Source organism: Protopterus annectens, chromosome 12.part0 (assembly GCF_019279795.1).
Source record: "Protopterus annectens isolate FY-2018-M chromosome 12.part0, PAN1.0, whole genome shotgun sequence".
NCBI lineage: Eukaryota > Metazoa > Chordata > Ceratodontiformes > Protopteridae > Protopterus > Protopterus annectens.
The window spans coordinates 819,128,588-819,200,676 of NC_056746.1; positions in this window are offsets into that span (position 1 = coordinate 819,128,588).

Below are 72,089 nucleotides of genomic sequence, written 5' to 3' on the forward strand. Positions count from 1 at the left end.
TTCACTAGTATGAAGAAAAAAACAGTAAAATAAATAATGCCAAGCACTGTTTTCCATAGGAAATCATTGCCATAACCGTGTCTATGTATGCACCAGCATGATTCAGTTTGGGAGAGTTCTCCTTTCTTCTAATTTTGCATAACCATGCAGTTGGTGTATATAACTTTGTAAGTATGGGTGCCTGAATCCAGTGCTTTAAAATCTTTAACCTTGTTGTATAAAGACTTTATGTTAACGACTTTTTGGTTAAACAGCACATAACATAACTTTGCTGAATTGTAGGCTTTATCGTCTTTCAATTCCATTTCCTCTTTCCCTTTCCCGTTTGGCTATTTTAATGTTGGGGACTGCATAAAGTACAGTATGTCAGAAATGTTATTTTATTATTATTATTATTATTATTATTATTATTATTATCCCTTTTGTGGAATTAGAAGTTCATCATGACTCACAGTGAAGCTGGCTAGTAAGGGGACACTGCTGAAGCAGCTATTCCTTGGATGTGGCAGACAGAATGTGGCTTTGCCAAAGACAAAAGACTGTAGAGTGAGATCTGTTATAAACTTCTGTTACTACAGTTTCAGATTTGAGGAAAGAATGAAGCAGTCATTGAATATCATATCTGGAGACAAAGGAAGTGTACCATTTTTATAACTGTGAATCATGTAATGATGGGAGAGAGTTTTTATTCTCATTTGCATCAGTGGCCAAAAGAATCTGAGTTTATTAATGCAAGCAATTTCTACTTTGTAGGTATTACCTTTGTCCAGAAACAACTTTAATACCTTTCTTGAGCCCAGAATATTTTCAATACAGGACACAATTAATGTTTTGAATAATGACTTTGTGGTTTATTTCAGATTGGCACTGTCCTGGCATTTGAGACTTACTCAGAATCATACTCAGCTACAGCTTATTCAGTGTAATACATTTCATGCTCACTGTCTGCAGATGAGTCAAAAAAGAAGGGGGATTACAAAAGGAGACTACAGAATATCATCAGATTTATTGTTTTACTTTGTTTATTACATTTCCTTTCACAATCCATTTTCAGAAAAGTTGTCCTGATTGCACCAGTGTTAATTATATTTACATAGTGCTGCATCTGTTTGCATATAGTGTCTAGAGAACAGATGCCCAGATGGCAACAATTAGAAAGGTTGTGAAAACAATTAGTGGTACTTCTCAGTTCAGATCATTCTCTCTTTCTCTCTCAAACATAAACACACACACACAACAGGTTTATTATATTCCATCTCATACTTCCACAACTACCAGTAAGTTTCAGTCAGTCTACTTGCTCATGCAGTTATTTGTATTGCATCATTTCACAGTCTGACCTTATCTGGTGGCACGGTTTCTGACTGGCTTGTGTATTTGTGATGGTCGTGTGAGTTATTTAATTTGATATTTTACCACTAGTCTTTGTGTATTGCAAGAACAGACATTTCATTGGTGTTATCATTGCTGAGTGTTTTACTAATTAGTGTGTTGTAGCTCTGTTGTTCTTTTTTAGTTGAAAAATGCATTAACTTCTAGCAGTGGCTTTCCAGTGCTAAAGGTTGTGGTCACTCAGAATACAGCTATAAAGGGGGTCAATTAACTGAATTTTAACGTTCAGCATGGACATTTTATAGAAATGTTCTGATTTTTTATGTTTATTTCCATCCCTGGACAGTAAATTTGCTAAGAAAAATTGCTAGGCAAATTAAACATTTCAGAAACTGAAGATTTTCACTGAGGGACTAGAAATTGGCAGTTAAGTATTTGTGAGAAAAAGCAAATGCATCTTTTTATTGCCTTATACCTTTTTTAAATTGATTGTTTCTTCATTCTTTCACACTATGGATGCTGTTTTCATATTTGGTCATCTATAAAGACATGTTGTATAATCCATCAGGATCGTGACAGTTACCTTTTTTTTTTAATTAGCTAAAAGGAGGCATTTTGTATAGTGAAAAACAAAACACATTTGTTTAGACAAGGCTAGATAGGATCTCTGCGGCAGCTTAAAAATAAGGTTTATGTGAGACTATAGAATTTACAACAACTGATATATGTACAGACTGCACAACTTATTGCTATGTCTTTTTTGCTATTTCATGTATTTAAGTGATGTGATAAACAACTGTTTCACTTAGGTTACCTAAAAATATATGTTTGCTTGTAATGCAGTAATTAGTTTAATGGATGTCCAGCATGTCTTACTCTGTAATTTAAATTGAGGGAGGAAATATTTAAGGGGAGGGGGAGAGACAGAAGAGGCTTAAGGTTGTTTGCCTGGGCAAGCGTAATAACCTCAAGCAAGTTGTGTGCATTGTTGGGTGTGATAATTATGAGTGAGAGCAAGTTGAACCAGCTGCGAATGGTTATGTAAATTGGCAAATGATGATTGACACTTGCTGCCAGATCACATTAGGCACAGTTGCCCGAGCAAGTCAGCTGGGGTAATGCGACAGCTTCATACCTTAGCAGTGCTGTTATAGGATGGTAATTAAAGGTAATATTAAGGATCATTTCTGTCTGTAATAAGCTAAAAATGCACCACAGAACATCTAGTCTCCATTCTTGGGCACTTGGCTGCTCACATATCCCTAGATGATATGGTCCTCTTTCAGAAATCCTGCACTTAGCCCTAACAAGGATGAGAAATTTGATCAGCTGAAGACACTTATGTGTTTTCTGTGTGTTTTTTTTTTTCTTTCTAAATTGCAATCCTGCTAGTTTTGAGATCTCCTCCTGGACTATGCCTATCCATTTTCTTTAGAGATTAGAGATGGTTCCAAGTAATTCCATCCTTAGCAATTATAGGGCCCAATTTGGACCATTTTGGTAGGGTCCCTAAACCGATCCATCCTCCTCAATGCTGTCTTCCTGGATTTAAGAATTTTTCAAATTAGGCATTAGGAATGTATGCTATTTCTGAGTATTAAATATAAAACAATATATGTATTTATTGCTTAAATAATGTAATATAATGCTAAAAGAGAAGAAAGATGTTGGACTCTTAGATTACCCCTCAGATCCAACATCTTCTACAGTTCCTCTCTCAGGGTATGCTTAGCTCACTTTGGCATACTATAAGGAGCTTGTTTTATGGGTCTTTCCTATATGGTGCTTCATCAGGTGGGTACACCTGACTTACTAGTAAACATGTTCCCAAACTCCTGTAACACTACCCAGATCTCCTGACTTACCAGAAAACATGTTCCCAAACTCCTGTAGTATTGCCCAGATCTCATGACTTACCAGTAAACCTGTTCCCAAACTCCTGCAGTGCATTTCAGATCTCCTGACTTACCAATAAACATGTTCCCAAACTCCTGTAGTACTGCACAGATCTCCTGACTTACCAGTAAACATGTTCCCAAACTAATGTAGTACAGCTCAAATGTCATAACTTACCAGTAAACCTGTTCCCAAGCTCCTGTAGTACTGCCCAGATCTCCTGCCTTAACAGTAGACCTTTTCCCAAACTCCTGTAGTACAGGTCAGATCTTCTGACTTATCAATAAACCTGTTCTCAAACTCCTGTAGTACTGTCCAGATCTCCTGACTTACCAGTAAACCTGTTCCCAAACTCCTTTAGTACAGCTCAGATCTCCTGACTTACCAGTAAACCTGTTCCCAAACTCCTGCAGTACAACTCAGATCTCCTGACTTACCTATAAACATGCTCCCAAACTCCTGTAGTATTGCCCAGATCTCATGACTTACCAGTAAACCTGTTCCCAAACTCCTGTAGAAAAGCTCAAATGCCCTGAATCACCAGTAAACCTGTTCCCAAACTCCTATAGTACTGCCCAGATCTCCTGACCTACCAATAAGCATGTTCCCAAACTCTTGCAATACAGCTCAGATCTCCTGACTTACCAGTAAACCTGTTCCCAAACTCCTGCAGTACTGTTCAGATCTCCTGACTTACCAATAAACATGTTCCCAAACTCCTGTATTATTGCCCAGATCTCCTGACGTAGCAGTAAACATGTTCCGAAACTCAGATCTTCTGACTTACAGTAAGCATGTCCCCAAACTCCTTTAGTACAGCTCAGATCTGCTAACTTACCAATAAACATATTCCCGACGTAGCAGTAAACATGTTCCGAAACTCAGATCTTCTGACTTACAGTAAGCATGTCCCCAAACTCCTTTAGTACAGCTCAGATCTGCTAACTTACCAATAAACATGTTCCCAAACTCCTGTAGTACAGCTCAGATCTCCTGACTTACCAGTAAACATGTTCCCAAACTCCTGTAGTATAGCTCAGATCTTCTGACTTATCAATAAACATGTTCCCAAACTGCTGTAGTACAGCTCAGATCTCCTGACTTATCAGTAAACATGTTCTCAAATTCCTGTAGTACAGCTCAGATCTCCAGACTTACCAATAAACATGTTCCCAAACTCCTGTTGTACTGCACAGATCTCCTGAGTTACCAGTAAACATGTTCCCAAACTCCTGTAGTACTGCCCAGATCTCCTGACTTACCAGTAAACATGTTCCCAAACTCCTGTAGTATAGCTCAGATCTCCTGACTTACCAATAAACATGTTCCCAGACTCCTGTAGTACAGCTCAAATCTCCTGACTTACCAGTAAACATGTTCCCAAACTCCTGTAATACAGCTCAGATCTCCTGACTTACCAATAAACATGCTCCCAAACTCCTGTAGTACAGCTCAAATCTCCTGACTTACCAGTAAACATGTTCCCAAACTCCTGTAGTACTACCCAGATCTCCTGACTTACCAGTAAACATGTTCCCAAACTCCTGTAATACAGCTCAGATCTTCTGACTCACCAATAAACATGTTCCCAAACTCCTGTAGTACAGCTCAAATCTCCTGACTTACCAGTAAACATATTCCCAAACTCCTGTAATACAGCTCAGATCTCTTGACTTATCAATAAACATGTTCCCAAACTCCTGTAGTACAGCTCAAATCTCCTGACTTACCAGTAAACATGTTCTCAAACTGCTGTAGTGCAGCTCAGATCTCCTGACTTACCAATAAACATGTTACCAAACTCCTGTATACAGCTCAGATCTCCTGACTTACCAATAAACATGTTCCCAACCTCCGGTAGTACAGCTCAGATCTCCTGACGTACCAGTAAACATGTTCCCAAACTGCTGTAGTACAGCTCAGATCTCCTGACTTATCAGTAAACATGTTCTCAAATTCCTGTAGTACAGCTCAGATCTCCAGACTTACCAATAAACATGTTCCCAAACTCCTGTTGTACTGCACAGATCTCCTGACTTACCAGTAAACCTGTTCCCAAACTCCTTTAGTACAGCTCAGATCTCCTGACTTACCAGTAAACCTGTTCCCAAACTCCTGCAGTACAACTCAGATCTCCTGACTTACCTATAAACATGTTCCCAAACTCCTGTAGTATTGCCCAGATCTCATGACTTACCAGTAAACCTGTTCCCAAACTCCTGTAGTAAAGCTCATATCTCCTGACTTACCAATAAACATGTTCCCAAACTCCTGTAGCACTGCCCAGATCTCCTGACTTACCTGTAAACCTTTTCCTAACCTCCTGTAGTACAGCTCAAAAGCTCTGAATCACCAGTAAACCTGTTCCCAAACTCCTATAGTACTGCCCAGATCTCCTGACTTACCAATAAGCATGTTCCCAAACTCTTGCAATACAGCTCAGATCTCCTGACTTACCAGTAAACCTGTTCCCAAACTCCTGCAGTACTGTTCAGATCTCCTGACTTACCAATAAACATGTTCCCAAACTCCTGTATTATTGCCCAGATCTCCTGACGTAGCAGTAAACATGTTCCGAAACTCAGATCTTCTGACTTACAGTAAGCATGTCCCCAAACTCCTTTAGTACAGCTCAGATCTGCTAACTTACCAATAAACATGTTCCCAAACTCATGTAGTACAGATCAGATCTCCTGACTTACCAGTAAACATGTTCCCAAACTCCTGTAGTACAGCTCAGATCTTCTGACTTATCAATAAACATGTTCCCAAACTGCTGTAGTACAGCTCAGATCTCCTGACTTATCAGTAAACATGTTCTCAAATTCCTGTAGTACAGCTCAGATCTCCAGACTTACCAATAAACATGTTCCCAAACTCCTGTTGTACTGCACAGATCTCCTGAGTTACCAGTAAACATGTTCCCAAACTCCTGTAGTACTGCCCAGATCTCCTGACTTACCAGTAAACATGTTCCCAAACTCCTGTAATACAGCTCAGATCTCCTGACTTACCAATAAACATGTTCCCAGACTCCTGTAGTACAGCTCAAATCTCCTGACTTACCAGTAAACATGTTCCCAAACTCCTGTAATACAGCTCAGATCTCCTGACTTACCAATAAACATGTTCCCAAACTCCTGTAGTACAGCTCAAATCTCCTGACTTACCAGTAAACATGTTCCCAAACTCCTGTAGTACTACCCAGATCTCCTGACTTACTAGTAAACATGTTCCCAAACTGCTGTAGTACAGCTCAGATCTCCTGACTTACCAATAAACATGTTCCCAAACTCCTGTAGTACTACCCAGATCTCCTGACTTACTAGTAAACATGTTCCCAAACTGCTGTAGTACAGCTCAAATCTCCTGACTTACCAATAAACATGTTCCCAAACTCCTGTAGTACAGCTCAAATCTCCTGACTTACCAGTAAACATGTTCCCAAACTCCTGTAGTACTACCCAGATCTCCTGACTTACTAGTAAACATGTTCCCAAACTCCTGTAATACAGCTCAGATCTCCTGACTTACCAATAAACATGTTCCCAAACTCCTGTAGTACAGCTCAAATCTCCTGACTTACCAGTAAACATGTTCCCAAACTCCTGTAATACAGCTCAGATCTCCTGACTTACCAATAAACATGTTCCCAAACTCCTGTAGTACAGCTCAGATCTCCTGACTTACCAGTAAACATGTTCCCAAACTCCTGTAATACAGCTCAGATCTTCTGACTCACCAATAAACATGTTCCCAAACTCCTGTAGTACAGCTCAAATCTCCTGACTTACCAGTAAACATATTCCCAAACTCCTGTAATACAGCTCAGATCTCTTGACTTATCAATAAACATGTTCCCAAACTCCTGTAGTACAGCTCAAATCTCCTGACTTACCAGTAAACATGTTCCCAAACTCCTGTAGTACTACCCAGATCTCCTGACTTACCAGTAAACATGTTCCCAAACTGCTGTAGTACTGCCCAGATCTCCTGACTTACCAATAAACATGTTACCAAACTCCTGTATACAGCTCAGATCTCCTGACTTACCAATAAACATGTTCCCAACCTCCGGTAGTACAGCTCAGATCTCCTGACTTACCAGTAAACATGTTCCCAAACTCCTGTAGTACAGCTCAGATCTCTTGACCCTGGGTAGGCGGTAGCTGCATACTTCATCCCTTGTCTCACCCTCACAGATCTTCATTGTTTATTTTTTCTCTTTTCTGTCTTGCTTATTTTGCTTCCTCTCCTCATATGACTCGTACCTTATTCTCCTTCATATCCCATGTCCAGCAGTACTACTTACTACAAATACTTTGTTTTCATATTATTTTCATCATAGAGACATTGTAGTGCATGATGTTATGACACTACCGTTTTTACTGATTTTACTGATTAAATCATTGCATCATATCTAATTATGATTGTCTTAAAATAATCTCTGGCTTCTGCTTAGAAAATACATTGCTCAGACACTACATCACTAACTATTTCTGAAGATTTGTTTGATTTATTTAATTATTTGTTAAACTGGATAAGATGGCTAATACACAGAAATACCTTTGAGCCATAACACAGGTCACAAATGCAAGGATTAAATGAAGGAATAATTTAGTAGTCACTAAATTTGGCCGGTGGGAGTAAATCAGAATGTCTTGTAGGCAGAACTTGCAAAATTCACACAGTTTGTTCAGTTTTCTATAATGAAATTCACCACAAAACTCCTCCCCAATCCAGTCCAACTAATTTCTAGTTTTAAGTTGCTGCTTGCCCCCCCCATTTTGTACGTGACTCTGAAACTGTGATACCCCTACATTACATTTATGAGTCAATTTCTCTTAATATTTTCTCACTTTTAGCTAAGTGAATCATTTTTCTATCCACCTCTACTCCCACCAGTCAGCATACGTACCTCATGTTTTTCTTTTCTGGATTTATTTTATAGTTATTTAAAAAGAGGCACTACTGTGGCCCTTTCTTGAAGGCTTTGGTGTGGCTTCGATAATGGACAGTGGTCACTGTCAAAGTAAGGAAACTGCCACGCACACATGAGCATTCAGTGGATGTCAAGAACTTACAGCAATGCATCAAAAACATCTTTTTCTGACTGCAGAACAGAAAAGCTAAAAATAAAAGTTATATCTATTAAATTTTTAGGGGACAACATTTGCAAAACTATGTGCTATCACATCACCTAGAGTTTAAAAATTTAACAATATTTCTGGTTACCTGATTATATTATGCACAAATTAATCAAGAAAACAACAACCGTTGAAGAAAAAAGAAACATTTTTTTTCACAAAACTACAATAACACTTAAAGGAAAAAAAGCAAGAAACACAATTCTTTCATAAAATGTACAAAATAACTTTTTTGTGCAAAACAATGGCAGACACATTCAGTTTAAAAAAATACATACATTTCTTTGTGCAAAATAATGGCAGACATGATCTGCTTGTGTTAGTGCACTTTTCATGCTCTCATTTCAACAGGTCAGAGTCCACTGGTAATGCAGATCTACTGTCTGAGGTATTTGAGCTGCTTCGGAATGTTAAACTGTAGTTGTTATATTTTTAAATTAGATATCAGGGGCATCCAGGGTGCCTCTGAGTGTTAAATGGTATTCTATATGCAATGTCAGTGGCACCCGAGGTGATAATGGTGTTGTGCAGGGTGGGATGTTAAAAACGTGAATTTTTTATTATATAACTTTGACAGTGTTGTAAAATTTTTTTTATTGTTATTAACAGCGTTTACTGAGTACATTTCTGTGCTAAGTTTTCTAAAATTAATTATAAGCACAGAAATAATTTTAGTTCTAGTATAACAGCATCCACGAATTCAGCACCAGCACTTCCAAAGCACTCCACAGGTCACCAGATTCAACAACGTTTATTACATAAAATAAAAGTTAAGCGCTTTCATCTTACATCCAAGACTTCTTCAGAACAATGATCCAAACATAAATTAATCATTTTATAGTCCTTTCTCCCATCACATGGTTTAAATGCTACAAGGTCAGAATGCATATTTAAAGTGCTAGTGCTCCATTTTGTTCTTTCCCTTTCCTACTGACTTCCTTTTTCCATATAAATACTTTTTTAAAAAACTTATTTTAAAAAAACTTTATAAAAAACAACACTAATAAAATTATACTGTTGCTCTGTACATATTTACACATGTTTTTAAAAAATTGCAACTTCAAATGTGTAATGTTTGTTTTATAGCAGGGGCTTGACTGATATATATTCATTTATTCCAGGATAAACAGATGCATTGAGCTGTATCTGCCACCTGGTTTCTTTCTCCCCTACTATTTTTTTAATATCCCCTCCCCTCCTGTTGGGTTTAATTATTTCTAAAATACCAAAATGAAAAGTGTTACATTTTTCATTCTCCTTGATGTGTTTCCATAAAGCATTTTTGTCATCGTGTTTCTTAATACAATACAGGTGGTCGTATATTCTATTGCGTAGGCATCTGATAGTCTTACCTACATAAAACATGCACACTGTGTGCATTTAGCTAAATATATTAGGTACTTAGATCTACAATTCCCTTCTTTAAACCTTATTACTGTGTTATTATAGTTTTCTAACCTAATACTTGAACTGTTCACTATGTATTGACATTGTGAACATGTTCCACATTTTCTGGTACCCAGAATGTCCCTAGATGTGCCTTTAGTAATGGTTTTCTTTTCTAACAGATTTTTAATATTGTTTCCATTCTTGTGTACATAAGTGGGTACCTCCCCCACAACTTTGTGCACTGCTTCATCTGCCCTTAATATATTCCAATTTTTTCTTATTATGTTTTTAATTGTCTCACATTCAGGTGCATATCTTAAAATACATGCTTTGCTGTATTTGTTTCCATCTTTCCTATTATCAGGATTATTGTCAACCTCTTCATTTGTAATACCCAACAAAGGTCTATATCTAGTTTTACTTAATTTCTTGACATATTGTATAATGTCAAGTATCATACTCCATGGATATCCCCGATCTAAAAATAAATGTCCTGTTTTCATTAGTTCCCTATCCAAGTCAGTAGGGTCCGATGTCATCCGAGCCACCCGAATGCATTGTCCTTTTATTATATTTCTTTTCTGTGTGTAAGGATGATTACTAGAAAAGTGTAAGTATGAATTGCTAAAGGTAGCCTTTCTAAAAATATTGGACTTAAATTTCCCCTCTTTAATAGTTATAAGGGTGTCGAGATAGGGAATGCTTTCCTTGTCAGTATTGAATGTAAATTTAAAATTTTCACTACAGGAATTGAGATATACCTTAAATTCTTCTAATTCCCCCAGACTACCCTTCCAAACAATAAAAATATCATCTAGGAACCTGAAGTAGCAGGACATGTACCCACTCCATTTTGTATTTGTAATATATTCAGTCTCCCAATCAAAAAGTACCAAATTGGCAAATATGGGGGCGCAAGAAGCCCCCATTGCCACCCCCTTGATTTGCTTATAATATTCTCCTTCATAGAATATGTAATTGTGCGATAACACTAAATCCATAAATTCTAATATTAATAAACTTCTATCCCATGACACACATCCTATATTCTTGATACTTTTTTCAAATCTATCTAGTCCTTCATCCTTGGGAATACTTGAAAATAAATCGACTACATCAATCGTAATAAGACATTCTACTTCATTTACCATGTGTGATTGCAGTCTTCCTAAGAAATCCCATGAGTCTACTACTAGATGTGGAATACTTATGAAGGTCGTTTTTAGCCATTTGTCTATAATTTTCCCAAATGGGAATGACTTGGATTCACTTCCAGATATAATAGGTCTAAAAGGGGGGTCGTGTGAATTTTTATGGATTTTCGGTATTCCTACTATAGTACTGATTATTGGACTGTCCACTTTTAAGAATTTGTATAGGTCTTGGTCTATTCTATTTTCTAATAATAGATCTTCTAAATATAGGTTAATTTTGTGATATCCAATATTAACTTCATTTAAAGATGACATACTGTAATTACCAGATTTCAAAAGGATAAAAAGGGTTCAGTACTTGATTGGATACTCATCTCTTCCCCTAATAACATATTCTCCTATGGCTCTCTCTCTAATATTCTTCCCAACTTTGTCATCAGAGCTCAAAACCATACTACCTTAATGCCGTCCACAATCTTTACTACTTCCATAAAGAAACATTTCTCCGGAATGTACAACTTTGTAACTGGCAACATCTAAAGGATCTCTTCTTAGATGATGCTGTTACAGAATTCTTCATAACCTTCCTTAACATACTAAACAGTTTATCCCCACAGAACAGAATGTGTAAAAGCAATACCAGCCCCTTGGCTGACCACAGCCATAAGACATCTAATGAAACTCAGAGACTTGGAATTCCTGGATAAAAATAAAACACAAAATAACCTACAAATATTTTGGCAACTCAGAAATCACACTAAATACCAAATCAAAACAGATAAAAAAAATACTGCTCTAACCTACAGTCCAAAAACCTTCAAAACCCAAAGGCATTCTGGTGAACTACTAACAAAATTCTGCAGTCAGGCCATGCCATCCAACCCGAACCCACAGTTGACAACAAAACAGAAAACACTGCCAGTCTCTTTAATATGCACTTTATAAACTCAGTCACATCCTTAATCAAACACTGCACTGTTGCTCTCCTACTTTGGACACAGTAGAAGAGTCTTCGTGTGTTCTGTTCAAGCAGCTTTATTCTGCACAAACACATCACTATAAAGGTTTATTGATTTTAACTTAAGTAACTTATATACAAACTAACAACTGTGATCATGCATGCTCTCACCGTGGCTGGTCTTACACTAGGGAGTGCATGTGTCTGGGATTTATATGTGCACATACAGCTTTGACATGCTTCTTAAAGATACAGCACACGTTACTTGCAATCTGATCTACATCCTCCCTCTTTGAGGATTAGAGCTTATGACACTATAAGTCTATTTAGTATGCCAAAATCACAGGTAATTCTTGGTCATGCATTGTTCAATACTTAGTATATATACACACACACACACACACACACACACACACACATATATATATATATATATATATATATATATATATATATATATATATATATATAAAATCAAGTCCATGTTGGTGCGTATTTCACACTTGGCGTTGACACATGCTCATATCGTGTGACAAAATTTAGCAACTGGAACTGTCTCTGCAAAATGTATGACCTGTGGAATGTCGGGAACATTTTCTGGAATGGAATCAGAACTTTGAACACATTCTGGTATGGAAACTGTGTCTGATTCATTCTTAGATTTGAAATTTGCATCACAGAAACAATGTTGTGATGGTGAGGATGGTTCTGATACAGGAAGAAAATGTTTCTGGTCCTTCCTATATTCTGCACCTTCTGAATCTACCAAGTAGGATCTTGGCTTGGCACAGATGCCTGTAATCTGTCCAATTCAATCAAAACCTTTTATTGTCTGGATTCGTACTGTCTCTCCTTCCCTCAATGGACGAAGTAATCTGCTCGATCTGTCATAACTACATTTCTGGATATTATGCTTCTTAACCAATTGAGACTTTGATAGTTTTACTGTTCTTAGGTTAAGGCTTCAGTAAACTGGAAGTAATGGGTAGCGTAGTTCTAGTTTGGCTAGAAAGTAGTCTTTGACAGGTGAGCCAAGAATATCGTCACGAGGTATGTTTCTGAGATTAAGCAAATTTAAAAACACATCAGTATTGTCACGGTTTATCCTTTCAAGTAACTGCTTTGCACTCTGTACTGCATGTTCAGCTAGACCATTTGACTGAGGATATTCAGGGCTACTAGTTACATGTACAGAGTTGCATTCTTTTGCAAATTTCTGAAACAGCTGGCTAGTAAATTGAGTACCATTGTTAGAAAGAAGTTTGTGTGGACTACCATGAACTGAAAAATGACATTTCAGCTTAGTAATAACAGCAGCTGATGTTAGGTTAGGTAATAGATCAATCTCAAACCAATTCAAATAAGAGTCTACCAAAACTAAATAGTGTTGATTGTTCCACTCAAAGATATCAGCTGCAACTGTTGACCATGGTAGTTCAGGAACTGGACTTAGCTGAAGTTTAGCTGAAGTGGTTCTCTTTGCAAATGCGGTCTAGTACTGTTGCATACTGAACAAGATGAAAGTACTTTAGCAACGTCTTTTGGTAATGAAGGCCAAAATAAAAATACTAATTCTCTCGCTCTTCTCTTAGTGGATGCGGAACCTGGTTGACCATGATGCAAAATCTGGATATATTCTTGTTGTAAGAAAAGTTTTGGGATCTTTGAAAATAATGCCATCTTCCATCAACAATTCATTTCTGTAAGGAAAGTAGGTTTGCACTTCAGGTGGCCATCCAACATTAATGTAGTGAGTGAGCTTCTGCAAAATTGGATCAATATGACTGTGATCTCTCAACTTATCAAGTCTAGTGGTAGAAAAATTATGCACTGCCATCACATCAAAGTCAAAATTTTCTGCGTCAAGCTGTTCTGTCATATTTCTGGGTGATCTGGATAAGATATCAGCCAAATAAAGTAATTTGCCTTTCATGTAGACCATTTTGAAATTGTACTTTTACAATTTGAGCTTCATTCTTTGCAATCTTGCTGGAGCGGAATACAAAGGCTTCTTTAGAATAGTAACTAGAGGTTGGTGGTCAGTCTCAATCTGAATATCTTGACCATAAATATAATCATGAAACTTAGAACATGCAAATACTATTGCCAAAAGCTCCTAATCAATCTGAGCATACTGCATCTCAGTTTGGGTTAGTGTTCTAGATGCATAGGCTACTGGTCTGCCCTTTTGAAGTATAACTGTGCCAAGACCAAATTTTGAAGCATCACAGGAAAGAGTAACTGATTGCTTAACATCATAGTATCTTAATGTATGTGGGGTGGCAGTTTTCTGCTTAAGGTCTTTAAATCCCTTCTGGTGCTGTCCCAGCCATGATCATACAACATTTTTGTGTGTTAGCTCTGTTAAAGGTGCTGTCAACTCACTGAAGTCTGATATAAACTTGCCTAAATAGTTGACCATGCTAGAAATCATTGTAGAGCTTGTACATTATCTGGTGGTGACATTTCAAGAATAGCTGTTTCTTGGTCGGGTCTGGTCTGAAGCCTGTACTCGTGAACAAATGACCTACATATGTAACTTCTGGAAGTCTGAATTTACACTTCAGAGGATTAAGCTTCAAGTTCACTTAATGTGCTCTATCTAGAGCTTTCATGAGATTTTTATCATGCTCTACTTCACCATTGCCTCCAACCAATAAATCATCTACTATTATGGCACAACGATAACCTGAAAAAATTTGCTCCATTGCACACTGAAATACTTCACTTGCAGAATTTATTCCAAATGGCATCCTTAGGAACCTGTACCTGCCAAACAGAGTACCAAAAGTAATTAGAAAGAAGTATGACACTTGCCAAAATGAACTCTCTGGATCCAAGACGGAGAAAACTGTGGCATTAAGTATTAAGGCTGCGACCTGTTTGACTGTGCACATTGGATGATATGGCCTTTTTAGCACTTTGTTCAGATCTCGTGGGTCAGTACATATTCTGATTTCATCTGAGCCTTTTTTGTGAGATGCTACCATAGATGATACCCATTCAGTTGGTTCTGTGAATGGACAAACCACACCTTGCTGCACCATTTTATCCAACTGAGTTTTAACATTATCCTGCGTAGCTATCAGAACTCTTCTTGCTGGTCTGACTACAGGAGTGACTTCTGGATCTAACTTCATGGAATACACAACTGGAAATTTGCCTAACTTGTCACTGAAAACATCAGCATTGGCTTCAGAAAAAATAGAACCTGTAAATGCACTTACCTGATGGACTTCTTTAGCAAAAAAAAGTAGATTAATTCTTAAACTATCTTTGAGACCCAGTAAAGATTGCGCTGGTCTTTGGAATACATAGAACAACAAGATGTAACCGTTCATGCCCAAATAACATGAAAGCATCACTGAACCTTCACTTTGAATTTCTTCATCTCCATAAGCAACAAGTCTCGCACTACTGGTTAGATTGAGTTATTCGGTAGTTGTCATTTTAGCAAATGTGTCTGCTGATATAACATTATACTTTGAACCAGTATCTACTTTCAGTTGTGTGGATTTTCCATTAATCTGGACAGTACAAAACATCTTGCTTCTTGTTAATAAATTCACCGCATCAACTCTTTCATCAAGTACTGACACACCGTCTACATAGAAAGCTGTCTGCTTTGGCTCTATTTGATCAAGTTGCTTCTTTGCGTGACTTTTCTTTACAACTGTGTAAGACTTACTTGCTTTACAAAACTTGTGGAAGTTGTTCCATGTTTTACACTTGCAGCATTGCTGACCATATGCTAAGCATTATTTGCACCACCATTGCGACAGTTTTAACAATAAAAATGGGTTTTGCTTATTCATGCTTGTACTCCATTGAGCTGGAGCGTGCTCCTTTCTTAGAACTTGCAAGAAAGCTGTGTGTCTTCCCTGGAAATCTCGTAGCTGCCATGTGCTTGGGTCTACATTTGTCTGCTATGTGTTGCATACTATCTACATTTTCTCGAGAGCCAACTGAACTCATGCTCTTGTCACTTCCAAGCATACTTGTGTGTTTTTGTGTCACCTCATGGATTTGACAAATCTTAATGGCTTTACTCAACATTAAATCACTGTCACAAAACAAAATCTTTCTCACTGCAGCACTGTTAATACCACACACAAGCCTGTCCTTTATCAGCTCATCTTTTAAGTCACCAGACCGACAGATTTTAGCTCTATTTCTCTGGTCAGTTATGTAAGCTGCAAATGTTTCCCCTGGCTTCTGATCTCTCATGTAAAACAAATGCCTGTCTAATGTAATATTTGTTTGAGGGTTACACATTTCTCTGAACTTGCGCTTCAAACACTCTGGGCCTCCCTTGATTCAGTCTGTACAACAATATGATGATTTTCACCTTTTCCTTCATATACTGCAGGTACATACACAAATGTACGCTCTCTTTCTATGGCCTCTGATGTAGGTAGGTTTAGCAAAATGAATGCCTTGGTGTGTGTATCTCTATCTGCATAAGTTGCTTGTATAAAATATCGTACTCTTGCTCAAATATTCTTCAATTCTCTGCAATATTCTAATCAAACACAAGTGGTAGGGGTTTTTGAAATCCGTCTGCCATATTAACACATACCAGTGAAGGGTTTTGCAAATAAACGCAAGCATACACTTATGCAGATATGCCAGTACTTGCAACATTGTCCAATGCCTTTATACTTCTGAATTTATACCTTTTGGGCTTTTTGAAATAATGCTAATGAACAAACTCGTAGAACATTTGAAATATTGGACTTTGCAAAATAAACTTCTCGGGTGGTTTAACACTCTTGTAATATAATTCGGAAAGCTAACTATTAAAGACATTTATTATCATTTTGCCATAGTCATTTATCATCATTTTAAGAAACATCTAAAACAACTTTATGATGCAAATGAGGTAAACTCTTGGGTACTGTAATATTCTAGTAATATTGTTTTGCAATAAATCACTTCTTATCAGTGTAAGAAACATATCAAATTAACTGCACAATGCAAATAAACTGGACCTCTTTTGCCCAAAACTCAATAACATTTGGGAATAACTGCATACAGTACACTGAAATGTCCCCAAATGGCGGTACCTTGCTAGGCAGTTCTTTACAGTACAAGAAACACACTGTAATGGCGACACCTTGCAAATAGACACGCCCTGCACTAGAAACTTTTCGAAATGGCTATACTTTGACTGAATTTCATGAAATAGTTACATTTCACACACAATAAACTCTTTGAAAAACATGCACAGTAAAAAGCATACACTAGAAGTACTTTTACACACTTTGAATAACTTTAGTTATGCCCTTGATACAATACGAAGTTATAGTTATGCCAAAACGCATGCAGTCACCTGACTTTACTTTTGCTTAATGTGCTCCATTTTTCCTTATTGTTTTGCCTTTTTATATTTGTTTTACTCATTTAAGCCCTTTTCATGCCTGACATACTTTTCTTGTGCTCGTTTTACTCTAAGCATGCTCATTTTGCTTAGACCACACTCACTTTACTTTAAACATGCTTGTTTTGCTTTACTGTTAATTGTTTCAACACCTTTATTTTAAACATTCTCTTAGCCAGCAAACTTTTTTTAAGAGGAGGGGGAAGGCATGCCCAAAGGCAAGAAGAGAGGAGGAAGGTTAGAAATGTAGTAGTGAGGGTAGGAACTTTGAATGTTGGCAGTATGACTGGTATAGGGAGAGAGCTGGGTAATATAATAGAGAGAAGGAAGGTTGATATATTGTGTGTGCAAGAGACCAGATGGAAGGGAAGGAAGGCCAGGTGTATAGGTGGCGGGTTCAAATTGTCCTGAACCTGACGTACAAGGCCATGTCCAATCAGGAATTGATGGACATGCTCCACCTCAAAAAATCCAAACCCATCAGAACCATGAGAGCTAAAGATTTAAACCTCAGCACAAATATGAATAGGACATGCTGGAGGGACAGATTCATAACTCAGAGGCTTCCCATACTCTGGAACAGAATCCCAGTTCATGTTAGGCAGAGCCCCTCACTGACTCTCTTCAAGAGAAATCTTGACGAGTGGATGGGAGATCGTAGGTTTACCCCAGGGGTCATCTCTGTGTCACTACTAGACAGAGGCACAGTAAACTAATTCTATTATGTAAGGGGGTCTTCACTGTGTCACTACTAGACAGAGGCACAGTATTCTAAATCTATACTGTACACTTTTGTACCATTACATGGGGTGGCGAAAGCCACATCACTATGGCTAGGCTTATAAATGCCCCAGGGTAGATAGCCTAGTACCAAACTATGAAACTATGAAATTGTTCTATCATGGTGTGGATGGCAGGAGAAATGGGGTAGGGGTTATCCTAAAGGAACAGTATGCCAAGAGTGTTTTGGAGGTGAAGAGAGTGTCTGATAGAGTGATGTTTATGCTCCACAAGTTGGATGTGCGATGGATAAGAAAGAAAAATTTTGGAGTGAGTTGGATGAAGTGGTGATGAGTGTACCCAAGGGTGAGAGACTAGTGATTGGAGCGGACCTCAATGGGCATGTTGGTGAAGTGAACAGAGGGGATGAGGACGTGATGGGTAGGTATGGTGTTAAGGAGAGGCATGCAGAAGGTCAGATGATTGTGGATTTTGTGAAAAGGATGGACATGGCTGTGGTGAATACGTATTTTAAGAAGAGGGAGAAGCATAGGGTGACATAAAAGAGTGGAGGAAGATGCACACAGGTGGATTATATCCTATGTAAGAGGGCCAGTCTGAAGAAGATTGGAGGCTGTAAAGTGGTGACAGGGGAAAGTGTAGTTAAGCAGCATAGATTGGTGGTCTGTAGGATGACATTGGTGATCAAGAAGAGGAGGAGGAGTGTGAAAGCAGTGCCAAGGATTAAATGGTTAAGTCAGGCACTGGGAGGCAGTGAAGAGTTACCGAATAGCTGGGTAACTACAGCAGTGCTAGTAAGGGAGACTGCTAGAAAGGTGCTTGGTGTGACATCTGGACAGAGGAAGGAGGACAAGGAGACCTGATGGTGGAATGAGGACGTACAGGAGAGTATACAGAGGAAGAGAAGAAGAAGTGGGATTGTCAAAGAGATGAAGAAAGTAGACATGAGTATAAGGAGATGAGACGCATGGCAAAGAGAGAGGAGTCGGAGGCTAAGGATAAGGCATATGGAGAGTTTTATGAGAGATTGGACACTAAAGAGGGAGAAAAGGACCTGTACCGATTGGCTAGACAGAGGGACAGTGCTGGGAAAGATGTACAGCAGGTAAGGGTGATAAAGGATAGTGAGGGAAACGTACTCACAAGTGAGGAGAGTGTGTTGAGTAGATGGAAAGAGTACTTTGAAGGGCTGATGAATGAAGAGAAAGAGAGAGAAAGAATGTTGGATGATGTGGGGATAGTGAATCAGGAAGTGAAACAGATTAGCAAGGAGGAAGTAAGGTCAGCTATGAAGAGGATGAAGAATGGAAAGGCTGTTGGCCCAGATGACATACCAGTGGAAGCATGGAGGTGCTTAGGTGAAATGGATGTGGAATTTTTAACCAGACTGTTTAATGAAATTTTGGAAAGTCAGAGGATGCCTGAGGAGTGGAGAAAAAGTGTTTTGGTACCTATCTTTAAGAATAAGGGTGATGTGCAGAGCTGCAGTAACTACAGAGAGATAAAATTGATCAGTAACAGCTTGAAGTTATGGGAAAGAGTAGTGGAAGCTAGGTTAAGAAGGGAGGTGATGATTAGTGATCAGCAGTATGGTTTCATGCCAGGAAAGAGCACTACAGATGCAATATTTGCTCTGAGAGTGTTGTTGGAGAAATACAGAGAAGGTCAGAAGGAGTTGCATTGTGTCTTTGTGGACTTAGAGAAAGCATATGACAGGGTGCCTAGAGAGGAGTTGTGGTATGGTATGAGGAAGTTGGGAGTGTCAGAGACGTATGTAAGAGTGGTACAGGATATGTACAAGGGTAGTGTGACACTGGTGAGGACTGTGGTGGGAGTGACAGATACGTTTTAAGGTGGAGGTGGGATTACATCAAGGATCAGCTCTGAGCCCTTTCTTATTTGCAGTGGTGATGGACAGGTTGACAGATGAGATCAGACAGGAGGCCCCGTGGACTATGATGTTTGCAGATGACATTGTGATATGTAGTGGGAGTAGGGTCCAGGTTGAGGAGACCCTAGAGAGGTGGAGATATGCTTTAGAGAGGAGAGGAATGAAGGTCAGCAGGGCTAAAACAGAATATATGTGTGTAAATGTGAGGGAGGGTAGAGGAATGGTGCGGATGCAGGGAGTAGAACTGGTAAAGTTGGATGAGTTTAAGTACTTGGGATCAACAGTTCAGAGTAATGATGAGTGTGGAAGAGAGGTGAAGAAGAGAGTACAGGCAGTGTGGAATGGGTGGAGAAGAGTGTCAGGAGTGATTTGTGACAGACGGGTACCAGTAAGAGTGAAAGGGAAGGCCTACAAGAGGGTAGTGAGACCAGCTATGTTATATGGGTTGGAGACGGTGGCATTGACGAAAAGGCAGGAGTCAGAGCTGGATGTGGCAGAGTTAAAGATGTTAAGATTTGCACTGGGTGTGACTAGGATGGACAGGATTAGGAATCAGTATATTAGAGGGTCAGCTCAGGTTGGACAGTTTGGAGACAAAGCAAGAGAGGCGAGATTGCGTTGGTTTGGACATGTGCTGAGGAGGGATGCTGGGCATATTGGGAAAAGGATGCTAAGGATGGAGCTGCCAGGTAAAAGGAAAAGAGGTAGGCCTAAGATAAGGTTTATGGATGTGGTGAGAGAGGACATGCAGGCGGTTGGTATGAAAGAGCATGATGCAGAGGACAGGAAGAAATAGAAACAGAAGATCCGCTGTGGCGACTCCTAATGGGAACAGCCGAAAGAAGATGATGATGATTGCTCAGTAATGTGGTTTGTGCCCTTGTAATGCCTCGTTTTATCTCTTTTTATCAAATAAACAGTTTGTGCTTCTTCTCATTAGCTTTGATTTTTTTCTGGCTCTTTTTGTGCTCGTTTCTGTCATCTCTGCACTTCATGGCTCTGGATTTTATTCTCTTCAATCCTGGTTCTGACACCATGTTGCTCTCCTACTTTAGACACAATTGAGTTGTCTTCATGGAGTCTGTTCAAGCAGCTTTATTCTATACAAACACATCACTATAAAGGTTTATTGACTTTAACTTAAGTAACTTATATAGAAACTAACAACTGCGATCATGCATGTTCTTACTGTAACTGCTCTAAGGAGTGCACGTGCCTGGGATTAATATGTGTACATACAGCCTTGATATGCTTCTTAAAGATACAGCATTCTTTACTTGCAGTCTGCTCTACAACACCCCTCCCACTAGCCCCTCCATCCCAAGCAACACCTGTGACTCTGCCCCTTTCACATTGCAGCCAGTTCCCACTGCAGTCATTAAAAAACTTCTCTTAAAAGAAAAGCTTACCACCCTAGCACCAGACACTCTCTTCACCAAATATCTAAAAATGGCTGCTGAGGCTATTGCCTATCCCATTTCCATACTCATAGACTACTCTATCACCAAAGCATAGATCTCAACACTATCACTACAAAAGGGAGGAAATAACACCGCATTTAGTAACTACCACCCTACTGTTACCTTGTCTCCTTATCTAAAAATATTGAAAAATGTGTTTAATCCCAGCTCCCCCAACATATAGCCAAAACAAAACCACCTCTTCAGCTTCCAACACAGCTTCTGCCTGCATAAAAGCACTACTACAGCTCTACTACATTTCACTAATACTGCAGATACCCATAGAAATGAAGGAAGGCAAGTATCTGCCCTCTTCCTAGATCTTTCCAAAACTCTTTGACACACTCTCACACCCCATCCTCCTACAAAAGCTCTCAACTCTAGGATTTGATGAAACTTCTACCACTTGGATTTACAGCTATCTTAATAAGAGATAGCAGCCCTAAAGTGGCACAAAGGCTTCTCCTCTTTCCTCCCAGTCCCCACAGGTGTCCCCCAAGGGTCCATTCCTGGTGCCATTATTTTCAATATATTTATTAATAACCTCCCAGATGCATCCAAATCAGCCACAGTAATTCAGTACACTGATGACTGCACCCTCATAAGTATTACTAAAAACCTTAACAACTTGCTCCAGATCACTCAAAAGTCATTCTTATTCATGGAAGCCTGGCTAACTGATTCACTACGTTTTTCTTAACCCCCCAGAAAGCAAACTTAGTCTTTTTTCCCCCAAGACAACTCTCAGCCCAGCAACTCTTCTTTGATATTCTCTCAGCTAATAACACTAAAACTGAAATCATCACACATACTAAGCTGTCGGCATCTACTTTGACAATTGCTAAAAATTTGATTACGACATCTAACAGGGTCAAAACTGTCTTCACTGACTAAATCATAAAACACTTACCCTCACCCTATTACTCCAAATGCTTCTCTACTCAGACCCTATTTCCATCAACTTACAAGTCTCTCACTTCTCAAAGCTCTAACAATGCTAAAATAAAGTATGAAATTTGCAATGAATCACCCACAAAAATTCCACTGCTGCCTAGCACTCAAAGAACTGAACTGTCTCCAACTACCCAGCTTACTATCTTATCCCAACTTGCTACTACTCATAACTTCATCTATACATCTGCAAACTGTCCATCTCTGTCAGTTCTAATCCAACCATACAAACCTTCACTCAACCCAAATGGTGCTTCTCCACATCACAAAATCCAGCAGTACAACTGGGGTGACAGACTATTCTCAAATTGTGTCACTAAAGCATGCAACATCATACCGGTCTCTAAAACTAGAACAACATCTGAATCATTTTAAACAGAAGTTAAAGTCACACCTAGAGAATCTCTGTCTCTCTCCTTGCACTAATCCTAGATAAGCACCCCTAGAATAAACCATATTTCCCCACTTCTTTCTACTTCCCTCGTATCTCTTTTTCACAGCCCTTTGTATCCTTCCTCTCAGCCACTCTCCATGATTACTACCCCCTCACTTCAACTCTAGAGTCTTCTTTCCCCCTCCAGCTCCTCCTTTTTCATACTTTTGATTGCTTCTAGTCCTTCTTCTTCAGTTGGTCTTTAGTCTGCTAAACCAGCTGCTGACTACCATAAAAAAAGTAAAATAAGGCATAAAAGGATGCTGCTTTTCTGCAACTTCATGTCTATTTTATATCTTTATTATGAAACTTTTGTTCTGTTTGTCCTGGCTGGGGGCTGTCTGCTCCCCCACAGAATTTAGCTTAAATCAGGCTGCTTTCACCAGATGAACCCATACTTTTATCTTTATTATGAAACTGCTTACTTAAACATACAGTGCTACAGGTCCACTGAAATATGTGTCAGTATATTGAATTGTGCTTATCATCTTCATTTACTCATAACAGTAATCTGTATCTGTGCTTTACTGTACTATCTGCAACGACTCCATTACTATGCAGACTTTTCAAAATATTATTGAATGACTTTTATAGCTGAGAATCGAACAGGACAACGTCTTACTGTTGTCGCCTCACAGTAAGACATTGTCCTGTTCGATTCTCAGCTAGAGCATCTTCTGTGTGGAGACATGCATGAATGAACGTACCTTTGTTGAAGGCTGTGCTTCAGGGCTGGCAACTCGGCATGTAAAAATCTACTGCCAATCATTAGCGGACCAGAGTTCTGCTGTGGCGACCCCTAACCGGGAAAAGCCGAAAGACACAACAACATTGAATGACTTTTATATCATGTATTAATTAAAATGTCTTTATTTACTAGACTATGTATACATTTGTAAAATGCATTTTCTCCACTATTTATAAATCTTTATCTAATATGTATCATTTTCAGCTTTTCTCCTGGTCCTGTGCTGCAAATGGGACCCTGTGCCCAGTCAGATTTTGCAATGAATAAATAGATAGATAGACAGATAGACAGATAGATAGATAGATAGATAGATAGATAGATAGATAGATAGATAGATAGATAGATAGAAGTTAAGAGCTATATGGGGGGGGGACCTTTCAAACTAATTCACTCTTCCTTTATAGTTGTTTATTCTTCAGTTCATATTTCTCTGTGAACAACCAGGTTCTTATTTACTGCAGCATTTCAGTTTAGCATAATTAAAGATATACCCTCTCTGTAGTATGCTCTCTTCCAAACTTTGTTATAAACATACCTGCAACCATAAATGCATAGTCAATCATCAAAATGAAGCATTTTGCACTATTCTTATCCAGGTGGCTTACCCCAAAGCTCCTCCTATTATTCTACCACCCTTCTGAGCTGTAAGTATCACCTAGGGTTGTTATTCTCATGTAATCAGGGGCAGCTGGGATTAGTGGACTGCTGAGCCACAGCACATGCTTCTCTTTTGCCAAATATATCTATCTATCTATCTATCTATATATATATATATATATATATATATATATATATATATATATATAAAACATCTTTATGCCAGCTGCACAGTTTGCAATAGCTGCAAAACCCCCAGAGCCCATTTGTACTCTGAAAGCATATGGTGAGAGGAAACAAGCAAAAGGGAAAAATGTGACTGCTGTTAGTTGGGCTGTCTTCAGATCCTCCACCATGCCTCAAGATTCTCACTACACCTTTATAAACATACTGGAAAATATTAAGATACAACCGAACACCCTAATACTGGTTGATTTCAACTACCCTGCCATTAACTGGGAAAACTACTCATGTACAAACACCTTTGCCCAACGGTTCTTGGAATTCATAAATTCCAATGCCCTGAGTCAACTAATCCTTAGTCCCACCAGGGGCTCCAATATCCTAGACCTGGTCATTACCAACATGGGAAATCGATACTCCACACCTATGGTCTCCCCCTCGTTGATCAGGTCTGACCATAAGCTAATCACTCTTGACATCCACATCCCACCCCCACCCCCCCCAGTAAGGAAACCTCCATAAAAACTTCCCCAAAGCCAACTTCATGCTACTCAAGTCAGAAGTGAGAAACTTCATGACACCCATGCAGACGGGAACTGAAAGTTCGACTGTTGAATCCTACACTAAGACACTGTATGAACACATCCACTTGTGCATGAATCGTGCCATCCCCAATAGAACCAAGATGCTCTCCTCCAAAAAAAGGAAGCCAATTTGGTGGTCCCTTGCCATAAACCTTACAACAAAAGGAAGAAACTGTTGCAGAAAAGTGGAAAATCCCAGGATGCAAAAAACTCCCTTACCAGCCTCAGTTACAAGCTGAGATCCCTCATAAAATCCTCCAAAGCTAGTTACAAAAATAAAATTGCCAAAGATTCCAAAGACAGCCACAAGGCATTCTATAGCTATGCCAAGAATCTAAATGGCAATGCTCAGATCTGCTCTGAGCTACAACAGAATGGCACTAAATATACTGATCCCGTGGATATTGCCAATATCCTGGCAGATCAATTCAGTGCAAATGTCACCCCCCCTCTCACCCCCTAAAGGGCCCATCTCAATACTGAAAGATTGCCAAATTCCAGTAATAACAACCACACAGGTAAAAAATGCACTCTCCAAACCTAAGAATACAGCATCCATGGGACCAGATGACATCACAGGGTGTATACTACAAGAACTACAAAATGAACTAGCACCTCACCTAAGTGTCATGTTGAATCAAAGCCTCACCTCAGGCTTCATGCCCACTGAGTGGCGCACAGCTACAGTTATCCCACTCCACAAGGGGGGGATCCATCTTGGATCCCAGGAACTACCGCCCCATCAGTCTAATGTGCCTGATCTGCAAGGCCATGGAACGTATTATCATGGAACTTTTAAACAAAGACATTGGCAACCTTGAAACACTGGATCTCACGCAGTTTGGATTCATGAAGGGCCGATCTTGTCTCTTGAACCTGATTGACTTCTTCAAATTGGGTCTATATTAGATCACCGAACGCTGAAAAAAGCGAACGGTGATTGATCGAACTTATGTAAGTGAAAGCTTACAGTCTCGAACTGTCAGAACAGCGATTTTTTTTCCCTAGGGAAAAAAATCGCTGATCCAAAACACATACACACAACACAAGCACACCAAACAAACAGCAATCCATACACATACACCTAAAATCTGACACCTAACCCTACACTAAACTATACACACACCACTAACTATCCACTTACCTTAACCCAAACCCTAAGGTCCATCACTATCGCACACTCACCTCACCTGCTCCCTAACCGTAACTCACCTAACCCGCCCTAACCCTCACATCCACACAATCGCACACATACCTAACCCGCGCCCTAACCCTAACTCACCTAACCCGCCCTAACACTCACATCCACACAATCGCACACTTATCTGAACCCGATCCGTAACTTTCCACCACAGCACTGAAAATACAGAAGCAACAGAAACGGACAACCAAATTCTTTCCCTAGGAAAAAATTCGGGTTTCTGTTGCTTCGATATTTTAAGCTTTCGCTTACATAATTTCGATCAATCACCGTTCGCTTTTTTAAGTGTTCAGTGATCTAATATAGACCCCTTTGAATCAGTCTCCAGAGATGCGGACAAGGATAAGGTGGTCCACACAGCCTATCTGGACCTCGGCAAGGTCTTCAACACCATCCCCCACTTTGGAATCATAGATAAACTTACTAAGCTGGGCATTAATCCCTACATCACTCGATGGGTTGCCAACTGGCTTACTGACAGAACCCACATTGTAAAAGTGTCCGACTCCAAATCCAGCTCCAGACAAGTGACAAGTGGAGTAGCTCAGGGTTCAGTCATGGGACCGCTCTTGTTTGGCATCTACTTCTCTGAAGTGCAGGCCAACACTAAGAGACTCTGGCTAACAAAGTTCGCAGGTGACTGCAAACTGGGAGCCATTATTGATCACCATTATAAATCACCATTCCCACAAGAGGAAAAAATATACTAGACCTGATCATCACAAACATGGGGACAAAATGCTCCACACCGGAAGTATATCCCTCATTGGTGAGATCAGACCATAAATTAATCTCACTGGAGCTCCACATCCCGCCCCCACCCCCAGCAAAAAAGACCACAGTGAAGAACTTCTCAAAAGCAAACTTCACACTTCTTAAGACTGGAGTGGTATCCTTCAAGGCCCCCGAGCCAGTGGAAACCACAACCCACGCTGCTGAAACCCTTACAAATGCCTTCTACGAGCACCTCCAGGAATGTATGGATCAAGCAATCCCTAATAAAATCAAGACCTTTTCCACCAAAGGCAGGCACCCGGTCTGGTGGACTCCAGCCATAAACAAACTCTACAACAAGAGGAGAAAGCTACTACATGACAGAGCAAAATCCCTAAATGGGAAGGCATCTCTGATCAATACTAGCAAAAAACTACGATCACTCATAAAATCATCCAAGGCCAACTTTGAGAGAAAAATCGCTAATGACACAAAAGGCAATCATAAAGCCTTCTTTAGCTATGTTAGAAACCTGGGTGGAAACTCCCAGATATGCTCAGAATTAGTCCAAAATGATAAAAAAACCACTGAACCCACAGACATTGCCAACATACTGGCAGACAGGTTCAGTGCAAATTTCTCCCCTCCCTCCCCCCCAAAAGGAGAAATATCTATCCCACCAGAGTCTAGCCTCCCAAACATCTCAGATGCCCAGGTGAGAGCTGCTCTCTAAAGCAAAAACACAGCATCAATGGGACCGGACGGTGTCCCCGGCTGTGTGCTACACGAACTCAATGAGGAACTAAACCCACACATAAGGCTGCTGTTTAATCTTAGCCTTACTACAGGATACACCCAAAGAATGGCGACGGCAACTGTGGTCCCACTCCACAAAGGCGGTGCTTCTACGGACCCTGGAAATTACCGCCCCATAAGCTTGACGAGCCTTGTCTGCAAAGCTATGGAGAGGATCATAATGGAACTCATAAATAAAGACATTGGGGACCTACAGACACTGGATCCTACCCAATTTGGCTTTGTCAAGGGCAGATCCTGCCTCTTGAACTTGGTTGACTTTTTCGAAACAGTCACTAAGGCCATTGATGAGGGTAAGGCAGTTCACACAGCCTACCTTGACCTAGCAAAAGCATTCGACACAATACCCCACTCGGGCATCATAGAAAAGCTCACCAGCTTAGATGTAAACCCATATGTCACAAGATGGGTTGCAAACTGGCTCAAGGACAGAACACACAGGGTTAGAGTTGCTGGTGCCATGTCAGACTCTAAGCCGGTCACGAACGGTGTCCCACAGGGCTCAGTCCTGGGCCCCTCTTGTTCGGCTTTTATTCTTCTGAAGTGCAGGCAAACATAGGGCCATTGTGGCTGACAAAATTTGCAGATGACTGCAAACTGGGCACCATAATTGACACTCCATCAGACACAGACATCCTCCAGAAAGGTCTCATAGAAATGGATAACTGGTGCCAGAGCCATGGCCTTAAGCTAAATGCCAAAAATGTATAGTCATACCCTTTGGGAAAAACAAGGTAACCCCTAATTACCACATAGGTGGTAATCCATTAAACATGGAAGAAGTTATCAGGGACCTGGGGACCCAAGTTGACAGTAACCTCTCTTTTGACACTCACATTGCCAAAGTGGTTAGGAAGACCTTCTACATTGCCCACCTGATCATGAAGGGATTCACATCCAGATCAGGAGAGGTCATTGTACCCCTGTACTCTTCACTTATCAGACCAATGATTGAGTACAACGCCCCATTCGAATGTACCTTACCCGACACCTGCAGCAGTTGGAAAGACCCCAAAAGTTCCTCACCAAAAGGATAAAGGCTCAAACATATGTCATACGATGCCCGACTGAAGAAACTCCAGCTCTATTCAGTCGCATACCGTCTGCTCAGAGGTGATCTGTGCCTGACATACAAGGCCATGTCCAACCCGGAATTAATGGACATGCTCCACCTCAAAAATCCAAATCCACCAGAGCCACGAGAGCAAGAGACTTAAACCTCAACACGGATATAAATAGGACGTGCTGGAGGGACAGATTCATCACCCAGAGACTCCCTACACTATGGAACAGAATCCCAGTCCATGTGAGGCAGAGCCCCTCACTGACTCTGTTCAAGAGAAATCTTGACGAGTGGATGGGAGATCGTAGGTTTACCCCGGGAATCATCTCTGTATCACTGCTGGACAGAGGCACAGCAAACTAATGGGTATAGTATTCTCATCCTAAGGGGTGGTGAAAGCCACACACACTCTGGCTAGGCTTATAAATGCCCTAGGGCAGATAGCCTAGTATGAACCTATGAACCTATGAACCTATGAATCCCCAAATGATGTGGATATTCTATAAAAGGGCCTTACAGAAACAGATGCTTGGTGCCAGATGCCAAGAAATGTATAGTTATCCCCTTTGGAAAAAAACATGTATCCGTGAGTTACCACATAGGTGGCAGTACACTAAACATCGAAAGTGTGATGAGAGACTTAGGGACACAGGTGGACAGTGGTCTCATTTTCAATAGCCACATCACCACAACAGTCAAAAAATCCTTCTATGTGGCACACCTCATCACTAAGGGCTTTTCATCCAGAAAAAAGGAGGTCATTGTCCCACTGTACTCATCCCTCATTAGACCCATTATAGAGTATAATGCCCCATTTGGTATGTACCTCACAAGACATCTGCAACAGCTGGAAAGGCAACAGAAATACCTCACTAAAAGAATCACAGGCCTAAAGCAGATGCCCTATGCTGACCATCTAAAAAAACTCCAGCTATACTCTGTGGCATATCGTCTACTCAGAGGTGATCTCTGCTTAACATACAAGGCCATATCAAACCCTGAGCTGTTGGACATGCTCCACTTAAAGAAATCCCAATCCCTCAGAGCCACACGCTTCAGGGATCTAAACCTTGTCATCACAATGAACAAAACTTGCTGGAGGGATAGGTTCCTGACCCAGAGACTCCTCATACTCTGGAATAGACTGCCCATACATGTCAAGCAGAGCGCCTCATTGACCCTCTTCAAAAGGAACCTTGATGATTGGATGGGAGATAGGAAATTCATTCCGGGGATCATGTCAGTTGCCCTGCTAGACAGGGGTCCAGAGAAGTTAATACTGTGGTAAGAATTATCCAGGGAATTGTTATGGCTAGGCTTGTATAGGCCCTAGGGCCGATAGCCTAGTACCAACCTATGAACCTATAAAGTGCAATTGTTTTTAAATGGAGAGGGAGGAAACAGAAGATAATTCAAGATTAAGAAACTAAGAGGGTTGGCCTTGCCAAATACTCTCTCTGTACACAGGTGAATGAGCTGATGAGATGGGACAGTCCAAAATCAAAGAAGCAATGGGGTTAATCCTTCCCAAATGATCTCACTGTGTTCAGTAGAGTGAGCAAATGAGACGGGACTGGGAGGAGTGTCCAAAATCAAATTTACAGCAGGGGCGGGCATTTCCAAAGCCACCAAGTTTAAGAATACAACACTTGGCAGGAGATTGGGAAGAAAAAAATGCAGACAGGGACCAGCTATGTTCAATCAAGCAAATAAATAAATGCAGTACAGTTTTATTAATCATTGAAACATATCAAGTGCAAAAAAAGTATACTTATATCAGCTTTGCATATCCAGGTGGTTATAGAATCAATCACAGCAGCTACAAGGAAGCAGCTCTGATACTGAGAACAATCTCACAGAAGTGTAGCTCTTTATAACAGTAGTATAAAAGAAAAGGTAGACTCTCAGGCAATCAGATAAACACAAAAAGCCATTGTCCAATAGCTCACACCTTGGATGGGCTGATTTCACAGAATGTAAAGCAACCCCCACAGTGAAACCAGCATTAATCCTGAGAAACAAAATGCAGACAGAGACCAGCAATATTCAATCAAGCAAATAAATAAATGTAGTGCAGTTTTGCTAACAAAATGCAGCCAGAGGCCAGCAATATTTAATCAAGCAAATAAATAAATGCAGTACAGCTTTGTTAATTATCACTGAAACAGATCAAGTGCAAAAAACTATACATATATCAGCTTTGTATGTTCAGATGGTTTTTGAATCAATCACAGCAGCTGCAAGGAAGCAGTTCTGATTGCTAAGGCTCTTGTTTTTTTATTAGTTATGTTGCCTTTATACACATAACAATCATCATGTATCAGTAGCTTTCTTGCAATAGTATGTGCATGATGGACATTGAATAATCATGTAATGACTGAATCATTTAGAGCCAAGTTTTATACCATCAAGTGGCTAGCCCCGACATGGTACACATTCTGTGATCCAGCAAGTGGTAAACCCTGACATGATGCGTAGTCCGTGATCCATGCTCTCCTATTTAGAGGATACAGTGCACCACAGTAGATGCCCAAGTTGATTGGTTTGCACAGCTATTATAGGGACCATCTAGAGTCTGTGCTGTTTCCTAGAAACTCCATACAGGGATTGGCTAAAGTACAGGATCAAGCCTTCAATCTTGTGTATTGGAGGCAAAACCTTAAATATTATGGTAACTGGTTTCTGAGGCATAATAATGTTATGACAAGAGTAAAAGCTCCTTACCACCCATATCATGATGCAATGATTGCAGTCTCTATTCTTTCTAAGAGGATTTAAAAGGGGTTAATGGGAGGGAAAATAGACATATACAGTGGCACTGCAAAAGGCTTGATAGTCAGTGGTGTTGACTGAATTAAAAAAATAAATATTAAAATGATTGTCAGCACTATTTTATTTATTTATTGTTTAAATTTTGATCTTTTTTTATTTTTGTTATGCCTTTATTTCCTATTTAATAAAGGTGTCCTGTTTTACTTTTACTGTCATCTGGACACAATTTCTTCCTCCCAGTGTAGTTCCTCAATCAGATATGCATAATGGAAAGTTATACTGGACATTCTGTGTCCCACTTATCTCCTTTCCCCCCAGATGGAGACTTATTCCTTTGCAGAATCCAGTCTAGTAGTCGTGATACACAGCGCTAAGCAGTATACAGGCCTTTGACTGGTGAAATCAGACAGAGGCCTCTTGTACTGGTATTGCTTGCATCTATCTATCTTTATAGCATCTTGAGGACAATATATCTTATGGAGCTAGACATCAGTAATGCCTTTAAGATACATCCCAACATGCTCCTTTTACTATGCCTCAGCAGATGCAGATGTCACAGTTTTTGAAGTGAGATTCCTTTGTTATGGTCAAAAATAACTTCATGCAACACAGTTTAGCAAATTAGAATGATGTGCTTTATTGTAGGAAGAGAGACGTACATGGTAGACTAAGCAGTCATGGTCTTGTCCCATCAAATAAAGCATTTGTAATCATTTTTATACTGTAAAAGCTTCTGAGCAAACATTTTGTTATGTATCAAACTATAGCCACTAGTCAATTAAAACTAAACGTGTCTATATTACATTATCGAAGTTTCAAAACTTCAAATCTGATATGGTCGACACCATATAATTGAAGTTGAAGTCTTGAAACATCGAAAATGTAATAAAACACAACAACCTACAAAAACAAACTATATAAATGCTCTAAGCAGAGGGGCAAGCCCCCCTGCATCCCCCCACACCCCCCGCTATTTAAATATACCCACTACGAGATCGCACTACAGTGCAGAAAAGGGAACTCTTCCCTTTCCATGCTGTATGGAGATCTCCGTTAAAAGATTCAAAGTTTCAAGACTTCGATCATATGGAGTCGACCATATCAGATTCGAAGTTTTGAAACTTCAGTCTTCTGATATAGATCCAAACTAAACACCTCTGTGTTATTTTGTTAACTAAAGAATTTGCAGACCTTTTATCTGTGCCTTTCCTTATTATTCACAAGTTCTGATCTTCCACATTGGAACTATTCATGATGGCACTTTCTATGTTGATACTGGGAAGTATTAAGACAGTAGAAAAACTTTAGTTCAGGCCTAAGCTTGTAGAATCCATGTCAAAATAATATAGATTCTGCTTCTAAAGAAAGAATATTATATAAAACACTAAACAGTTCCCCTTCTTATACTTCTCCCATCTCACTCCAAATGTGAGTGGAGGGGATGATGAGGGTGAGGGTACAACCACACATACTCTGTCTATTCCCTATTCTTCTAAGATTAAGCTGGCCAGTCTTGCAGATGAACATTTTGCCTCCGAGTGAGATACTCCTGTGTTGTAAGTAAAGTAGTTATGTGGATATAATGAACAGTTGTAACATTTACAGTTCCCTAGGGAAAAGTAATTTTCTCCTGCCAAATTTCATTTTGGAAATAGATGGGAACAAAAACACCTGGGTCCAGGCTGATAGACTTAATGATGGTTTGTACTTATAATATTCCTGTAGGAAAAAGTCTTATCAGGACTATTCAGCATATGATAATATGTATACAACACTTCAGTGGGTATAGAAAAGAACAGAGACATTTGAAAATGTGATTGGGAAGGAGATGAGGAATAGTTATGCTTATTAAGTAAACAACATTATGTGCCAGTAGCTAAAAAAAAAATGTTCAAGTAATGCAAAAGCATTTTCCAGGTACATCGTTGGATATTTGAGGTTATATTTTAATGTCATCTGCGTTGTAAGAAAAATTTGAATGGCATCTTTTGGTATATTTATTCTGACTGCAGTTCTTTAATTATTAATCAGACAAGGGAACAGGTCCTCAAACACTTTTCAGTTGACATTTTTAAGTGACGAATCAGCTGTCATGGGTCTGAGAAGTAATAAGACACCAAAGTACCCAAACAAAACCTGTACAGATTCCACACAGACAGTGAATAAAGGTCAGAACTCACTCCCCATATCCTGGAGTTGTGATGCTGAGATCTGACCACTGAACCACCATACTGCCATAACATTGTCCAGTAAACAATTCTTATCTTAAAGTCCTGGAGATAGGTAAGTCATTCCTACAGGGATAAAGTGATGCACTCTTCCATTTCCTTGTTACAGTTTTCATCGTACTGTTATCAGTGCCAGGAATAGCGTGTACTGAAATTCTAAAACTGAGTGTAGCAGACAGAAGTCTCCAGATTTATTCCATACACATATAAATGTATAATATATGCCATTTCATTGAACACCCGCTTTAGCAAACAACTAATGAGTGAAAATACATCTCATTGTAACCCCAGATGGGCTTTAACATGGGTCCATCAGAGAAAAAAGTTCACATTTCCCCAGTAACCATGCTCCCCATTACTTTGGGATGAGCTTTAAAATTGGTCCAGAAATGAAACAGAACCAGAACAATGCACTAAACAACAGCCATGTTACAGTGTCATGGCTCAACTAAGATAAATCCAAACAAAATGCCAGCACTGTATAGTGTGAAAATCCAAATTTTATTGCAGGGCAAAGGCAAAAAATGGGAAATGACCAGTTTTGCTGAGTTTAGTTTTATGAAACAGACAACTTTCAGATTGATCACTTGAATGTAATCTATAGCTATATTTCTATCAATCTATTCATTTGTGTATCAAGTAAAATAAAACATATCTAGACTTTTACCAATATTGTGAAACAGAAATTACTTAAAAAAATAAAACACATAGCTAAGTCTAGAATACTTTAATTTAAAGCTGATGGCTTCATTATAAGTGAGTTCATAATTAAGATCAAGGTGATGGGCATGTCTGGAAACACGATACTCCATACTGCCACTGTTCAGACAATTTTAATAGCAGTCATATGTGAAGAACCATTACAAAATGAAAGGATCCCTAGGTTTTCTTCTGTCAAAAAGAAATCTAAGTTAAGTGAGGAACCAGTAACAATATAGTTTCACTACCCCCCCTGCTGAGGGTTTACGGAAGGTTTCCAAACTGACAACTCCTGGTACCACTCTGTCTGTAGAGGGGACAAGGATTAAAGCAACATGAATTAACATAGAAAAAGCTGCTTTGGCCTGCTATGAGTCTGGAAAACCTCTTCACCACTTAACTGATATGCTTTCAAAATCATCCCTAAAAGATTTGTACTTTTTAATTAACAATTTCTGTGGGCTCCTGCAAATAGTATTTCCTGCCCTCCGGCTGAAATTATTTCCTGAGCTCCTGCAGCAGTATTCCTTGGTCTTCTTTAGCCATTATTTCCCTTTTGCTGACTCGCAGTACATCCTGAAATTCTCTAGGCATTTTTTGTTCCCCTGGGATCTTGCTAATAATATTCCCTACTTTTTTCAGGCAGTATTCCCTGGGCCCATGCAGCCAGTATTTATTTGTTCCTTTAAAATGTATTCTGTCTGCTCTGGGGACCAGTATTCCTGGGCTTTTGTTAACATTCTTCACTAGACCCCTGGAATGCTATATTTTCTGTGCTGATTCAGGCAGAATTCCTAGGGATCTGGTTATCTGTCTTCTACAAACTCATCCAAGTAGTATCCTCAGGGCGCCCATAGACAGTGTTGCCTATTGGCTAGACTTCTGCAAGCATTAAAACATCACTTCTTGGCCTTCTGCATTTACTATTCCATAGTCTGATTTTTAGCAGTATTCCCTGTACTCTTGCTGGCAGTATTCCTGGTGCAGTTGTTAGCTACATTCATGGGGTTTATACAATTATTGTTTTCCCTGGTTACTGTGATAGTATTTCCTAGGCTCCCATGAACAAAATTCTTTGGGCTTCTGCAGGCAGTATCCTTGACTTTTTCTTAGCATTATTCTCCAGGATCTTGCACACAATGTTCTCCAGGTTTATGTCAACACTGATCACTGGTATGCTGTGGGTAGTATTCCTTGGGATCCTGCAAACAGTATCCCATCTGCTCCTGCAGGCAGCATTCCATGACTTCTTGTTAGCATTATTCTCTGGGATCTTGCAGGAAATCTTTCCTGAACTCCTTTAGGCAGCATTCCCTGGGTACACATCAGCACTGTTCACTAAGATGTTGTGCCTAGTATTCCTCTGCCATCCTGCATTCAGTATCACTGGAGTTCTTGCAGGCAGTATGCCTGGAGTTCTTGATGGCATTATTATTTGGGATATTGTAGGATGTATTTCCTGTGAACATTCTTCACTGTGAAGCTATAGGTAGTATTCCTTGGGATGTAGCAGACAGTAAACTGTCAGGCATATTCTGCAGGTTGTTTTGAGCATTATTCTCTGAGTTTCTGCAGGCAGTATACACAATGGTTTGGGTTAGCTTTATTCTCTGAGCTCCTGCAGGCAGCATTCCATGGGTTCATCTCAGCATTATTCTGGGATCCTGTGAGTGAACTCCCTTAGCTCCTGTAAATGGTATCCCTTAAACATTTACAGGCAGAAATCTCAGGAATCCTGCGGACACTATTCCTTGGGTCATGTTAGCATTATCCCTTGGGCTCCTGACAGCAGGGTTGCCTTACCTTCTGCTGTTCTGGTTGCTCTCTGGTCTATTTGATGTCATATTTATTTCTTTATTTGGATTTGTTAAACAGCTAGAAGGACTTATCCTGGAGCCCTTATTGGCCTTGCCTCAGGCCATGGTTATTACATGCAAATGATACATGCAAGTTATATATATATTACACAGAAGCAAGGCGATATCGGTTGGTATAGTGTGTTGTTCCCCAAAATCCAAGGTTGAGGACCAAAAACAGGTCTTCCATGAAAGAGAAAAAGAACAAAATGAAGTCATCTAAGACTGATAACTGTAGTAAAGGGCTTATACTAATGCCTTGTTACAATTACTCTCATTACAAAGAAGCGATCCAAGAAAGTACATTAATTGGAGCATCTGCCACAGCTCCTTGAATGAATGCAAACATTGTGCTCACACCTGATGACAGCTCTTCTGAGGTGCTACTCATACCCTTTAACAGCCTGCTACCAGGACAGCTACCCACTTCACCCCATCTAAGCTATGGCACTGCTTTTATTTTCAGGACAAATTACAAAATATTAACTGAATACATAGATTGACAGTTGCACACACAGTTCAATAAAATTTACAAAACTCTTTCAAGGAAAGTCCTAGACGTTTTTTTGGAGTATGAAGAAATACAGGCAGAGAAGTAGCAGTTATCTGCAAGTCTTTCATTGTATAGACTTAAGAAACTTGATAATATAGTTTAAACATGATTATACAGTTTAATAGGTATGAGATGGCTATATATAAGTGTATGTATTTACAAACAGGCATAGTTGTATATTTATAAATCATCAGTGACAGAGATGGTACAGAAGGAAAACGGGGAGGAGGTTATAGTTTAGGATAGTATTTTTGATCACGTATTATTAGGTGGCATCCATTACATTTTCTCAGCTATCCATGATCTCTGTAACACTTACATTTGTTGATTTCATTTAGATGAGTTCTAATTTTTTTCTGAAGTTGGCTTGGCAGGTCACAGTTTAGAGTGTAATATGTAGAAGGGTCCAACTGAAAGGAGCCAATTTGTAAAAACAGTTGCCCCAATATTTTTTATGAATTGTGGCCTTGTGATGGTAAATGAGCAATAAGTGCTGTCCTTTACACAATAAGTACATTTTTAGCTGAAGTTCATAGATGATTACTAGCTATGCTATTAAGAAGAGCATTGCCCAATTCCCTAATAGCCTCAGAGGACTGTCTGGTTAAGTAACTTATTCAGAACTGTGCAGAAGGCAAATGAAAGCTAAGGAAATCAAATCCTGGATTACAGGAAGCAGCTTATTTGTTTGGTTGTTTATTTACTTGTATCCTTTAATGACACGGTTAGCTAAGTTAGCAGCCTCCTTTCAGGGGGACCTGATGTGGTATTTATACCCCTAGGGGAAATTTGACCAGGGCATGAGGAAACTTCCCCTTCTCTTTGGAGCTGAGATGGCACTGGAGGGCTTGCTCCTACAGAAGCAAGGAGGAGAGTTTGGTGGTGGAAAATGAGAATTTGGAAAAAAAATTGTTTGATATAGAGTATCAGAATGCAGATAAAGATTCCTATATGATGGGGTGATACGAATGAGCAGTGTTTAGCTGTCTCAATGGAGAATGAAGGAAGCACATCTCTTAGAGTGGTGCAGAAAACAGAGCTGACATCAAGGTGATGCTTTGCTGAAATTAATCCAGCAGGATGACCTAGAGTGACAGTTCTGCTGTTTCGTGGGGGGAGATGGCAGATAACTTTTTGAAAGTGCTGAGGATGGTAATGTGGAGAAGGAATCATGTGATGTGGCAGCAGAGAATGCAGCAGTTATGACTTATGTAGCACTTACAGGAAGTAAAAGAAGAAAGCAGCAACAAACTGAGGAGGATGCGCAATGGAGCAGTGGTAGCATTGTCATCTCACAGCAAGAGGTTCTGCAGTTCGATTCTCGGCTGGGGTGCCTTCTGTGTGGAGTCTGCATGTCCTCCCTGCATTTGTGTGGGTTTCCTCCGGGTGATCTGGTTTTCTCCCACATTGCAAAGATATGCATATGGAACATTTCTTCCCAGGCCTCCGCTGAAAACTGGCTTCGTTCCAAGTAGGACTTTCCCTGTTAACAAATGTTAAATAAATAAAATAAAAAAGGAGTTGGATTCTGTGGCAGCAGAAAATGCTGTGGATTCTGAGGCAGCAGAAAATGCTGTCATCAAAACATATGCAACGGTGATGGCAAGCAAAAAGGAGAGAAGGAAGTAGTTTTTAAACCAACTGTGAGAACAAGAATGACACTGTAACAGGTGAGTATTATGTATGGGACAATTTAGTAACTGTTCTGGGATTTAAAGCTCAAGCAATTCAATATTTTATGTATATAGGGAGAGAAACTTTATGTGACTTACAAAGACTTTTTGTGACTTAACATATGAAACTGATGGACAGATAAAGAAATTCCTGGAACTGTGTAACAAAAAGAAGGACATTTATTCATGGAACAGTTATTTGTTTACTGTTAGTAACTTAAATGTAAAAAAAAATGTTACCTTGCTGTACAGAACTGATAACTGGAAGAAGAGGATGTAAAAAAATGCATGCAGGGTTTGTGGGAAACTTTTTTTTTTTTAAATAGAATTTTATTGAAATCAGTGGAAACTCTTGAGAATGCTGATAAAGCTGGAGATGAGATAAAATTGTAAAATGGAAGGTGAAGATTAGAAGCTGTTTTGAAATATGAAAACAAAAAAAAAAAAAGCAAGGGGAAACACTTCCCAAGTGTTATTTTTGTGGCTGGTCAGAGAGAGACATTACGATATGCTGACCAGCCTAAATCATATTTCTTTTATGGGGACTATACTCATTTAATCAATGATTGTGACAAGATACACTGTAACCAGTGTGGGGAGAAAGGACATATGGCAAGAAGGTGTGTGCCTAAATGCAGACTGTGTTAAAAAGGGATGCTTTTGAATGGATTGTCAAGGCCAAACAGTAAATAATAAAAATAATTTATTTATTTTATTTATTTATTTATTTTGCATTTGTTAACCAGGATGGTCCGACTGGATGAGGTCCATTTGCAGCAGAGGCTCGGGGAGAAAAGCTCCACTTAATTAATACAACAGACAATGATAATAATACATAATGTAAAGTAAAGACTTTGTTATTGAGCAATATTCTGTGCATAATAGAACAGTACGCAAAGAAAGATCATATCAGCAATATATACAAGTGAACATTAAGTTAGTCATCAAAATATACAGACAGAGATCACAGCAAAATTTCAAATGTCAAGGGATACCATTTGTTAATTCCATTTTTACCGAGAGTCTGATAATTGGGGAGAAGAGAAAAAGATGGTGGTAGCATAAACTAGGATTAAATAACACATGGGCATAGCCAAGAGCTAATAAGATGAGCCTTAAGGGAGTTTTTGAATTGTTTGGTATTAGGTGCACAAGTCACCGAGGGTGGGAGATTATTCCAACTTTTGGCTATACTGTGAGAAAATAGAGCTTTGCCTGCTGTGTTGTTGGCTGTGGAGATAGAGAGGAGTGATTCATTGGCAGAGTGGAGTGGTCGATTTGGAATGTAGTTAGTCAGTAGTTCCCTAAGGGCTGGAGTTTTTTCAGGATATTTTAGGTTGTTATAAGCTATAACTAGTTGGTGGTAGGTTATTAACTGTGGGAGCTCAAGCCACTGAAGTTGCCTAAGAGGAATACAATGGTGTGTTCTAAAGAGGGAATTTGTTGCAAACTTGGCGATTTTGTTATAACATGACTCAAGTCTCTCCAGGTCAGATTTTCTAACATAGGTGAGAATAGGTGCTGCATACATGAGTGTGGAAAGAAGGTGGGTTTCAGCTAGGGTGACCCGAGCTTGATCTGATAAGAAGTCTTTTTGTCTGTATAGGGACCCCATTTTTTTGTGTACCTTTTTAATAGTTTGAGAGATATGGATGTCAAAGTGTAGGTTATCTATTTCGATGCCAACCAGCTTGGTGTGGAGACAGGGTGAAATGACAGTTCCATTATTGGAGGAGATAGAGAAGGAGAGTGGAGTGGTTTTTGATTTGTTTGGGGTAAATAGAAGTAGTTTTGTTGGGATTTAAGATAAGTTGAATATCTGTGATCCACCTTTCTACTGAGGTAAAAGATTCCTGGGCAAGATGCTGTAGGGTGGTGAGATTTGGGGTGGAGCAGATCAGGGTGGAATCATCTGCATACTGCATGAGTGAAGCCTATAGGGTATAGAGGTATGTAGATTATTGGTAAAGATTAAAAAAGAGGAGTGGACCCAGTACGGAACCTGATGTTGGGAGTAAAGATAATATAACTCCTTGCCACTGGACGGCTTGTTTTCGGTCTGATAGATAGTTTTTAAACCATGCAACAGTGTTAGGGGCAAAGGATAGAGAGGTAAGAGTATCTGTTAGAATGGAGTGAGAGACCATGTCAAATGCTTTGGAGAGGTCAAGGAATATAGCAGATACAAATCTGTTATTATTTCTATGTTGCTTAACCAGGTTTGTGAAAGAGAGATGGGCTGAGGTTGTACTGTGGTGTGGGCAGAAACCATATTGTGTAGAGGCGAAGAGATTGTTAGAGTCTAGGAAGTGCATGACCTGAGAGTGTATGCATTTCTCAAGTATCTTTGATAAAGGAGACAGAATGGCTATGGAGCGATAGTTAGAGAAATCATAGGAATTCCCACCTTATGAAGGGGAATAATGTAAGAGATCTTCCATAGCTGAGGGAATGTGGGATTCCTGTATGGAGCGGTTGATTAAGATTGAGACTGGGTAGGATAATGAGTCGGCAGCCATTTTTAGGAAATGAGCAGGTATACCATCTGCTGCAAGAGTAGTGGGTTTAAGTTTTAAGAGGTATTTTTTTATTGTTGAGGTCGGGCTTGTTGGGTCAGTGTGTGTATTTCAGGAATGTTATTTGAGATGGATATAAGTGTAGAGTCTTCGGCATACTGAATAAGGGAGGATTTTTTGCATGAGGTGTAAAGATCATTGGTGAAGATGTTAAACAAAACGGGTCCCAAGATGGAGCCTTGGGGAACACCAGTGGAGATGGGAAGGAAAGGTGAGGAGGATGAGAGCCATTTGACAGATTGTTCCCTGCCAGATAGGTAGCTATTAAACCAGGCAAGTGCGGAGGGGGATAGGTGAAGATTTGAGAGTTTGGATGGTAGTAGAGGATGAGAGACAGTATTAAAGGCTTTGGAGAGATTTAGGAAGAGACAGGAAATGCATTTATTGTTGTCTAGGGCCTCTGCAATGATATGAGTGAAGGAGAGGGGGCAGTGGTGGTGCTGTGGCAAGGAAGAAATCCATTTTGGGTAGGGGTAAGTAAGTGGTGCGTGAGGAGGTGATTGAGAAGCTGAGTGAATACATTTTTCTAATATCTTGGAGAGGGGGAACAGAATGGCAGTGGGTTGGTAGTTTGACGGGTCAGTAGAGTTTCCACCTTTATGAAGAGGGATAGTAAAGAAAGATTTCCAAAAGGTGGGGATAGTTGATTCCAGAATAGATCAATTAATTAGTATAGCTATAGGATAGGCAATTGAGTCAGCAGAAAGTTTGAGGAATGTAGGAGATATATTGTCAGTGGAAGGAGAGCAAGTTTTTAGCTTGAATAGTAGAGATTTGATGTAAGTAATGGGAACTGACTCAAATGAAAACAAAGTTGTGTTAGTGGGACTTGGAGGGGTGGGTGTCGAAGTAGAGTTTTGCGTACAGGTTAGCAGATTTTGTATGGAAGAGCTAAAGTGTTTATTCAGGAGGGTAACTGTTTCCTGAGAGGAAGAGTTAGGGTATGGGGAGGGATTAGAGGGCTTTCCAGGATAGAGGATGTTGTTGAGAGTTGACCAAAATTTTCGAGGATTGGATTTGTTGTTAAACTGAGCAGAGCTATAGTATAACTTTTTGTCATTAGTTGTATGTTTTTTTGCAAGGTTCCTCAGTTGCCTGTATTTTTGAAGAAGAGGTGGTTGTTTAGTTTTAGTCCAGGTTTTCCAAGCACTATCTCTTTGTTTCATAAGGGACCTAGTCTCCTTGGAGAGCCAGGGAGAATGATTTGATTTTACTCTGATCTTCCTAGAGGGAGCTAAGGAGTTTAGAGTACTCATGAAGATGCTATTAAAAGTGCTTACAGCATCGTTTAGGGGGAGGTGTTTTAGGATGGACTAATCTATGTTGTCGAGAATGGAGTTAAATTGGGATGAATTGAAAGTCGACAGTCTTTGATAAAGTGGGGTTTAGGAATATGGGAGAAGTGTCTTAAGATGGTGGTAGGGAGATAATCACTGAGGGAGTCAGGTAAGGTGGTGGGATTATGGTAATGGTGGGGGGGATTGGTAAGGATCCAGTCTATGATGGAGCTGGAGGTGGAATTTTTATGGAAGCGAGTGGGAGATGTTATAAGTTGATGGAAGCCGTGTAGGTGGATACTGAGTTGGGGGGAGTCAGTTGTGAGTTTGGACCAATCAATGTTGACATCACCAAGGATAAGTATCTCATATGGTATGTTGTGGGAGAACCAGGATGGGATGTTTTCAAGAATGGGCAGATTGTTACCAGGAGGAAGGTAGATAGAGGCAATTGCAAGTTTTTTGTGGGGATTCAGATGCCAGTTAAGGATGATGATTTCAGCTGGGAGGAAGTCAGGAATTGGGGAAGGATAAGGTGAGCGGTTAAGGTTGTTTGAGTAGAGGATGGCCACGCCACCCCCTTTTTTTTACAGGTCTGTCAGATCAGAAGATATTATAACCTGGTGGGAGTATTTCACTATTTGAGATTTGTGGTTTGAGCCAGGTTTCAGATAGGGAGAGGATGTGAGGGGTATTGAGAGCTATCCATGATTGCATGAGACATACATTGAGATGATATATCATTATCTGTTTTTGTAGAGGTGGAGGTGGGAACTGGTGTTGAGATTTTTCCAGGTTTTAGTAAGGAGTTTATTGCATGCCAGAACTTTTGGGGGTTATTGGAGTGATTATTTTGTATATCTAGAAAGTAGTTCTGTTTATCAAGCTTTGTTTGTTTTTTGACCTGATTCCTAAGGTGTTGATAGTTTTGTTTGGATAGACCAGCGTTATCTTTCTTCCAGGTTTTCCATGCCTTGTTTCTGGTTTTTAATAGGACTCTAGTGGAATTAGTAAGCCAAGGAGCACAGTGTTGCTTAGCTCTAATTTTTCTTACTGGGACAACTGAATCAAGGGTGTTAATAAAAGCACTATTAAAATAGTCCACTGCTTGGTCTAGGTCAAGGCTGCGTAGTAGTTCCCAGTTAAATTTTTTTATATAGTGTTGAGTTCTAGAGGGTTAACATTGCGAGCGTTTCTGACTTGTCTATAAACGGTAGGTTTGGGTAAGTTGGTACGTTTACATAGGAGGAAAGTAGGGAGATGGTCGCTAAGTCCATTTGGTAGGTTGCCTACTTGGTAATTTTGTTTAGGGTAATTTACTAATGTCCAGTCTAGTATAGATTCCTTATGGGATTTTTTTTGTCTACTCTAGTTGGTTCTTAAATGAGTTGAGAAAATCCTTACAGGTTGATGTGGTTAGTGGGGTTTTTAGAGTTACAGGCTAGCCAGTCAGTGTTTAGGTCACCTAATAAAACAGTCTCCTGTGGGAGGTTATCTTTTGACCATTGTAGAATCTCCTCAGTTATAGGAGTGTTATTACCTGGAGAGATATATGCACAGAGGATACTGATGCTCTTTTTCTTATTTAACAGTAGCACAGAGCCTACGATCTCAGCATATTAAATTTAGGTAGAGGAGTTAGTAGAGGTTGGAGAGAAATTGTATTTTTATAGATAATTGCAACACCCACACCCTTCTTTCCTGTCCTATATAGTCATAGGATATTATATCCTGGAGGGAGAATTTCTTTGTTCTGTCTGCTGAGTTTTAGCCAGGTCTGTGTTATGATAAGGATGTCGGGGGAGTAGTGAGTTATGAATGCGTGTAAGTGAGGAAGTTTGTTTGATATACTGCGAGAGTTAAGATTGAATACATCTGCAGTGTGTTTGTTTGGGGGTATAATGTTGCTTGACCCTGGATTGGGGTGAATATCCCCTGAGGTAAGGAGGTATTTCTTTAATGAAAGTTGAAGCTTGATAGTTTGTAGAATATCTATGTGGAGTTTACTTGATGTTTTTCTAGTGTAGGATACTGAAGCATACTTGTTACGTAAAAATAGTATTGTGTTGTCACTGAATAAAGAGGGGGCTCTAGGAAAGCTTGTGTGTGTAATAACAGGTGTGAAGGTGTGTGTTATATGGTAGGTGGTATGTGTGTGTGTGTGTGTGTGTGTGTGTGTGTGTGTGTGTGTGTGTGTGTGTGTGTGTGTGTGTATGTGTGTGTGTATGTGTGTGTGCGTGTGTAAGGATGTAATGTAGAGTTGTGAGGGTTAGTAGGAGAGATGAAAGTGAGGCCTGCATAGTTTGGGTTTTATGGTATTTGAATGCAAGAGGTAAATTAGGGGTGTGATTAGGGTGGTTGCAAGTGAGTGGCTGTAGGGAGTGATCAGGTGATTGGGGGTTAGAATAAATGTAGAAGTAGTGGGGGCGGGTGAGAACTGGGGGCAGGGTAGTGGAGCGGAGTGAGCCTGCAGGGCGAACGGAGCGGGTAGAGCAAAAGAAATGAGTACAGGAGAAAAAAATAAATTAAAGCAGGATGGTTTATAGCTATATTGTAAGGAAAAGTAGTGTAGGCAAGTTTTAAAAGTGGGTTTTTAGCAAGGAGAGGAATGGGAATTTAACAGTTATAGACATGGGGAGAAGGAGTAAAAATAACTACCAGCTTTAGGTGAAAATTTCGGGAGGTTAATGTTGTAGGAGCTTTTACGTTGGTAGGTGCTGCTACCTAGTGGCAAAAGGAGATAGCAAACAGAAAACATAAGCTAGTCTTCTTATGTTACAATTTATCCTAAGTTAAGAAACTAGAGGGGGGATAGTGGCAAGCGGACTGCGGTAGGCTGCTAAAACGCTCACACGGAAGGTCAGACTAACACATATTGGCAATAAAACTATTTTACAAGTTATTTGTTATAAGGCTACATACATTCACAATTTCTTGTGTAGGGAATAAGGGGAAAGGGAAGAAAACATACAAGAGGAGGACATCAAGAGGCTGTGGTATGGGATGAATTAGCTGAAAAAAACAGCTGTAGAAGAAGAAAAAATATGAAGGGGGAAAGGGAAAGTCAGGTCAGGAGAAGGAATTGACACTTAATATTTTTTTGAATATTGAAAAGTCTGATTCTGAGGATCAAGGGTTATTTGTACATAAACCCAGGAAAATATTCAAAAGGGAAAAGAGTAAAAGTAAGAAAACAAAAATTAAACTTTATTTTCCCAAACTTAAAAAGAAGGAAAAGCAACAATTTTAGAGTATTTTCAGTAAATGTAAACAGTATTATTAACACTGTAAGAAGGATAGGGATACTGGAATGTTGTGCAAAATGTGATGTGGATGATAGTCTGTTAGTGGATGTATGATTCCTGGCAAGTAAAGAAAGACTACAAATAATAAATTGTAAGGTGGAAATATAATATGGAACTTAGGAAGTGAAAATTGTTCTGGAGTGGGTGTATTGTATAAAAACAATGAAAATACTAGATGTAATGTTGATAAGGATGGAACGGTTAGCTGTTCTGTATGTGAGATGGACAGAACATGTTTATAGAATTATAGTATTATAAGCATGTATAATTAGTACGGAAAGAAAGCATCTATTTTATCAAATATTAGACTATTTGGTGGTTGACATGAAAATTATAATTGCAGGGGACTTTGTGAATTTTAGGGGAAGACGTAAAAAAAAAAGGGGGGGGGAGTTGCAAAAAAAATTTGGGAAGTGATAAAATGTGGGGACTTGGTTCTGAAATTGATTATTTTGTATTATCGGAAGGCTTTTGGTTAGCAAATGGTGATACAGATGTGGCTAGTATTTCAGAATGTTTAGCAATATGGATGCAGGTGATGGAAGAAGGGAGTACATTAAAGTAGGAAAGGGAATAAAAAAATGAATGAGAAATTATGGGATGAAATTGGGGAGTCAAAAGTATTTCAGTTATAGAACGATCATATAATCATGAAGGACTTTTGTATAAAAACTGGTCTGAGTGGTAGATTGAACTTTAAAAAAAAGTGTATTTTTTTCCCAGTGGCAGGATTATGTAAGAAGGGAAGAGAAAATAAAGTATGGGGACTGTTATAGAAATGTATTAGATAATTTATAGAATGATACAGTAGAGTATTATGATATGGAAAAATAAATCAAGTAAAAAGGCATTCCTCTTTAGGCTGAGATATTATTTACAAGGTAGGAGGTTATGTGTATGTTTGGGTGAAATAGTAAAGGAAGATATTAGTATGAGAGAAACAGAAATTTAAAAGGAGAGGTCACAAAAACACAAGAGCAAATAATGAGTACTGTAGTACACCATGTAGAAATATGTATAAGGATGGTAAATTAAAGAGAATGGAAAGCAAATAAAGTTCCAGAATGTGTTAATGAATAAAACTGAAAAATAAATGACTACTAGTGAACTGGATTAAGTGATTAGGAAAGTAAATGTTGATTCAGTATCAGGCCCAGATGGTGTAGGGTATGGAATGTGCAAGAAATTAATGGACTGGCAAACAGAGCTGTAAATCTACTGAATGAATGGTAAAAGGAGGGTTTGTTTATACAGAGTTATGTACTGGGATATTAAATTTATATGGAAGAAAGACGAGAAGAATGAAACAAAAAATCGGATACCCAGCACACTAAATACATGCAGAGGAGAATGGAAGGAAAGATGACAGATATTGTGGAAGAATGTATACATGGTATAGAATGGAAGGGATATCAAGAACTGATAGTTGTGAGAGAAATTGTGGATGATGTTATAAGTAAAATGGAGGATGTGAAACTTACGGTACGTGATATTAGCAAGGCATTTGATACAGTAGGACATGATGCTTTGCTACATGTTATGGAGAAGTATGGAATATGCAATAGAATTAGAAGGGTGTGTAAGGCAGAATATCAGAATAATAGAGTAAGAGTGTTAGTGAATGAGTGGCTGAGTAAAGAACTATGCATGAAGTGTGGTATACGATAATGATATCCTTTGTGGATATTGTTTGCTTTAGTAATAAATGAAGTAGCTTATTAAATGAAACATGCTAGAAATGTGATGAAAAAGGAGCTGGTTTTGACATACACAAAAGCCATAGTCGTATTTATTAAGGACAAAATATAGATGAGGGAAGTGTTGGTTTGTCTGAATGGATGTTTACAAAATAGGAATGACCATGAATAAAGATAAAAGAAAGGGTTTTGTTGATGTGGTGAAAACTGGCTGTCTGTATTTTTCAGTGAATAAAGTGTCATTGGTAGGAATAACATTTGGGGAAAATTGTGTAGTTATGATACAATGGGAGGATGTGATAAAAGAAATGAAAGAAATATGTATTTTGTGCTGGACATATAAATGAGTATTCAGGAAAAAGGTTTATCTGGTGAGCGTGTTATTAATGGGAAAATAGTATATATGTCAAATGTTTATATGGCCCAGTACATATGAAAAGGAACTGCTGCAGTTGGTGTTTTCTTTCATATGGGGTTCAGGATTACACCCAGTGAAAAAAGGGGTATGTTGTATATGAGTGACGATGAAGGGGGATTGGGGTTACTAAATCCAGTTGCTTATTCTGCTTCTTTAAACTTGTATACAGTATTAACCCGGATAAAGGAAGAAAAGTTAATATTGCAAATGTTTAAATATAAATACAAAAGTTTGGGGGAGATGGCAAGAATGAAGAAATCAAAAATGATCAAGACAAATACTGACATGGAAAATAATAAATGATGGTATAGAGAAAGATAGAAGGGTGTTATATAAATAATATTATTATGTAATTCCGTGGGAAAAGTTACCAGAAAAAATGATTAAAGAAAAATGTTATGTAACTCGATAGGTGAAAATGCCATGTAAAAAAAATTGAAATAATGTATTCATTTTGCGGGAAGGAAGAGACAACAGAACATGCTTGTTTGAAATGTAACAGAATGATGAAACCCTGAAAAACTAGTATTTATTTAATCTATCAAGGAACTTTAAATTACCTCAGATATTATGTTGTAAAATGACTTGTATTATCCTATATATTCAATCCTTCTTAGTGTAAGCACTTCTCATAAAGATTCCTTTTTTGTATTCTAATTTCCTTTCTACTTTCTTTGTTATATAACGGTATATGATATTTTTTTGTGCTACTTTTGGAGCTTTTCTCCCCAGGCCTCTACTGAAAATGGAAATATATCCAGTTAGACTAGCCCGGTTAACAAATGTAAAATAAATAAATAAAATAAAATAAAAAAGTGTGAAGAAAATTTTTTGAGAATATTAATGACAAACAATATAGATATGAATATGATTATATATAGATATTAATAATAGTAAGATGAAACAATATGAGAGGAGGGTAAATAAGAATGTATGTCATGTAATATGGGTCATTTGGAATGAAAGACTGCATGAACTCTTGTTTTAATGGGAAATAGCAGGTATATTGTGAAAAATCAAATTATGGTTGTGGAAGAAGGAGTGGGGGTCAGTTATGGAAGAATAACAATGGGAATATTATAAAAAAACGATAAACTGTAAGAAACAGAAATTTGCATATATGTGCCTGTAACTATGTCTTTCAGCACCAAAAGTGAGTGTATTGCACGTGGCACTACATCACTGTGAACAGCTCATACTCGTAACCCTCAGCGCTCACTATCGGGGGGGGTGGGGCTATAGCTGCAGTGTGCAAGCCTGAAGGAGATGCAGGATAACAGAAGGGTGACGCAATGACATTTAGCTTTCTGGGGTTTATCATAATAGTCTTCTGACTTTGGAGACAAATTAATGAAACAACAGATGCTGTTAGAAGTGTTTTGGAATAAAGAGTTATTTTGGTGGAATTGAGAGATCTAAGAGGTTGTCCATATTCCTGTCTAGATAATAGTATGCCCTTAGTTAGAAATGCTCTGGCTTGAGGGATAAGGTGATTAGATTCAAAATAAAAGGGGTTAAGTTGATTGAGGGCTTTATCAGTGACATAGAGTGGTGGGTGCATGTAACAGGGTGGTCTACATACAAGCTAAGGTAATAATTATTTGGACCTAGTTTATTTTGCTGTTTGCTAGTTTTATAAAAATAAAACAGATGCTGCCTTAAGCGTTTCTGGGATATGGAACACCATGACTGCTGCCTTTTTAGTGCCAAGGAGAAGTGTGTTTTCAATGAAAAATGTGCTGATTGTGTACATATTATTTTGGAGTTAAACTTCAACTGTCTTTGTTGATAGTCCTCAGCAGTACAGAAGGAAATCTTCTGCATTCACTGTTATAGCTTAAAAAGTGATATTGGGTCTGATGGCATTTATTAAAAGGGAAAACAGTATTAGTCCTAGTACAGACCTTATGTTATGCTTGAGTTGAAGGTATCTGTCAAAGAGAATGGACCACTATTTTGGAATGAAAGGGTGTGATTTGAAAGTAGTTTGACATCCAGTTTAGTACACAAAGACTGAATCCCACTTTTTGGAACTTGAGCAGCATGGGCTGATGGGTAATGTCTTCAAATGCTCTGTTAAGGTCAGTAAATAGCCCACCAGTCAGATTTCATGCTTCCTTGTTGGTATAAATGCTATTTGTTGCTGTATAGAAGGCAGTTTAACTGCCATCCGTAAACCCATGTTGCAAACAAATAAGAAGCTGTATTTATTAATGATTTGTTTGTGGATTCTTTTTTTCAGAGTTTTATTATTGGGCAGAGGATGGATATGGGGCAGTAGTCTTTGTATCTAGTAGGGATGGTATTTTTGATAGGGAAATTATGAAAGCCTGCTTAAATTGAGATGGCACTAAACCAGAGGTTAATGGTAGGCTAAATGTATGGGCAAGGGAATTTCCTATTAGACTGGCTGAAAATGTTTAGAAAAGAGAGATGCAGTGCAACAGAGCTGGGGATGAGTTTTTGTCTGAGTTTTTAAACAATTAGTTTCCTATTTTGCTACCTTGTTTTTGTCTCCTCCCAGTGCTTAGCTTATACAAAATTAAAGCTGCACCATTTTCTGCCCTTTTCACTCAAATAAAAGTGAAATGTGTCCCCAGAACTTTTTCTGCCCTAATAAGCCTTGTTGTAGTCTTATAATCTTCCTTTAACCTGACCTTTCTTGACAGAGGCAAACAATTCCCAGACTTCCCTTTGTTGTTCTTTAACCTCCTCCTGAATTCTATCAGGTAATAGGAATCTTATGCTTATCTATTTTCCACATTATAATTTTCCACAATGGTTTACTTTTCTATGTTTGTTTTTGAAAGAGCCAGCTTCCTTGAGTTTGCCCTTACTAGTTATCTGCCTGAAAGGATGAATTCAGTGGTCATGGCAAGACTGGAGTAGAGTATCGAGATACTGCACCCAATATCTGTTTGCTCACAACTCAGGATACTTTTATTTTCTCTTTTTCCCTGTCTGTAGTCACTTGCCTCATATTTCTGTCTCATTTATTGTTCTGAGGCATACTGGAGGTACAGACTTCACCATTATTAATGAAGTTGTGAGACACTCAGACTACTCCTTGTGTTTGTGTGCGTGTGTGTGTGTGTGTGTGTGTGTGTGTGTGTGTGTGTGTGTGTGTGTGTGTGTGTGTGTGTGTGTGTGTGTGTGTGTGTATGTGTGCATGTGCATACTGATTTCTTCCCTTTCCCCTTTGCCAGTGATGTACTGCTGATTCTGTAGTTCAACACAAGTGACTGAACCTTAAACTCACCATTATAACTGTGAATCCTGCTGCAAAATGTTAACTAACAGGGTGTTGTGTGCTATGAATGAGCTCTGTATTTATAACATTATTTAAACTTGCACTGGACTTCTGAACTCTCGAGACTTTGTGTAGTATAATAGCATCGACTGCAATAGTCTCTACAACTGCAGAGTGCCAAATTGCCTTCTTCCTTATTTCCAGAAAACTGAGATATTAGAATTGTGGAATGTTTTTCCACAGCTGGAAAGAATGGCATATGTGTGCATAACTCTCTCAGGGACACTGGAAAATCAACAGAGGATGTCTACAGGCAGGTGAAACTCTGGCTTGCTCTTGATAAGAGTCCTTGAAGTAAACAGTTGCTGCCTTCCAGAGTAGGGCTCCTGGTGGAGCTCAGGCATAACTAAATAAACATTGTTGGGATCTCAGGTCCATTCAACCCAACATCTGTGAGTCTGTGGAGCCAATCACTGGTTTATCTAAAAGATTACTGTTGTCAAGATAGTGCTGTGGCTAAAACAATAGATGCAAATTCTGCTTGTTAAACATAGCCTGTACATTCACCCAATCTTCTGTTGATCGAAGTCCAGACTGTACTTGAGAAAGACGTATTCACACTGATCACTGAAAATGCTGTGCACATTCTCACCACTGTTCCATATAATGACATATTTAAGGCACAGACATTCCTTAACCAGGTCTAAACTGAAGCATCATCTACACCCACCCTACCTAGAATAAGGTGTTTACTTACAGGAAAGCTTAATGTTAGCTAAACTGTCCCTGGTATACATACTTTATTGTGACCTCTGCCCTGCATTAACTTTTACTATCTCTATCCAGGACACACAGTCTTAGTTGATGTCCTTCCATATAACTGTTACAGCATTCTTTCAATAGGGATTCCCTGCCAAGGGTAGCCCGACATCAAGCCAGTATACCAAAGTCTTTAGGTTGTAATAGGTATGCCGTACATCACACATATGCTCCCCATGCACAGCATAGGACATAAAGGTGATGAATGGATGTACCATCCTCAGAACTTCTTTGCTGCCAGTCCAAATGCCATCTTCGATTGTTAGTCTGAATGCTTGCTCATCTACTGGTTACCAGGCAGCTTTTCAGATAAGTGCCCCATTGGGTTTTTTCTTCTTACCAACTTTTATTTTATTGTTGCTGGTTTCATGTCATCCAGAAAGGGGAAATGCCAGTGTGGGAGACAGATTCTTCATAAGGATCATCATGACAAGTGTTTATTTTACTTAGGTACGTCTCACAACCATATGCCTTGTACCATTTGTCAGGCATTTATTCTGAAAAATAATAAAAAAAAAAAATCCGGTTCCTGGATAAAAATTCTGCAAATAGTATTAGAACAAATACACAAAAATAACAAACTGAACAGAATTACCATGGCTTAAAGGTAAAAACAAACTGAAGAAGCAACAGGTCGTGAAAGCGCTTATTTACTTTTGAAATTAAGTTTGTTTGACTCTCACAATAACAGCACCTGATCTCTATTTAAAAACACATCCAGTTGAGCAAATCAGTTAAACATACAGCACTTTTAAAGACATACACATATCTTCCCATAAACATTATATATAAAAAGTTATGTAAAAAATATAGCTAATGCAAATCAACCTATAAAGCTTCAATGTACGCAGCAAGGGTTTGAGAGACACCATATCATTAATTCCAGGTGCATTCGCTGCATTAAAAAAGAGAATCCACCTTTGTTCAGCCAACTCAGTCCTATTCTTGATGTCCCCCTCTAATGCTATCCTTCACTATTTCTAGCACAAAAAAACTTAAACTTAATCTGGGGTCCACTGACTTTAATATGACTTGCTAAAGTATTACTATCCTTACTGTTCCTGATATCTCTCAAATGTTGTAAAATACATTCCCTCAAAGAGTGATTAGTTTTACCTACACAAAATGCAAAGCAGACCACACAATAACTGAAAAACACTACATTTCTAATTTTGCAATCTGCATAGAACTTACATTCAACCATTACCCTTGTCTGTGGATGTATAAACCTCATACCTGTATACATACAATCACAGGTAATACAACTTCTGCAGGGATATGTCCCTTGTCTCTGTGATACAGAAGCTGATCTAGCCAATCCTGACCTGTAGCATAACTGCCTTTTTAGTGAGGGATTATTATTAAAAGTAAACATGGTTCTCTCATTCACAGCCACTCTAAGTTCCTCAGACACTTTTAATATACCCCATTTCCTTTTAATGATGTCACAGAAAACATTGAAATCACTTGAAAAAGTAATAGGAACCTTCACCTTTCCAGATTCACTATGTTCATCCTCATTCCTATCTCCAGGGGGTTGCTCAGACAAGTATGGCCAGCCTCTAGTATTCCTCTCATTCAATAATTTGGTAATACTAGCATTAATTTCTTTCTCAGAGTACCCTCTCTTCAGAAAATCACCCTTAAGATCTTAAAGGGCTACCATAAGTTATGTATCTTCATTATGCAGCCACATCACTCTCAAAATCTGGCCCCAAGTGCATTCTTAAAAACATGCCTTGAATGCAGACTAGTCTTATATAAAAGTGAGTTCTTTCTGCTCGGCTTCCTATATAAACTAGTTTGTAGATTCCCTAAATCAGACTTTCTCACAGTAACATCCAAAAAAAAATCTATCTCATCTTTGGAGTACTTATAACTAAATCTCAAAAAAGTCATAGTATTAGATAAATACTCAATGAAACGAGAAAGTAACTCACTCAAACCATTCCATGAAAGGAATGTATCATCCACAAATCGAGTGTACCATACCACATACCTATAGACCTCATTGTTACATAGCACTGCACTCTCTTCCCATTGAAGCAACTTTAGGTTGGTGTAGCTATTGGTGCAAGCAGTGCCCATAGCCATGCCAACCTTCTGCAAAAAGAACTCATTATTAAAAGCAATAACATTATTTTCTAAAATGATATCCAGCAATATACAGACCAAATCATTTTTTTCAAGAGGCAAATACCTCCCTACTACCAAACATTCATTGATATTATCAATACCCAAGGGGGTCGGGATGACAGTAAACAGGGATTCGGTATCCATGATAACAAAGACATAGTCATCATTAGGCTCAAACTCCTTCACATTGGCATACAGTTCCTGTAAAAAAGACTTAGTGTCTCTCAAAACTGTCTTTGTTATATCCAAAATTGGTCACAAAGTATTTTCTACATAAATAGAAAGTGGTTCGGCAGCTCAACCTTTGCTGGAAACTATAGGCCTCATTGGTGGGCATACCAAACTCTTATGTACTTTGGGAAGGTCATACGAGACAGGAAACATTGGATATTCAACATTAAAATATTTGTGCAAGTCCTCAGCAATCATATTGGTCATGAATAAATCAAAGACCAAGAAGGACACTTTCTCTATTATCCCATTCACAAGAACTTTAAAAAGCACAGTATAAGTAGGAGTGTCACTCAACAATTTCAGGACTTGTTCCAGGTAGATTTCTTTATCCATTGCTACAACCCCCGCTCCCAACCTTTATCTGCTGGTCTTATTTCTAATGAAGAAATATTTTTTAATTCATACAAAGCTCTGTATTCATCTTCAATCAAATTATAAAAGACGGGTTATGCTCATGTTTGAACACCTCTCCCATTCACATGCAGAGACAAAAGTTTTAACAACTTGGTGTTAATGCAGCGAATGCACCTGGAATTAATGATATGGTGTCTCTCGAACCCATGCTGTGTGCACATGCACTCCCCCATTGAAGCTTTATAAGTTGATTTACATTAGCTATATTTTTTTACATAATTTTTTATGTAATGTTTATGGGAAGATATGTGTATGTCTTTAAGAGAGCTGTATGTTTAAGTGATTTGCTCAATTGGATGTGTTTTTAAATAGGAAGCAGGTGCTGTTATTGTGAGAGTGCAACTGTTAGGTTGTGAAAGCACTTACTCATTTTTTATATTAAAGTTGTTTTTGCCTTTAAGCCATGGTGATTCTGTTCACTTTGTTAATTTCGTGTATTTATTCCGAAAACCTTGGATAGTCAGTTCTCTGCTTTAGCAATTTATTTAGAAAACAAATGTCTTAAATTAGATACTATGGAGGAATTTTCCTGGTGCAAGGGTCAGCCGTCTGTGAAGAAGAAGATCAATAAAGCTCGGTCAGATTTTTCAGCTGTACTACCTTCGCCAGCTCTCTCTATTGAGGTTAGAGAAAACCCAGAGGACCACCCAGTTTTTCAGTTGGATTCCTCTGCCGTGACCATTTTGTAGGCTGGAATGGATCCGGATTCTCACGTCCAAGGAGGCCTTGCAGACATCTGCTTTGATGTGCAGGGGAACTGCTTATGATTATTTCCGAAGGGCTTAGGAGTGTTCCTCAAATGTCGGTTAGAGAAAAGATTCCTACTGACTTATAGAGTGACATCAGGGGTCAGAGCCACCCAAGATCTTTAGGGTGGACATACCCTTGAAAAAGAAGTAGAAAAATAAGCACCTTTCTCCTACTCCCAAAGATCCTCAAAATGAATGGCAAAATTTCACACAAGGTCTGTTTAATGCCCTTATGGCTCTGACACCTCCTCAGGGGATCTCTATTCCTGCTCCCCCTTGGTCTTCTATCCTTCCTATGAGACCTAGGGAGCAGTTTGCATCTGTTGAGGATGTGGATTCTGATAAAGAATCCTTGACCTATTCTTCACAGATTCACTCTCCCTTGGATTGTGGCTCTGTGGAGGAGGAATCTATCAGTACTAATTCTCCTTTTGAGGAGATTTCTTTTGACCCAATCGCCCACATGATGAGTTTTTTTTTTAAGTGGGATTGTACTCAGGTATCTGATGTATGAGATTCTTCAAATGGAGTCTACTAGGCCCACTGCTGTTCCTCTTGTTCTTGCTGTCTTGTTGGATATTTTTTCCACAGCTTCTCTTGCTCCTGACTCGCTGATCTCTGCTCTTAAAAAAACAATAGTTTTTATTAGTTGCCTGAGGACTGCAAATTCCTTTATAGGTGCCTCTCTGCTGGCCCTTCTGTTATTTCTGTTGCTTCTGAGAAGCCATCTAAACTTTTGCCTTCTACTAAGATGCTTCTCTCTGACAAGGACAGCAGAAGTATGAAGAGTTGGGTAATAAGGGGTACACTTCTGCTACCTTGGCCTTTAGAACTGTAAACTACCAGACCCATATGACCAGAGAGACCTGAGAGAGAAGAGCTAAAACATGTAAAGTTATTTCAGATCTTCCTGACTCTGAGGGGAAGACTTCAGCTGTTTCTTTAATAAGGGCATCTTCTCAGGTTGCTGTCCATTCTATTAAATGTAGCTATGATGCAGCTGATACCTCGTTTAGAGCAGCTGCTTTTGGTTCAGAGTTGAGGAGGTGTTCCTGGCTTTTGCTCCAACTTTTACCTGATGATATTAAGGCAAAGTTGATGGATACTCCTCTTGATAGCAAACATCTTTTTGGTGCTGCTACTATGAGCTGCTTAAGTTTCTTCAGGAAAAGGATAAGGCTTTACAGGATTTGAAATACATTTTTGTTTCATCTGTTCCCAAGTTTCAGAGGAATCACCCTAATAAACCTGCCTTTGTCCATAGACAGTCTTGACCCCCCCCCAAAGGTAGAAGGTCTCCTCCTGCTGAGTCTACTCAAACTCCTTCAGCTCAGAAACCTCCTTTTCCAGACAAGCCAAGTTCTGTCTGACTATCCTTGCCCCTCTCATGTCAGTGACATTCCGCTCTCTCTTCATCTTCCCCTGTCTCTCCCTGTTTGGTTACAGATCACTCAGGATTCTTGGATTCTAGCCATAATCTGCCAAGGGTATTATATGGTTTGGAAATCTCTTCCTCCCTTTTTGGGCATTCCTCATCTGGTCCAGGAACAGCTGCCCTTTTTTCCGGAAGTGCTTCAAGGCTTGTCATCTCAAGGAACAATTCAAAATGTTCCAATTCCTGAAAGGGGGAAGTGATTTTACTCCAGAATGTTTTTGGTCCCCAGGAAAGAAGGCACTTGGAGACCCATACTGGATCTCTCTCAGCTAAACACCTTTTTGAAAGTTCCTTCCTTCTGGGTGCTTTCCCTTCAAACCTTATTTCCACTTCTTCTAACTCAGGCTTTTCTAGTTTTCCTGGATCGCCTATCTCCATGTCGCAAATAATCCCCTTTTCAAGATGTTTCTATATTTCTCTGTTGCTTCCTTGCATTTTCAGTTCTCTACTTTGCCCTTTCTACTGCCCCAAGTGTCTTCACCAAATGCCTCGCTCCTGTGATTGATTTTTGCAGATTGAGGGGAAATGCAGATTTTTCCTTACACATTCAGACATCTCCAGATATTTTTCTTCAGCATATTCACTTTACTATTTTTCTCCTGCAAAGCCTAGGGTTGTCAATGAATTTCCAAAAAACATTTCTGAATCCTTCTCAGGATCATATCTTTCTAGGGTGCAGGCTCTAGACTGTTCTAGTGCTAGCATCTGTACCACCTCCCAAGTCTTTAATGCTGATTGAATTCTTTAAATCCTTTCTTCCTTTGGATTCCATTTTAGCCAGGGAGTTTTTAAAGGCTATGGGATACTGGTTTCCAGCATTCCTTTGCTTCCTCTGGCCAGACTTCATATGAGAAAACTCCAACTGTTTCTAAAGTCAGTCAGGCTTAAACATTCTCATCCTTTGGATTTTCCATTTCCCCTTCTCCCTTGTCTCAAGCTGGAACTTTATTGGTGGATTCATCAGTTGTTCATCAACCCAGGACTTTCTTTTCAACCTCCTCCTCTTCTCAGGAACTCTTTACAGATGCCTCAGATGAGGGACAGGGGGCCTCCTTTGGTCCTCTGAAAGTGCAAGGCCTTTGGTCTCTTCAACAAAAGAAAGACCATATCAGTATGAAAGAGATGGCCACTCTTCTCCTGGCTCTTCAGGCCTTTCATTCTCTCTTTCTTCCAAGCCCCCTCAAAGTCTTCACAGATAATACCATGGTGATGTGGTATATCAACAAGTAAGGAGAGACAGCATCTTATCTCCTGTGCTGACTGGTTCTTCTCGTTTGGGATCTAGCTGTCCACTATCAGGTAATCCTTCAGGCAGTTTACATTGCTTTAAATCAGAACTTTGGTCAGACACCCTGAGCAGATACATAACACAGTCTCACAAGTGGATGCTTCAAGAGATGTGTTTCAAGACATTGTCCACCAGTGGGATACTCCTCAAGTAGATCTTTTTGCCTCCCCTCTAAACAGACAACTTCCTCTCTTTTGCACCAGAATCTCATGTCCTCTGGCCTGGAAAGTGGATGTCCTCTCATTGTCTTGGAAGGGAATGTTTCTGTATGCCTTCCTTCCCCCTTTCTCTCATACCAAGGGTCCTGTTCAAGATAGAACAGGATGCTCCCAAAATCTTGTTGGTGACTCCCTTTTGACCCAACAGCACTGAATCCCTCTTCTACTGCATTTAGGCAATGGCAGTCATCACAAGTTACCTAACATGGTGAACCTACTCACACAAGACAAGGAGTCTGTCATCCACTCCCACTTCTCCACTCTTCAACTGACATTGTAGGTGATAAGGTTTTGATCCCTTTTAGGCACCTTTTTTCTGAGGACATGCTTCGGGTCCTGAATGAGGCCAGGAAACCCACTACCAGAAAATCTTATTTGTCTAAATGGAAGAGATTTTCTGCCTGGCATCTTTTTCATAACCTGGATCCACTTACTGTAAAATGTCCTTTGGCTCTCTCTTATTTGTGTGAATTGCTCAATGCTGTGTTGGCATAGCCTTCTGCTAAAGCCCACATATCAGCTATTTCTGATTGTCTGCTTTTGACTCCACCTTTGGCTTCTAGATTTGAGGTTAAACAATTTCTTAAAGGTGTTCTTCATATTAGGCCTCCCAGAAAGCCTATTCCTCCTTCCTGGGACCTAAATCTTGTTTTGGAAAAACTGACTCAGGCTCCTTTTGAGCCTGCAGCTTCAGCTTCTTTCAAGCATTGTTCTTGGAGCACTGTTCTTCTTTTGGCCCTTAACCTCAGCCAGATGGGTGTGAGCTTCAAGCCCTTATGGCTGTTCCTCCTTTTTTGTTTTTTCATAAGGACAGGGTGTCTCTTCTTACTAATCCTTCTTTTATGCCCAAGGTGGTTAATGAGTTGTCTCTTAATTAGTCTGTTCATTTGCCCACTTTTTCCCTTCTCCACAATCTGCTAATGAGAAAGTTCTTCACACCTTGGATATACATAGACAACTCAGATATTATTTGGATAAATCTAAAGTCATTTGTAAATCTGAGCAGCTTTTTGTTTCCTTTCATCCCAGGTCTTTAGGTTTGGCCGTTTCCAAGCAAAACAGGTCTTCCTCAATATCTAAAGCCATTTCCTTTAGTTATTCCTTCTTCTGTTAAGGCTCATTCTTCCAGAGCTATGGTTCTTCTGGTGCATTTTTCAGGTGCTTGGACATTTGTTCGAAGTAGTAGTATTTACTTGGTAGATGGACAGTGGATTAGCTGTTTAAAACTCATGGCAACAAGTTTTTCATAAGAAGCGTGCTTTTAAAAGTTGATTGAATAATTATGTTCGTATCATGTGCTTGCTATATAAGCAAATGTTTGTATGTTTGAAAAGTTTTTAAGGTCTGATGAAACGGTTAGAGAAAGCGTTTACCTAGTGCATGTAATAAAAGACTTTTATATTTTTACAACAACACTGGATTATTGGTGGTTGCCTCTCTCTGTTTTTTTCTTTTGGACTTCAGATATTATTTGGATAAATCTAAAGTCATTTGTAAATTTGAGCAGCTTTTTGTTTCCTTTCATCCTAGGTCTTTAGATTTGGCCGTTTCCAAGCAAAACAGGTCTTCCTCAATATCTGAAGCCATTTCCTGTTGTTATTCCTTCTTCTGTTAAGGCTCATTCTTCCAGAGCTATGGTTCTTCTGGTGCATTTTCAGGTGCTTGGATACAAATTCTATTCTTGAGGCAGCTACTTGAACTTCTGTGCATACTGTTACCAAGTACTATAATTTGGATGTTTCTAGCGCTAGAGCTGGTTTTGCCAGAGCTATTCTACATGGTTTTCTTGAGGTCCCTGCTGGTCTTTCCTCCTCCCAACTTTCTTCCTGAATTTTTGTACTCTCCCTATTGTAAAGAATACTGCAACAGTGATATGGGGAGCACACGGACTCAGCGGGAGTGCAGTCAGTTATACACAGCTGTACTTTTAATATAGTTGTGTCTTTAACATGCATTCAGTTGTGTGACCTCCTTTAGCTTGATCAGTGTATGCTGTAAATCTCATCTAGAATTGTCCTTAGGCTGTAGCTAAAAATAATCTAAGTACAGTTGTGCAAAATCTTACCATAACAGTATTATGTCCCTCTCTTCACTGTTGCAGTATTCACACCCTCCTTCGCCCCCCTATTCCTTTTCTCTTTCTGGATGTGCTTGTTATCTCTTTGTATCCTTAGACTGTCATTCCTACTTGGGCTTTTCAGTTCTCAGGATGGTACATCTGTACGTCACCTTTATGTCCTATGCTATATGCAGGAGCACACGTGTGACATACAGCATACCTATTACAACCTAAAGGCTTTGGTATATTGGCTGGTTTTTGGGTTACCGCAAGGGATCCCTATTGTAAAGAATACTGCAACATTAAAGAGAGGGACATCTACTGTTATGGTAAGATTTTACACACCTGTACTTTCCATACTGTCTGCGTACCTCTCCACCTCTTAGCATGATTGGAGAAATCTGGACAGTGCTAAAAATAAGGGGGGGGGGGACAAAGGCCCAACATTACAAACAGATTTTAATTATTGCTCTTATAAACTTAGAAAGTGTTAGAATAAGAAGTTTTGTGTTAGTATGCTTTTTGTTGAAGGATATGAAGTCTGAAACTCAAATGTCTGTCATTTTTTAGTGACTTCAGTCCACAGTGATTGTCAGAAAACCACAAATTTTATGAGGAAAAGACCTAAAAATATGAGAAAATAATCTGGGCATTCTGTGAAAATCTAGATAGCTGAGAGGTACAGCTGTCACTCACAAAATTGTAAAATCCAGCAAAACCTCGTGTATGTCTGAACTCAAACTTTTAATGCCATTCTAACAGTACGTACTCATTTTGTTTGCAGCTGATCTTGGATGTGACTGAAAAGGTTAAGCTGATGCTCTTGCCTAGATGACAAATAAACTAATGAAATGAAATTAACTAAAATAAATAAAATCATCAACCTGGGTCCACAGTGAATAATCATTACCCTTTAATTAATGAGTAATTATTCAAATTCAAAACATTTTAAACACTGCAAGGCTGCTAGTCGTAAAACATAAACTGCATTTTTTTGCACTGGGACACGGTCCCCTGCAGGCTAATCCCCATATCCTCAAACTGACTCTGTGTGTGTGTGTGTGTGTCTGTTCACACGTGCACGCACACAGTCTAGGACTGCACAAATCTGTAGAAGAGAGCGAGAAAGTAAGGGCAGTGCAACACTCATCTTCTCACCCTTCTCAAAGTCTTGCAGAATGGCTGTGATGTTTCAGGTTCAACCTTCTAAATGTTGACCTTCTGACCACTGGCAAACATTACCTGCCCATCATCTAACCATTCTCCATCTTGTTTAATTCTTCCAAAACCCACCTCATAACAGGAGCTTTTGCCTATTATCTGACTCCTGGGTATTGCATGCCTCCTGCCATTTTAATCACTGTATGTCAGCCTCCTCTCAGCCAGTGGGGAGCACACGGACTCAGCGGGAGTGCAGTCAGTTATACACAGCTGTACTTTTAATATAGTTGTGTCTTTAACATGCATTCAGTTGTGTGACCTCCTTTAGCTTGATCAGTGTATGCTGCAAATCTCATCTAGAATTGTCCTTAGGCTGTAGCTAAAAATAATCTAATATGGATCAGCCATTTTCCTGAAAAGGCCATTTAAGTGTGCTGTCAGATGCTGACCCAGTGCCTTCATCTGTGCTGCAATTGTACCCTTTTCTGTGATATGGCTGGCTTTTCTGTGCATCTTGTTTTCTGCATGATTTTCATATGTAGACTCTCCTTGATGTGAAATCGTGCAAGAAAGTCTATCTGATTGGCTTTGCTCATTCTGCAAAATATATGCTCTGAGCAGGATTTTGCTTAATTTGTAATGGAGGAACATAACATGTTTCTGTAGACTTCAACATCTCAAGTGATATAGTTTTGTTCATCTTACTAAGAGGATGCCATGAGAGTGATGATGTCTCATGACATTTTAGTTATACACTTCTATATATACTTCTGTTTTCCTAACTCTGCACTGTAAGGCGGGGGACGTTGTTCATCTCCCTTCATTGGTATCTGTGGTATACACAATGCCCTCTGGCTCTGTGGGAGTGGCGTGTTCCTATCCATAAAAGATTAATACAGAACTAACCAGGCGGCAGTAAAAAGTAGTCAGGAGAGAAGCTTATGTGAATCAGAACTGACAAGATACATCATAGTTATTGTTCCATTTAATGTGTTCTGACATTAATCTGAAATGAATTTATTCAGCCTCAGTAGGGCTGAATGAGATGACAGCACACATGAACTGGGAGAAACTCTGTGGTCCTGCGCACTATACACATTCACAGGAGACTGCATAAACAGGGTAGTTATATAACGAAATGTGGGAATTGCTTAATTTGTGAATCAGAGTTGCTTCAGTTTGAAAATTAAGAAATAAAAAAGTGAGCATAGATACCTTTATTAAAGCTATTTATATCAAAAGAACAATGCATTGTAGGCTGCTCACTGACAAGCTTAAATAGAAACTTCATTTATTAACACACACGCACATATGCTGGTGAAAAGAGCATAACGTTACATAATAACAGCAGCTTGGATGCCATTAGAATGAGTTTAACACAAAAATGATTGATTTCAATAATTTGCTTAGTTTTTGGTGTCATTCCAAGGGGATCCAGTTCCTGTCTGCCTGGGAAGCCATGGTTGGCAAACCTCGCTGCATTGCCAGACATGATTTCACCTGCCACCCCTAGGCTTTCAGGTGCTGACAAAGTCTCTTGCCTCCCCATACTGTCTGTTTTAGACAAGGTCTCAAAAGCAACATTACCAATGTGAAATTAACCAATCAGAACAAAATAAGGTTCATGCTGCCAAATGCTAGAAGCTTAAACCAAAAACTGTACTCCTGGAAGCCCTTCTATCACTAGAAGATTTTGATATCTGTGCAGTCACAGAAACCTGGTTTAATGCCTCAGAGGGTACCCCAGCCCTGCAAGGCTCCAATGCCTTCCACACTTTTAGGCCACAAAATGAAAATGCGAAAACCAAAGGAAGCTGTGTTTCAATCTATATTAGAGATAAATTCACCTCACATCTAATTAGACAGGAAAACTCCATGGAGATACTCCAGGTCCAGGTTACAGTGGGTAAGACCCCCATTCATGTCCTAGCCAGTTATTGATACCCCTCCATGGGTCATGACACCCACATAGCCTACTTAACCAAACCGAAGACAATCTGAGTTTTACTGAATACACTGGTTATGGGGGATTTCAATTATCCTACCATCAACTGGGAAACTTACTCTAGCCTAAACTTACTAGCACAAAAGTTCCTTGACTTTTTGAATTCAAATGCCCTGGAGCAAATTGTCCATACCACAACAAGAGGAACAAACATTTTAGATCTTGTCCTCACCAACATGTTAAACAGGCACACTGCTGCAACTGTTGGACCCTATTAGTTAAAATGGACCACAAATCAGTCACCTTCGAACTGACACTAACACCAGAACTCACAAATGGTGAAATAAGACTAAAAACTTCACCAATGCAAACTTTACCCTCCTAGGTGAAGGTATAAATGCATTCCAATCCCTACCCCAAACTGAAATTGGTAACTACGCTGAAGCTTACACTAAAGTCCTGTACAGTCACTTGCATAAGTGTATAAACACTGTTGTACCACATAGAATCAAAGCCAGAGCCCCAAGCAAAATCAAGCTGCCATGGTGGACTTCCAGCATCAACAAACTCTATAATAAATGCAAAAACTTGCTGTCCAAGAAAATAAAGAAAAGGACCCAACAATGGAAAAGCACCCTCCTCGACCTTAACAGGCAAATAAGATAACTTGTCAAATCCTTCAAGAACTCCTTTGAGAGAAACCTAGCAGGTACTGCCAAGAGTAGCCATAAAGGCCTTCTACAACTAAGAATGTAAATCAAAAGGGTATGACCCAAGCATATGCAGAACTGGTGGCCAACAGTATCAGATACACTCACCCCCACAGAGATAGCGAACCTGTTAGTGGATAGGTTTGGTGAAAATTTCACTCCCTTATTCCATCCTAAATCACAACAAATCCTACCTCAAACTCCATCCCCTCCTCACATATCTGAAGAGTAGGTCCTCAAAGCCCTGTCCAAGGCAAAGAACATGGTCTCTATGTTACCAGATGACATCCTAGGCTGTCTTTTTAGCAGGCTAAAACATGAGCTAGCATCACCACTAAGTACCCTTTTCGATCATAGCCTAACCACAGGCTTTGTTCCTGCAGAATGGAGAACAACTACAGTTATTCTGCTCCACAAAGGTGGCCTAGCAACAAACCTGGGGAATTACTGACCCTTTAGTCTGACCAGCTTCATCTGTAAGGTCATGGAGTGTATCGTTATGAACCTCATAAATAAACACATAGGTAACCTTCAAAACCTGGATCTACCCAATTCGGCTTTGTGAAGGGCTAATCCTCCTTGTTAAATCTGGTGGATTTCTTTGAAAGTGTGACCAAGGCCATTGATGAGGGCAAATCTACGCACACAGCATACCTCGACTTGGCAAAGGCTTTCAACACAATCCCATATTAAGGCATTACCAATAAACATAGCAAACTGAATGTAAACCCCTTCGTTGTAAGATGGTTTGCCAACTGGCTCACTAACCAGACACGCACTATCAAAGTGGGTGACTCCACATCATCTAGCAGACCTGTTACCAGTGGGGTGCCACTGGGGTCAGGGCTGGGCCCCCTACTGTTTGGTATATATTTCTCAGAAGTTCAGATCAAAACTAAAGGATTGTGGCTGACCATGTTTGCAGATGACTGAAAACTAGTTGCAATCCCCAAGTGATGTCAGTATATTCCAGGATGGTCTCACACAGACCAATGACTGGTGTATTAGTCATGGTCTCAAACTGAATGCAAAGAAATGCATCATCATTCCCTTTGGCACAAACAATGTCCCCTCACACTATCAAATCAACAACAATACCCTAAGTACCCATGAACTGATAAGGGACCTGCGATCACAGGTTGACTGCAAACTTAACTTCACCACCACATGTCTATCATTGTAAGGAAAGCTTTCCATGTAGCTCAATTGATTAGTAAAGGTATCACCTTGAGAGCAAAGGAAGTTATAACCCCCTTACACTCAGCCCTTATCCAGCCCATAATTGAGTATAATGCCGCATTCGGTATGTACCGTACTAAGCACCTACAGCAATTAGAGAGACCTCAGAGGTTTCTAACAAAGAAGATCAAGGGCCTCCAGCATGTGCCTTATACTGTCTGACTAAAATCCCTGTCACTATACTCTGGAGTGTATAGACTTCTTAGGGGAGACTATTGCCTGGCCTACAGAGCAACCCAGGACTCAAACCTAATGAATTTACTGCATATCCGTAAATCAAATGAGTCCAGGGCTACCCATTCCAGGAACTTAAATATGGTCTGTGACTTAAATAGGACATTCTGGAGGGACAGGTGTATCTCTCAGCAGCTATCATGTCTTTGGAACAGGCTACCAATTCATGTGAAACACAGCACCTCTATGACACTGCTCAAGAGGAACCTGGATGAGTGGATGGGGCACTGTAAATACTTGCCGGGGATATTGCTCACAACCCTACTGGACATCGGCAGTCGTCACTAAATGCAATCTTGGGTATTCAGTAGTACCTCTATGGTATCACATTGGGTTGAAATGGCTAGGCTTAAAATGACCTCCAGGTCAATAGCCTAGTAATCTGCTATGATCCTGTGATCCTATGTAACTTATCCTCACTTCATTACCTTGTGGCATAGATGACTCCTACAACGTTAATACTGTGACATGCTCTGAGCAATGGACATAGTAAGAATCTCCAAATGTGGAAATTCTAAAATATAAAACTTTAATATTGAATATCCAAAGGGTATAAAAATAACTTTTTAACCATTTGTAGTGTTTTATGTCTGTTTGCTTATGTGTTGGGGTTTTCTACATATGCACTTCTTATTAAATATTATTATCTCTGAGCTGAAGCAATTTGAAGGTTTGACTCTTCACCTTAGAAATTTGATCTTGAAATTCCATGATTCAGAAGTCTGATATTCAAATATCTGTAGAGCTCCCACAAGTTGTTCACTCCTTTGTCCGATATATAGAATAATAAGTTCAGAGCCATCTCCTGCACTATGAGGAGAAAAGTTTAGTTGCATCAACCTCTTTGTATAAGCCACATTTCTCAGGCCAATACAACTGTGAATAAAAGCATTATGTGTTTTTCCCAGGTTTTGGAATGTCTCTTTTACATGTGTCTCATACAAAGTCATCGTACTCAGGTATACATCTTAACAAGGATGGTACAGAAAGGTAGTCATATTTTCCTGGTTCTGTAGAATACAGGAATACAGCCTTGACTATGATACAGATGACTACATTTTGATTTAATGACTCGGGTGCTGAAAAATCTGCGCAGTGGAGATGAAATAAGTGGCTTTTATGCCATCTCACCCATCCTACTGGAAGGACTGGTGGTCCCAGTCAGCCAAATTGTATGATACAGTATTTGTAGGACGATGGACTCTGGCCTTGGCAATCCCAAACTGGTGATGGCAACCCTCGTGGCCATGTGTACAAGCACACATCTGCGTGGGCAGAACACAGGACACTGCCATGGTGATACAGGAGTCCATGTCAGACACCAGGAGTGGGGTTAGGGCCACAACAGAAACACCTCTGATGTCTGCCTGTATGAGGGCCACATCATAGTCTGCTCTCACATTCGGAACAGGGGAATGAATGGGCAGTGGAGGCAGGTCGATTGATGGCAAATGGGGAGGTCAGAAAATATGACCTAGAAAGAGGTTGGCCATAGTAGTAGTGTTGTTATTATTATTATTATTATTATTATTATTATTATTATAGTATTTTAATTATATTAGTATTATTCTTATTCTTGATGCCTAGAAAAAAGTTAGTTATATTTCCTTATTCTAGATTACATTACTGTACTAAATATATAACATTAAGTTGCTTGTTAGCTTTTATCTTGCTAAACATTCAGAGAAGTTGAGAGATGTATCATTCATTATTTATATATCACTTTTTCCTGTTTTGCAATATTCACCCTGATATCGTTGAAAATGATGTGCAATGCATAATCTTACATTTTTAGGATTAAACTGCAGACTGTGTTTATTAGTTCAAAACTTTAAAACATGCAAGCATTTCTGGAGGTTATGACAAGCTTTATGTGAATTTACCAACACCATGTTCTTAAGGTCATCATAATATACATAATGTTTACATCTGTGTAAAAATCCTTTTATTTGTGTTTTATTTTGTGTTTTAAACTGTAAAAATGTAACAGTTTGTTGAATGTCTTTTTGGAGCTTTTCTCCCCGGGCTTCCACTGAAAATGGACATGTATCCAGTCAGACTATCCCATTAAACAAATGTAAAATAAATAATAATAAATAAAATAAATATACACCTGTCATACCCCACACACAGTACATGCATACATTATTGTGGTTTATCTGGCCTGCCCAAGTGCTGTAACTACACCCGGTCGCTGCTGTTTTCCTTCTGCTCCCGTGTTCCATTTGTCTTGTGCCCGTTTGAAAGATCTGGTTGTTTTTCTCCATATACCCAGTGTAGGAGCTAATTAATTTCCCCTACCATATCTCCATTAAAATAACAATTTCTCATTTTCAAGCTTGAATTTGACTCTTCATGATTGCCATTTACCATGATGTGAACTCAAACCATATTCCCCTTTTGCTTTTATCCTTATCTGTTCTGCCTCTAGCCAACTATTCATCCATTTAATCATTTCTCTCTCCTTTTCCTATCTCTTAATGCTTAGCCACATTCTTTATGATACTGAACTGAAGTTTCCAGGAAGTCTAAATATATGGCATTGGTAATTTTCTCACCTACTTCTACTATAACCTAGTTGTACAAATAGGTTCATTTAGCAGGCTCTCCTGGTTATGAGTGTATGCTGTTTCATGTCTGGAGAGTGACCTGCACAAACGTGACTAATCTTTCCCTGACTATTGTTATGATGCCCTTACTTCCTACTGAGGTTAGGCACATATGTTGATAGTTCTACAGGGTAGTTTTGGCACCCCATGAGGACACTGCCAGTCCCCCAGAATCTCCTCAATGGCCAAAGATCTATTAATTCTGTCTCTAATAGGCTCTGTTAACACTTGAGTCAGTTTTTTTAAAGATACTAGGTACTATCCCACCAGACTTCTGTGTACTATTCTCCATAAGTGCAAACAGGCCTTTTTCTGTCCTCCCTAGTGAGTCATCTCATTAGTCTGTGAATTACATTCTTTTACCATCTCCATTTCCATACCAAAACTCTATTCCTTTATCTTTGGTGAAGACAGAGCCAGCTAGAAAAGGTTACATGACTGTGGCATGGATAGCCACCTGGCAATGTGAACATTGGCTCTAGGTGATGGTCACTGTTGATGGCACCCCTCAACTCCATGTACAAAATGTGAAGAAGAGTGTGATGTGTGTGCTAATGCCATCATACTTCTCAACCTGTTAGAGCAGGAAATCTGGACAAAGCCATCAATAATGGGGAGTCAAAGGCACAAAGATAGGGACACTGTTTTTTTTAAAATATTGCTCTTACAAACTTAGAAAATTGATAGAATAACAGATTTTGCAGTAGCATGACTTTTCTGAAGGGTATAAAGTCTGAAATTGAAGCGTAAAGCACTGAATAGCTACAATATATTTTTGTAATATAAATACATCCCACTTAATGTGTAGCTAATATAATTGGATGGGTCTTATTTATTTATTTATATTTGTTGACCGGGAGTGTCCAACTGGACGTAGGTCCATTTTCAGCAGAGGCCCGGGGAGAAAAGCTCCACAGTTAAAATAAACAGACAGTAGTTACATCGGATTACATAGCGATTAACAATTTACATAGCAATTACTTACAACATATTTACAGCTGAAGAACATAGTACATCAGTAGACAACTAGAATCTTTATCTGTGAAGTACATAACAGACATTAACAAATGTTAAAATAAGAAGTTCCTGCTGTATAAGTACTAGGCTTATGAGCATCTGAGCTTGCTATAATCAAGATAGGTAGTGGAGTGGAAAGAAAGGTAGTGGTTGGATGGGGTGGGTGATTTTAGAGTGGGAGTTACAAGGGCATCATAGCCAGCATGTTTTTAGGTGCGCTTTTAGTAAAGTTTTGAAGTGGGTGCATGATGGTACAGAGGTAATTGTGGGTGGGAGGGAGTTCCATAATTTGGCTATGGTGCAAGAGAATAGTGCTTCACCAGCAGAGTTATTGGCTTTAGTGATCTGCAAGTGATTTTTGTTGCTGGATCTTAGTGGTCTGGTGGTGCGATAGGGTTGGAGTAGATTCTGGAGGGATGGGACATTTAGTGGATGGTTTACTAGTTTGTGGGCGAGTGAGAGTTGATACCATTGAAGGAGGTGAGGGAGTTCAAGCCAGCCCAGTTCAGCAAGTGAGTGACAGTGGTGACTACGGTAGGATGCCCCTGTGGCAAAATTGGCAATTTTGTTGTAGCAGGTCTCTAGCTTGTTTAGATTGCATTTCCTTAGGTTGGTATATTTTGGAGAGGCATAAAGTAGGGTGGAAATAAGGTGGGAATTTGCTATTGAAATATTTGCTGCTTTGGTGAGAAGATGCTTATTTCTGTATAACGCTCCTAGTTTTTTGTGGACTTTTTTTATGGTCATGGATATGTGAATGTCAAATTTTAGTTTATTGTCTATTTCCACTCCTAGCAATTTGGTGTGTTCAGTTGGGTATATAGTGGTGTTGTCTTTTGCTGTGATGCTAAAGTGAGAGTTGTTTTGAGTATGTTTGGTGGGTTGGAAGATGAGTAGTTTAGTTTTGTTTGGGTTGAGTATTAATTGGGCATCGGATAACCAAGTTTCAACAGAGGAAAAGGCTTCCTGTGTGACGTTTTGCAGTTTGGGCAGGGACTGGGCTGAGCAGATCATGGTCAAGTCATCTGCGTATTGTATGAGTGTGCCATGTGTGGTGGCAGAGGCTAGATTATTTGTGAAAACAGAGAAGAGTAGGGGTCCAAGGATGGATCCTTGGGGAACCTCTATGGAGGCAGGTAGTTGGGGAGATATGTCATTCTGCTATACAACGGATTGTTGGCAGTCAGACAGGTAACTCTGAAACCAGTTGGTGACTGATTGTGAGAAGGATAGGTTATTGAGGACAGAGATAAGTTGTTTGTGTGGGACCATGTCAAATGCTTTAGATAGGTCTAGGAAAGTAGTAGAGGAGAGATAGCCATTGTTTTTATGCTGAAGGATAGTGTTAGTAAAGGAGAGTAAGGCAGTGGTGGTGCTATGGTTTGGTCGGAAACCATGCTGAGTATTGGAAAGGAGGTTGTTAGTAAGGAGGTAGTCTGAGACCTGAGAGTGTATGCATCTCTCTAGTATTTTGGAGAGTGGAGAGAGAATAGCTATGGGGCGGTAATTGCTTAGTTCTGTGGAGGGGAATTATATGTGATACTTTCCACAGTGTGGGAACATAACTTTCTGACAGAGATCGGTTAATCAAGATGGATACTGGGTAGGCCAGAGCATCAGCTGCGATTTGTAGGTATTCACTTGGGAGGTTGTCTGCTGCTAATTTGGTGGGTTTAAGTTTAGTTAAGAGTTTTTTTATGTTGGAGGTAGGTACAGGAGAAAAAGAGAAGGCAGTGGGGAGATTAGTAGTTGAAGGTGTGGGTTGGAGGGGAGGGGGGTTGTGTTGTTTAGCTAGTGATAGTATGGTTTGTGTGAAGTGTGTGTTGAATGAGGTAGCAATATTTTCTGAGGAGTGAGGGATGTTAGGAGGAGGGGTAATGACTTTACATGGGTGGAGGATGGAGTTTATGGAGGACCACAATTGTTTGGGGCTGTGTTCGTATTTTTAACCGACATATGCATATGTGGTCTCCATAATAATTTTTGTGAGAGTATTTGGTATGTTTTTAACTTCATGTGTCAACTTTTATCATGTGTTTTATGAGGTCTATCTGTACTTGAGGTACATAATGTCAGTGTGTGTATTTATTAGAACATATTGCTTTAAGGACTTAATTTGCTGAACAATTAAATATGACAGGATGTTGAGATAATTTGTCTGACGAAGTTTGGAAATTTGTCTAAACGAAAGAGCTAACATTAAACTTTTTTTTTGGAAGGTATTCCAGCGAATTTGTTTTTGCGTTTTACTAGTTTATTGTTCTTGTGAGTTTTTGAAATTACATGGCTAAGATATTCTCGTATTACAAGTTACTTATGTTTTTTGTGTCCTGTATCTGTATAGGAAACAAAATAGCTGTATGATATGCATTTTTCACCTCTACCTTATTATTTTGTTACTATTCCAAGTTACTTGCACTCAGTTTTACCTGAGTGGGTTATGTACCACTTTCATTATCAGACAGCTTATAGAGTTTACTATTGTTTTTCTTGGTGTCAGTTCAGTAAGGTAATGTGAGGGAATAATTACCTTAGTGTTTCTAAATAACCTGCAGAACCACACAAGGGAGGCTCCTTATGATAACTGATTGCATTTTAAAGATAAAACAGTGGTTAAAACATTTACCTCTTTCAAGACAGAAGCTAACAACAGGAAAACTAGAAGACCACTGATACCTGGTAGGACTGTAGATCTTGCTTTTGGAATGCAGATTATAAGGACTTCAACCCACTTCTCCTATGTGACAAACTTGTCTTTTCCAGTTATCATGATATGAAAATGTACTTAGGGACCTCTGTTTAAAAAAATAAATTATGTGAAGAATGTTTTGTTAATCCCAAAGTGTCCTCATTGGTAATTTAAGAAAGTAAAGCATTACA